The sequence below is a fragment of the Pan troglodytes genome, chromosome 5, assembly GCF_028858775.2.
Source record: "Pan troglodytes isolate AG18354 chromosome 5, NHGRI_mPanTro3-v2.0_pri, whole genome shotgun sequence".
Lineage (NCBI taxonomy): Eukaryota > Metazoa > Chordata > Mammalia > Primates > Hominidae > Pan > Pan troglodytes.
The window spans coordinates 146,762,811-146,823,758 of NC_072403.2; the positions used below are offsets into that span (position 1 = coordinate 146,762,811).

General features: G+C 43.0%; 1 protein-coding gene and 1 pseudogene across 2 annotated transcripts; one reads left to right on the forward strand and one right to left on the reverse strand.

Annotated features, from left to right (window-relative positions):
• Positions 1-164, forward strand: part of LOC107975390 (protein MEMO1-like) — an 892-nt pseudogene extending 728 nt beyond the window's left edge.
• An 18,223-nt stretch (positions 165-18,387) lies between these two features.
• Positions 18,388-51,709, reverse strand: ALDH8A1 (aldehyde dehydrogenase 8 family member A1). 2 transcript variants are annotated; one of them, XM_054686926.2, is made up of 8 exons: positions 51,579-51,709; positions 50,867-50,939; positions 44,787-44,934; positions 43,378-43,533; positions 40,235-40,384; positions 33,734-33,990; positions 30,018-30,179; positions 18,388-19,873 (listed from the first exon to the last, which is right to left on the reverse strand). In XM_054686926.2, exons 1-8 carry the CDS (start codon positions 51,614-51,616, stop codon positions 19,421-19,423), a joined length of 1,437 nt encoding a protein of 478 aa, XP_054542901.1. In that variant the 5' UTR covers positions 51,617-51,709; the 3' UTR covers positions 18,388-19,420. The 2 variants fall into 2 exon arrangements, with proteins under 2 accessions (XP_054542901.1, XP_016811814.1); XM_016956325.3 differs by lacking the exon at positions 51,579-51,709 and having other exon boundaries at positions 50,867-51,090.
• Positions 51,710-60,948: the final 9,239 nt, after the last annotated feature.

Consider the following 60,948-nt stretch of genomic DNA (forward strand, 5'->3'; position numbering starts at 1 on the left):
ATATGTGGAAGACATCCCTTTAGGGTGTTAAATGCTATCACAGAGCTCCAGAAGAATGGAAGAATATGAGCTTTTCCTTTTTGAATTATGCCCAGTCAAGCCAGTGTAGAAACTGGCAAGACAGTTCAGTGAGTTACGCAACTGGAGCGCTCACGGTTCCCTGAAGCTCTGAATCCTCAGGGAGGCCACCTGCACATTCTCATACTCTGTCCAGGGTCCCAGCCTAGCCTTTACCAAAATACTGGTCCTGGTTTGGGGGGATTCTGAAATCTCAAACTAATAGAACTTTTCTTCTCTTTTTTTCTAGTAGGCATAGTCCTTCCTTAATTTCAACTCATTAAAAAATGCTTTATAGTTTAGGGCAGTGGAAGGAAGGCTGGCATCAAAATATTTTGATCAAAAAAGGTAACAATGTAAAGGCTCAGTTGTGGCAGACAGCTTTTTGAAAGTAACTTGAAAAGCATTTACCGTATCCTAAATTTGCACTCTTTGCAGACTTGTGCACATATACTCCGCTTTCAGAATAGTTTTGCAAATTGTACACAAACAAACAAAAAGGTGGAAGCTTTTCAATAAAGAAATTGCATTTATAAATGATCTGTATTATAATAAATCTCCAGTTATAGTCAATTACTACCCATGTTGTACAACAGATACCTTCTATTTTAGTTGCTAACAAACGGCTACACAATACAAAATAAATAAATTAATTAATTCACATTGTTATGCAACCATTATCATCAACCATCTCCAGAACTTTCTCCTCATCCCAAACTGAAACTCTGTTCCTATTAAACAGTAACTTCCCATTCCACTCTTCCCCTAGCTCTGGGAACCACAATTCTACTTTCTATTCTCTGAATTTGACTACTCTGGGAACCTCATGTAAGTAGAATCACATAGTATTGGTTCGGTTTCTGGCTTTTTTCACTTGGCATAATGTTTGCAAGGATCATCCATATTGTAGCGTTTGTCAGAATTTCAATTCTTTTTAAGGCTGAATAATATCCTATTTCATCTCTATATACAACCTTTTGTTCATCCATTCATTCATTGATGGTGCCCTGCACTCCTATTTCCTTTTTTAGGAAATAGCACGTCCCCCTTTTTTTTTTTTTTTTTTGAAACGGAGTCTCACTCTGTCGCCCAGGCTGGAGTGCAGTGGCGTGATCTCGGCTCACTGCATGCTCCACCTCCTGGGTTCACGCCATTCTCCTGCCTCAGCCTCCTGAGTAGCTAGGACTACAGGCGCCTGCCACCACGCCCGGCTAATTTTTTTGTATTTTTAGTAGAGACGGGGTTTCACCATGTTAGCCAGGATGGTCTCAACCTCCTGACCTCGTGATCCTCCCGCCTTGGCCTCCCAAAGTGCTGGGATTACAGGCGTGAGCCACTGCGCCTGGCCCACTTTTTTTTTTTTTTTTTTTTTTTTTAAGAAATTATCTTCCCTGTTGGGTAAAGTCTGGTGGAAGTATTAAGATTTTCTGGACAGAAAACAACTCAAACAGCTGCTTTCTCTTAGAACTTAAAACCCAAGCAACCTGATAAATAGAATAAAAATGAAATAGGCTTTTAGAAAATATATACACAGGTCTACCCAGGCAAGGCTGAATCATAGTTTTGGCTACATAGAGATGTTCCCATTCTAATTCATTTCCAAGCCTGGCTTTCCACCCTTCCCTTGGATTATGCAATTTACACCATGGCCAATGTTAGATTCTGCTGCTGGAAACCAAAGAATTCTCACATTCATCAAAACTAAATAAGGGGTACCCCACTCTACAGCCTCCATTCTAGCTATGGGCATGACTTATTTCCTCCTTAAAGAATGCATCTAGGCCGGGTGCAGTGTCTCACGCCTGTAATCCCAGCACTTTGGGAGGCCGAGATGGGAGGATCACTTGAGGTTAGGAGTTTGAGACCACCCTAGCCAACATGGCAAACCCTGTCTCTACTAAAAATACAAAAATTAGCTGGGCGTGATGGTGGCCACCTGTAATCCCAGCTACTCGGGAGGCTGAGGCAGGAAAATCACTTGAACCCAGGAGGTAGAGTTTGCAGTGAACCGAGATCGCACCACTGCACTCCAGTCTGGGCAACAGAGCGAGACTCCTCAAAAGAAAAAAAAAAAAGAATGCATCCAGTGTTTATTTTTGTATCAACTTACATAGATTTGTGGGGACAAGATGCAGAATGTGGAATGTAGGGGGTAAGGAGAGGGGAAAACAGGATAGAACTGTGGTATCCTCTATTTGTCCTGTAGATGAACTTGAATTTCCTTTAAAAACCTATTTAGATTCACCTTTGCTTATTTTTATGTCAAATCTGGGCCAAAGATATAAGAACATAGCTATCAGTATTTCCAGGCTTTACAATTCCTTCCAGTCTGGTCTCCTCAGATATCTTGGGGGTCTTTGAAATGTGTTTCTAGGTCTATTTTCCTAAGTGTTCTACAATACCAAATACAATCAGTAATGCTCCTGCTTTCTCCTACAAAAAAAAGTATTCTATTTCCCTCAAAATATTCATTCAATCAGTCAACAAATATTAACTGAACACTTAAAATATACCAGGCACTGGGCTAAGTCTATGGACACAGCAACAAAAGGACAGACATGCCCTCTATCCTCAGGAAATGTGCCTTTCAGTGGGAGAGGTCGGTAGTAACTAAATGATAGGGCAAAAATATGTAAAATTCCAACTCAGCTAGCTGAGAACTTTGCAGCAGGATGCCACCTGGTCAGGGATGCAGAAAAGGCTTCCCCAGAAAAGGGTTACTGAAATTAGGTTTTTTGTGCTGTTTTGTTTTGAGAAGGAGTTTCGCTCTTGTTGCCCAGGCTGGAGTACAATAGCGTGATCTCGGCTCACCGCAACCTCTGCCCCCCCAACCCCTGGTTCAAGCAATTCTCCTGCCTCAGCCTCCCTAGTAACTGGGGTTATAGGCATGCACCACCACACCCAGCTAATTTGGTATTTTTCGTAGAGACAGGGTTTCTCCTTATTGGTAAGGCTGGTCTCAAACTCCCAACCTCAGGTGATCCACCCGCCTCAGCCTCCCCAAGTGCTGGGATTACAGGCGTGAGCCATGGCGCCCGGCCCGAAATGAGTTTTTAAAGCTTAGTATGGCTGGGTGCAGTGGGTCACATCTGTAATCCCAGCACTTTGGGAGGCCAAGGCCAGTGAATTGCTTGATCCCAGAAGTTCAAGACCAGCCTGAGCAACATGGCAAGACCCCATCTCTAAATAATAATAATAATAAAAGACCAGTAGACTAAGCAGGGGTTACAGAGGACTAGAGGAGGAAGAAAGGGCTTTTGCAGAAAAACAGACAGCCAAGGCAAAAGTTCTATGCTTGAAGACACCCTAGCACCTCTGTCTTATAAAATTTCTATGGAAAAACCTCCATTCTTATGTGACCTGAGTTTTCACATGAACTTTCTTTCTGAAATTGCTTTAATATGCCATACCTAATGTTGAACTCACAACAGCCCTGTTAGACCAAGAATTATCAGGTTTAGGCAAGGTCCCAGCATCATTTTTGCCCCATCTCTTTCGCTTCCTCTGCACACACATCATCCACTTGACCTTCACCTCTAGGTTCAGCCCAGCTGAGCCTTCCTGGGCTGAGAAAGGAGCGATTCAAGGACTCCAGGTTCATGTTGATGTGGTAACTAGCTTATCCCTGACATGGTGCCTCAGTTCTGATAATAGGTCACTAAGATAAGACTCTCTAAGTTCCCTGAAAACGTAGTAAAAACTCCCTGTCTGGATAACCCTGCCGGTGCTCCCATCACTGTCTAGCACTGGGGTTCTGCCTGGCTTTTTTCCTATCTCCCTGCTGGGAATCAGAGACCCACCCCTGAATTCCAGCAGAGCCCTGCTGTCTAAAACCAGGTTTCCTGATGCCGCACTCTGCTTGCCAGAATTTGGGAACCTCTTCTGCTTCCCACTGTAATGCCCTGGCCCTGTTAGGACAGGAGGTGCCTTTCTGCTTCCCCCTGCTTGCAGCAACCACCCCCCCGTCGTGGTCATTGCCATAGTCATGCTCTCAATTCCTATCAGAGCTCTGCTGGGGGTCCTGCCCTTCAGCACTTGCCTCAGTCCTTTGGGAACATCAGATGCAGGGTCTTGCCCCTTACTAGTCTCCTACAACTAACCAGGCCATAGCCCAGTCGCACCACCAGGCCCCAGCCTGAAACACAGCAGAGCCACCTCTCCTAAACCTCTGGTCTAGGACTCTTTCACACTCCATCCAAGTAAATAAAACTAGCTCTGCAAACTGGGATTTGTGAGCTCAGATTCAGATGTCAAAAATAATTCATGATTAGAGAAGGATTTTATTTTCATTGTACTGAAAATAAAGGAATGTCATTGTACTCAGTGTATTTCCTTGGTTTCATTGCAGAATGCTATTTTGATCAGCCATCTTCAGCCTGATGAAACTCATACTGTCTACAGAGGGACAGAGACCATGAGCCATAGACCGAGGGGCCAAGGGCTATGATGATTAGGTCAGGATATACAAAGAGATCTCACCCACTTCCCCTCCCTGAAGTCAGCCAGGATTTCTGCGGGGATAGGCTGCAGAGAGCCACCGAGTTTCTCTGCTCAACTCTCAGCAGCATCACGCTCCCAGCCCAGGGCTTTCCCACACCAGGGCACTCAAGGCAGTAGAAAAGTAAAAAACATCAATTCTTTTCAGTATCGAGCAGCCCCATATAAGGAAACACTTAGCTAAAAAGGAGCCTATATTTGCCCAGCTATCTTAGCAATCACTGCACCTAGGAGGGCATTTCAGCATGAGTTAGCTCACATGCCATGTCAACAGTAACAACCAGCCGGGCTGGACTTTTTTTTGTCCTGTTTCTGATCTTCGGCACAATTTGAAAAGAAGATAAGATGGGTGTCTCCCAACATGTCCCCATTCCCTGCCACTCAACCAGAACAAAACCACTCAGCCATTTCCTTGAAAACTGCACAGGTTGCAGAAAGGCCAAGCTAGGAAAATGTGCCAGGGAACATTAGTCGTCACACCACCTCACATGATGTCTCGGGATCTGTAACCTAATACAGATCCCTATAATCTTAACACTTCATCTTATTTAGCAGTACTCAGTGACACAAATGCATGTACAGATTGCTGAGGAGCCCGTGATCCAAGCTCTGGGTACAGGCTGTTCCGACGGTATCAAAGAAATACCCTTGGGTAAGACAGAGGGAGGAGGGTGAAAAATGTTCGATGGTGCAGATATTCTTTTTTTTCCTTTTTTTTTTTTTTTTTTGAGACGGAGTCTTGCACTCTCACCCAGGCTGGAGTGCAGTGGCGCCATCTTGGCTCACTGCAAGCTCCGTCTCCCGGGTTCAAGTCATTCTCCTGCCTCAGCCTCCCGAGTAGCTGGGACCACAGGCGCCCGCCACCACGCCCGGCTAATTTTTTGTATTTTTAGTAGAGACGGGGTTTCACCGTGTTACCCAGGATGGTCTCGATCTCCTGACCTTGTGATCCACCCGCCTCGGCCTCCCAAAGTGCTGGGATTACAGGCGTGAGCCACCGCGACCGGCCTGGTGCAGATATTTTAAAAAACCCAGAGATCTGTAGATAAATAAAGTTACAATGTAAAACATACCAAAAAATAAAAATAAGGAGAAGGAGGATTAGAAAATGGAAGAGGAGGAGAAGAATACAAAATGAGGGAAGGTAAGGAGGCTTCCCAAATCCCCACACTCAGATTAAGTGTCCACACAAGCACACACCACAACAGACACTTATTCCTGTAGGCCCTCCACCTGGTTCCATAGAGAGAGTTTAATGTTCCTTAAATGACCAGCCCCTACCTCCTCAACTTTGATAAGCAAATTTACCACCCCTAGATGCCCACACTCCTCCTCTTATCACTTCCCCATGATTTATTACCTTTTGTTAAGATAGTGAGAGGTGACAGCGTGTTGGCAGTCCTCACAGCCCTCACTCGCTCTCGGTGCCTCCTCTGCCTGGGCTCCCACTTTGGTGGCACTTGAGGAGCCCTTCAGCCCACCGCTGCACTGTGGGAGCCCCTTTCTGGACTGGCCAAGGCTGGAGCCCACTCCCTCAGCTTGCGGGGAGGTGTGGAGGGAGAGGCGCGAGCAGGAACCGGGGCTGCGTGCGGCGCTTGCGGGCCAGCTGGAGTTCCGGGTGGGCGTGGGCTTGGCAGGCCCCGCACTCGGAGCAGCCGACCGGCCCTGCTGGCCCCGGGCAATGAGGAACTTAGCACCCAGGCCAGCGGCTGCGGAGGGTGTACTGGGTCCCCCAGCAGTGCCAGCCCGCCGGCGCTGCGCTCGATTTCTCGCCGGGCCTTAGCTGCCTTCCCGCGGGGCGGGCCTCGGGACTGCAGCCCGCCATGCCTGAGCCTTCCCCCGCCTCCGTGGGTTCCTGTGCAGCCCGAGCCTCCCCGACGAGCGCCGCCCCCTGCTCCACGGCGCCCAGTCCCATCGACCGCCCAAGGGCTGAGGAGTGCGAGCGCATGGCTCAGGACTGGCAGGCAGCTCCACCTGCAGCCCTGGTGCAGGATCCACTGGGTGAAGCCAGCTGGGCTCCTGAGTCTGGTGGGGACGTGGAGAACCTTTATGTCTAGCTCAGGGATTGTAAACACGCCAATCAGCACGCTGTGTCTAGCTCAGGGTTTGTGAGTGCACCAATCCACACTCTGTATCTAGCTGCTCTGGTGGGGCCTTAGAGAACCTTTATGTCAAGCTCAGGGATTGTAAATACACCAATCGGCACTCTGTATCTAGCTCAAGGTTTGTAAACACGCCAATCAGCACCCTGTGTCTAGCTCAGGGTTTGTGAGTGCACCGATCGACACTCTGTATCTAGCTGCTCCGGTGGGGCCTTGGAGAACCTGTGTGTCCATACTCTGTATCTAACTAGTCTGATGGGGACGTGGAGAACCTTTGTATCTAGCTCAGGGATTGTAAATGCACCAATCAGCGCCCTGTCAAAACAGGCCACTGGGCTCTACCAATCAGCAGGATGTGGGTGGGGCCAGATAAGAGAATAAAAGCAGGCTGCCCGAGCCAGCATGGGCAACCCACTCGAGTCTCCTTACACCGTGTGGAACCTTTGTTCTTTTGCTGTTTGCAGTGAGTCTTGCTACTGCTCGCTTTTTGGGTCCACGCTGCTTTTATGAGCTGTAACACTCACCACGAAGGTCTGCAGCTTCACTCATGAGCCAGCAAGACCACGAGCCCACCGGGAGGACCGAACAACTCCAGACGCGCCTCCTTAAGAGTTGTTAACACTCACCGCCAGGGTCTGCAGCTTCACTCCTGAGCCGGCGAGACCACGAACCCACCAGAAGGAAGAAACTCTGAACACATCTGAGCATCAGAAGGGACAAACTCCAGAGGCGCCACCTTAAGAGCTGTAACACTCACCGCAAGGGTCTGCGGCTTCATTCTTGAAGTCAGTGAGACCAAGAACCCACCAATTCCGGACACAATAGTATAAAGCCCCCCAAATTTAACCGTTTCTTTGGATCTTCTTTTCTATGAAAAACTTTGTGCATGTAAATATTGAATAAAATTGCTATGTCTTTTTTTTTTTTTTTTTTTTTTTTGAGACAAAGTCTTGCTCTGTTGCCCAAGTTGGAGTGCAGTGGCTTTTTCTCAGCTCACTGCAACCTCCACCTCCCCGGCTCAAGCAATTCTCATACCTCAGCCTCCCAAGTAGCTGGGATTACAGCCGTGTGCTACCATGCCTGGCTAACTTCTGTATTTTTAGTAGATATGGGGTTTTACTATGTTGGCCAGGCTGGTCTCAAACTCTTGGCCTCAAGTGATCCACCCGCCTTGGCCTCCCAAAGTGCTGGGATTACAGGCATGAGCCACTGTGCGCGGCCTGTATGTCTTTTGTTTTCTGTTAATCTGTCTTTTGTCAGTCTAATTTGCAGGTCCCAGACACAAAACTTAGGGGGATAGAGGAAAGCTTTTTTCCCTCCCTTCCAAGGTATATGTCTATTCTATCCATTAAAGGAAACAGAAAGAAAAAGCCATTCAGAAGTTATAAGAAGAGCAAACTGAAATGTGATATGACTTGAATAAATAGAAGGGTAAAAGTAAAAGGCATCCATTTTTTCACCTTTTTGGGTGGATATTTTTGGCAACATTAAATTACCTTTCCATCTTTATGGATCTTACATACTATTTGATTCTGCAATTAATATTTATGTTATCTTTTGTTTGAGACAGGGTCTTACTTTGTCACCCAGGCTAGAGTGCAGTGGCACCATCACAGCTCACTGCAGCCTCGACCCCCTGGGCTCCAGCAATCCTCCCACCTCAGCCTCCCAAGGAGTTGGGACTACAGGTGCATCCCACCACACCTGGCTAATTTTGTTTATTTTTTGTAGAGATGAGGTCTCACCATGTTGCCCAGAATGGTCTTGAACTGGCCTCAAGCAATCTTCCCACCTCAGCCTCCCAAAGTGCTGGGAGTACAAGCATGAGCTACCACGCCCAGGCTGTATATTATCTTAATATTAGGAATGTCTCTTATTGGTTTTTAGCCTTTTTTATTTAAAGTCAAGCTATACACAAAGTACAGAAAGCCAACTTAAAATTACAGAACAGAGTGCAGAAGTTACTAGCCTAGATAATGAAATTAATCAGCAGGCCAGTTGAGAGGGGAAAGGATGGAGGCCTGGGATGGTGGTCACCATCTACTTTCCTCATCTTACAGAATAGGGAGAAGGTAGATAATGTCACAACTTGATAAATCAACAGATTAAAATTTATACATATTAAAGTTATCCATGCAACCATTAAATATCTTAATATATGTTTATAAATATATACTTTATATTTATATATTTTATATTATATATAAATATATATTTTATATTTATATATTTTATATTATATATAAATATATATTTTATATTTATTTTATATAATATATAAATATATATTATATTAAATATATATTTTATATTTATTTTATATAATATATAAATATATATTATATTAAATATATATTTTATATTTATTTTATATAATATATAAATATATATTATATAAAATATATATTTATATATAATATAAAATATTTTTATTATAATAATAATAAACACCTTCCCCAGAGACAACCTGGAAAGCCTGCTCCAGGTGAGGTCAAAGGAGGACAATGTCCTCTCATGCCCGAAGTGCTGCCGGCTGCTCAGCAGGAAGACCTGGAGAGGCAGACCCCTGGGAACCAACTTCCCACTGCGCTACTCTTTCCCTTCTGCCTGGCACAGGGAGTGCCGGGGGCTGGTCTAGGATGATTCACCTGCCTTCAGGCCATCCATGTTAGATATTCCCATAAGCCACTGAGCTCAGACTTTTGAAAGACAATTTCAGCCAGGCGCGGTGGCTCACACCTATGATCCCAGCACTTTGGGAGGCCGAGGTGGGCAGATCACCTGAGGTCAGGAGTTCGAGACCAGCCTGGCCAAAGTGGTGAAACCTTGTCTCTACTAAAAATACAAAAATTAGCCAGGTGCGGTGGTGCATGCCTGTAATCCCACCTACGTGAGAGGCTGAGGCAGGAGAATTGCTTGAACCTGGGAGGTGGTGGTTGCAGTGAGTTGAGATGGCACCATTGCACTCCAGCCTGGGTGACAAGAGCAAAACTCCATCTTGAAAAAAACAAAGAAAGGAAGGAAAGAAAAGAAAAGAAAGTTTCAAAGCCCTTGGTCCTTGCTTCAGATCTGCTTATCTTCTGGGAATTTCCAGCGTCCTTTGCTTGGGGGTGCCTGCAGCTGACTATGACTCCATTAATATAGGGTGGATTCACCCCTGAGATGTCCCAGGGCCAAGCCTCTCACTTCAGGCTTTGTTCATGAGGGTTTCAGTTTGTAGTGTGGGGAAGATATTTTGTTCCTGGGTATCTACAGCAAGCCTTCTGAAATGTGTGTAACAGTCCAGAACAGTCACTGTCAGTCTCTGCTGCCAAGCTTGTCGGTGCCTCGTGTCAGCGCTGACTCACCCAAAGGCCGGTGCAAATCATCATCATCACGACTCTGAGGCTTCTGCCAAACAAATCATAGGCTGCTTGCTCTTCGGGGAAGAATCGTAATTCTGATTGCAGCTGGCCATTCATCAGGTGCTGGAAATCTGCCTAATCTTGTCTGTTGGCCTAGGATATGCCAGCTCCACGCATCTGATGATGACTTTCCCATCCCACACCTCGTCGCAGCCCTCCTCCACATTCCTCAGTCCAGTCTTACCCTTGGAGCGATCAGAACATTCCAACCTCATCTCATAATGGCAGTTCATTCCAGTGTGACTCAACAATTTCCAACAAAGCCTTGAAAAATACTCCCGGAATATTAGGGATTCATGGAGTCACTGAATCATAACAAGGTTAATTGCCAGGGTTGTTGAAATCACCCTGTGTAGCTCTCTCCCCACTGCCAGATGGACAACTGAGGCATGGAGAAGCTTATTGGCTTGCCAAGGATCTTACAGCAAACAACTCCTAAACAGAACTAGAATACAGAATATACAGAACCTATAGAAATATACAAGCATCAAAGAAGTAGAGGTATTCTGAGGATAATGACAACTAATTGCAAATTCTGATTAAGTATTTTGGAGCTCCTGCCTACATATAATAAGCAGCTGGCCTCTATGTGTTCTTAATTACAGCTGTTGGAATTGGAGTTATATGTGAAACAAGTACTCTATTTTAATATTTCAAGCTCAGACATAGTGAATGGCGGGAGAGGGTGGAAACCCCTTCCCTGGGGGACTGAAGGTAGAGTGGGGCCATCTGGGGTGGTTGGGCTGCTGTGTGGGGGGCAGCCTCTGATTCTGTGCAATTTATGTGACAGCCCCAGAGCTTCGGGCTCTGTGACTACACGTGCCAATTGCCTGCAGGAGCAGGTCCCTGCACAGAGCATAAAATGCTCTCCTGAAGCATCTTTTTAAAGTGCCCACATACCAGGTCCCAAGGACTGCCGCTGGGAAGTAAGCAGCAGGCGCTCATGAATTTCTAATAGAGGAAAAATGATTTTCATGCAACATCCTTGAGAAATCAAAGCATGTGAGAATCATCAAGATAGGTAAAAATTTGAATATCAGCATATTTATCTCTTCAGGGGATTTTTGAACAATTTCTCTGATGTTTCAAGTTCAGCAAAATACATACTTCTGAGGTCCTCTTTGCATTGATTTTAGGTATCTTAGGGGAAATGTATTCTCCCACTAATAATCTACCAGAAAGCAGCTCTGAGCGTTTCTTTCTAGTAACTCCTGGGGTCCTGAGGCTTGGAACTTGGACTCAGCGGTCTGCATTCAGGTCGAGTTCAGTCATTGGGATGGAAGTGATACAGTCCCCCTTGGGAGCGATACCAAAGTGCTTACCGAGCACTTGCTTCAAGCTGAGATGACTGAACTCTCCTCCCCTCTCCTGCCCCTTCCTCTGATATCCTAAATAAAGGGAGAGAGTTCACAGCTCCTGGACAGTATTCGCAGAACATGTACTGCACCCTTTCCTCAGGATGTATTTAGTGAATCCTAATCTCGAGAAAGACTGACTCCCTGAACTTTAAGGTTAGAAATAATTAGACAAGAAAATCCCTTCTCTGGATTTCTTGTAACTGTCAAAAATGATGAGTAGTGGAAAAATGGCTTCAGGTCATACTTCTCGCTCTCCCTGAACCTTTGCACTGTATTGTGTATAAAAAGAATATAATGTCCCTGTGTCATGATAGGGTGAATGCTGCTATTTCTGCCATTTGACTGTTCATTATCATTTGCTATTATAAGCCAAGGGCCTGATAGTTAGCTGCAGAAACCTAAATAAATGCAATAATTACTCAGGACTGTTCAACGCACTCATCCTCTCATTCACCTCTCCTGTACTACAGAAAATACCTCCTTTTGTCTTGGCAAACACAATTTGGAAAAATGGTTTAAGCCCTGGCAGCAATAGATAGCTAATTATATTCTATTTTGATTGCCTTAGGGGTTAGCCAGCCAGAAAGCAACATTTCATTTCCATGTTCTGAAGAATTTTAAGGCATCCCAGTTCCATTTTTTCTTTTTCTTTTCTTTATTATTTATGTAGTTTTAAATATACATAAGCATTATCTCTCTGCTTCACATGCAGTGCTCTGAAAATGCATTCCAACACTCTTCCATTCTCCATAGAGTGCAAACTCCTTGAAGGTAGAGATTATTTTTCACATTAGATGTATGCCAGGATTTATTTTATCCCTATAGATTCAAGATCAATGCCATGATCTTGCAATGACAGCATAGAGACTCCACAAAAATCTGCTGCACTGAATGTAATAAAAATCAAAATCACTATAGTAGTTGTCCCATGTCTGGAGAAATGACACATTTGTTTACAATAAGGCAGAAACCAAATTATAATTATTTTAGATTTTATTGATTTCTGAGTAGCAACCACACATCCCATAAGTGAGAATATGGAAGCCATGTACCCTGGCTCATCAGACGGTGTAAAATCTGCTAATAGGTGCCTATTGCTTGGCAAGGATTGTGGCCCAACCAGTGGGGAATGGAGCCACAGCCCTCCGACCACCACCCAGACAGGTGTGGCCTGGCCCAGCACACTGTTCAAGTGAATTGTATTTAGAGAGTTCATTACACGTAACCCCTTGAATAGCCTCTCCAGGGCTCTACTCTCCATCGTGTGATTGAGAGACTGTGGTTATAACTCATAGGGTGAATCACAGCATTTCTATAATGTTCTCCGAAGTATGTGCTTGGGCTTCAAAAGAGAAAACAATACTTTGTAGTTGAAAACTTAGGAGGGAGAGTAGGTACTAATAAATCAATCTAACAAGAAAAAAGTCAACTTGGGAGTATGGAGTAATATTTTGTAGGAATTTTAAATCAGGAATTTACTGACTCAAGTGTTTTGGATTAAACTTATTAAAACAATGAATTCTTCTCTTATAAAATGAAGCCTTCTAGTAGGATGATCAGACCATTTAATGAGGAGAGAACACCCTGGGGCCAGTACTTAATCATGTCATCCACAACCTCTAATTGTAGCTCCTAAAAACTCTGAAGCCATCTTTTTCTCCTTTTTAAAAAAAATTATTTCTGTGCTAGTTCTAGAATCATGGCAAATGTAAAGTTTTGAATTTGATCCATGCTTGACAAACACAAAGTAGATGAACATGTTTTTTATCTTATTTATGTAGAAGAGGAAAATTTTCCTCTACCCTCTTCAGTTGGGCCTTGTGAATTAAACTGGCAAAAGTCAAATTGACAGGGGGAAAAGGCATACGAATTTTATTTTAAATTTTATGTGCATGGGAGCTCCATAGAAAAGAAGTAAAAACCCAAATAAGTGGCTAGTCTTGGGGCCATAAGTACCATTTTAACCAAAGGTGAAAGATTGTTGAGAAATGACTAACAAAGAAGAGGGAGTTTGGGTTTTTAGGGCCAGTAAATTGTAGAAAGGTAAATATCTGGGGGAAAATCCAATGAAGGTAAAAGTTATTTAGTGAGATTTGTTTATGCAGACATCTCGGCACCATCTCCATCTCCAGAAATAAAGGTTACTCTTTCTGTCCTGGTACAAGAGAGAACACTATCACAAGGGAATGTTATGCCCTCCTTTTAGGCAAACAGGGGGAAAATAGCTTTTCCTGTGTCTGCTTTTTCTCAATTACCCTCAGCTCAAAACAATCAATGTATCAAAGTAGCATATTTTGGGATGGGATATTCTGTTCCCCTTTAGCTTTTTTACATATCTAAGATCTTCCAGATCATTAAACCATATTTTTAAATCCATGTTCTTTTTAAAGATGTTCTTCAATCACCACGTCCTGTCTTCCCTGTCCTAACTTGAGCCAACAGCTTTCTAGGCCTCTTTTTAAATATCTAACAACTTAAAATTAATTTTCATTTCATTTTTCAGGCAGTTCTTCTATTTATTTGAATTATTGTTTCTTTTTGCTGCATTACATCCCCAAGTCATACCAGAAAGGATGAAACCTTCGAGATAGGGAGAAACTTTTCGAGTCATTAAATATCTTATTGTGCCTTCATTCGTGAATAAGAGTTTGGCTGCCTATAAATTTAGGTTCAAAATAATTTTCCTTGAGAACTTTGAAGTTTTGCTCCTCTGTCTTTTAGCATCAATGTTACTAATGAAAATAGTGATGATAATCTTACATGCTTTTTTGTGGTAGGTATCCTGTTGATTCATTCTGTAAGCTTTACACTAGGAATTTTTATTTTTATTTTTGATATTTTGAGACAGGGTCTCACTACATTGGCCAGGCTGGTCTCGAACTTCTTGCCGCAAGATATCCTCCTGCCTTGGCCTCCCAAAGTGCTGGGATTACAGGTGTGAGCCACTGCACCCAGCCTACACTAGGAATTTCAAATTTTCAACAGGATATTTCTTGAAACATGGTATTTTCCATCTAAAAAGAGTGTCTTTAGTTCAGAGAAATTTTCTTTTTCTATTTATTTGATTTTTCCCCCTTTTTGTCTTTTTTTTTTTTTTTTGAATACTTTTGGGGGAACAGGTGGTGTTTGGTTACATGGATAAGTTCTTTAGTGGTGATTTCTGAGATTTTGGTGCGCCCATCACCCGAGCAGTGTACACTGTACCCAGTGTCTTTCATCCCTCATGCCCCTCCCACCCTGCCCCCCAGGGAACTCAGAGTCCGTTATATCATTCTTATGCCTTTGTGTCCTCATAGCATAGCTTAGCTCCCACTTATAAGTGAGAACATAATGATGTTTGGTTTTCCATTCCTGAGTTACTTCACTTAGAATAATGGTCTCCAACTCCATCCAGGTTGCTGCAAATGCTGTTATTTCATTCCTTTTTATGGCTGAGTAGTATTCCATGGTATATGTATATATACACATATATAATATATATACATACACACACATACATATATACACACATACATACATTTTCTTTATCCGCTTGTTGGTTAATGGACATTTAGGCTGATTCCATATTTTTGTCTTTGTTTTTACATTTTGAATTAGTTACATATTAATAGCTCTCTGGATCTATCCTGCATCTCATCAACTCTCTCATATTTTTCCTTTTCTGTCATTCTCTACATCCTGAGCTATTTTCTCAACTTTATCTTCCAGACTACTAATTTGTTTTCAGCCATATCAATGACTCAATTCTATAAATTTTAAAAATTTAATTGGAGAATCAGTGTTTAATTTCTCAAGACCTCTTTTATGTTGTTTGCTTGCTCCTTTTTCATAGAAGCCTGTTCTTATTTATAAATGCGCTATCGCCTCACATCTTTCTGAGGGGACTCATTCAACTTTTTAGTGTCTCTGCTCCTTCTTTTATCTGTTTCTACCACAGTCAGTTGCTCTTTCACACATCTCGATATTTTTCTTTTACTGAAAATTTAATAATCCTTGGTTGCTTGGTAAATTTTTTTTTTTTTTTTGGGGACAGAGTCTCGCTCTGTCACTCAGGCTGGAGTGCAGTGGTGCAATCTCAGCTCACTGCAACTTCCACCTCCCGAGTTCAAGCAATTCTCCTGCCTTGGCCTCCCAATTAGCTGGGCGTATGCCACCACACCCAGCTAATTTTTTGTATTTTTAGTAGAGATGGGGTTTCACTGTGTTGGCCAGGCTGGTCTCAAACTCCTGACCTCAGGTGGTCCACCCACCTCAGCCTCCCAAAGTGCTGGGATTAAAGGCATGAGCCACTGCGCCTGGCCAGTACTTTTTTTAATAAAAACGGTATTGTTGACTGGGTGCGGTGGCTCATGCCTGTAATCCCAACACTTTGGGAAACCAAGGCAGGCGGATCATTTGAGGTCAGGAGTCTGAGATCAGCCTGGCCAACATGGGGAAACCCCGTCTCTACTAAAAATACAATAATTAGCCAGACGTGATGGCGGTTGCCCGTAATCCCAGATACCCGGGAGGCTGAGGCTCAAGAATGGCTTTAAGCCAAGAGGTAGAGATTGCAGTGAGCCAAGATTGTGCCACTGCACTCCAGCCTGAGTGACAGAGCAAGAGTCTGACTCAAAAAAAAAAGGACAAAAAAAAAATGATATGTTGATTGGCATGGGTAATTGACAAAGTTATTTTTTGCAATTTGGAAAAACAGTTTACCCATAAGACCCATTGCTGAATGGGGGACTAAATCCCCATTTTCTGAAGAAAAGAAGCTTCTTTTTAAGACGTGTGGAGAGTTCATCTTGCACCCTCATTAACTACCAGGGAGGAGGACTTTGCCTTGGGTGGTGAAATTTGGCAGTGCATCTCACTCCAAGATGGGGCTGCCTTTCCCTTCCTCCTCCCCAGCATTGCACGGAACGTCCTGAGCTATCTCAAGCTTTGTGCCTGGAGCTCCATTAGAGGCATTCCTGGGAAGTTCTTCTACTCTAGTGTCTCCAGCAGGGAGCAAATGTAGCCAGCTTCTCCTGAAACCTAGGAAGAGGACAGGAGGCACCTGTCTTCTAATCAGTGTCTTCTAATTCTTCGACACTCCAAGTGCAATCTCAGGTCCCACCGCAGAACTACTGAATCCAAATCTGTATTTTAACAGAGTCCCTGGTGTTTCAGGAGCACTTCCGAGTCTAAGAAGCACTACTCCTCAGCTGCTGTCCATCCTTGAGCCTCAAGCTTGGGACCTCTGGGCTCTGCCAGGAGGTGTCTCTCCCATCTTTTCTCAGCTTCTCCTCTCAGCCTGTTCCTGGCTGTCCCTTCAATATGATCCACTTTCCTTTTTGGTGTGTAAATAATTCTGCCTTATGAAATAATATAGTGAACACTTATGTGCCCATCAACTGGCTTAAAAAATAAAGCCCTTGTGGACACCCTCACCCCAATTCTCTCTATTGTTAGTTCTGAGCACAGTATGGCAGGGGTGTGGAAGCCCCAAGTCAGGATACACCAGTCCTATGGGACTCTGCTGCAGTGTAGGCACAGAATGGAGTGGTGCCTCAGCTGCTGTGGGGACCTGAGACTGCATGGATGGCCTGGGAGGAGTTCAGTCTCGGATCCGTACTCACTCACTTGAAGGGGGTGGAACAAAACTAGGAAAGTTCTAGCTCCACTGCTAAGATTCAGACAATGTTATAACAACTGAGAGATGGAATAGTGTTGGCTGGAGGAAAAGCATTTGTTCAAATGGGCATTAATGAGGCTGCCTTATGAGCCCAGGAGGAGTTTTAGAGATCCAAAAGACCCAGAAGTAGGGAAATGGCATCCAGGATGTCTGTCAGCTGGAAGCAGGCCCCTCCGCAGGCAGGACCCAGGGCCGAGACAGGAACAAACAAGAGCAGGGCTGACTCTAAGCCATGGAGAGAACAGTCTCCTGGGCAAAGACAAGCTGGTGGAAGGTGGCTGTCCAGGCACAGGGAGCAAGGAGTCAGTTGCTAGAATTTGGAATCAAGATATGGCTTGGGTCTCAGGAATAAGGATGAGCTTCAGCCAGCCCATTTACGAGAGTGAAGATGCAAATTCCTAGAGACTGGAGTTGCTGAAATTCCTCCTGCTGATGTTCAAATTGGTTCTTCACTAAAGTGATTAAGGTCAAGGGGACTCAGCTGAGGAACAGAAGAGGCGAGGAAAGGAGAAGGGAAGGTAGAATCTAGAGCCAGGTATAATCCAACAACATCACTTGATCTGAAAGGGGCTGGCTTTTATTTCTCAGCAGTTGCAAGCAAGCCAATATATCTGAAATCCTAAGCAAAATTGTAAAGCTTGGTCTTCCCCTCTCATCACCCTCAACCACACACACACAAACCATGGAACAAATACCCCAGAGCACCAGGAAGACTTTGTTCCCTTCCCAGAACTTGCTTTGAGCACCTTCTGTATGCCAGGCACTATGCTATAAATTGAGACTCTTCAGAGTACAGTACCAGCAGCCTCGGCCTTCGACACTCCTGTCCAGTTATGGAGACAGACATGCAAACAGATCACTCCCATCAGTGTAGGAAGGCCCGTGCTGGAGGTGTTCCTGAGTTGCTCGGCCACTGAGGAAGGGCCTTGAAGTGGAGGTGGGTAGGAGAGAGGATGGAGGAGGCAAAACAAGAAGGAGACTTGGAGGGGAGACGAAACACCATGTGTGCCAGGAACCACAGGTACTTCACTGCTTCCTGAGCACCAGCTAAGGCAAGTGGAAGGGGGTGAGAGATCATGGGTTTTGGAGCCTGAAAGTCCTGGGTTCAAACCCTACCTCTACCCATATCATGTGTGTGATCTTGGGTATGTTGCTCGAGCTCTGTAAACCTCAGTTTTCTCCTGTGATCATTTGGGGATCCAAAAAAAAAAAAGCATTTGAAATCTTTATTACTTAGTAAAACGTCCATATTCCTAAGAGGATGGGGATAAGGAGGAATGCATTCAAAAATAAGATACATGCCATACTGGTTACTAAAATTGCTTAACATTTATTGCTTCTTTTGGGGTTAGCAAGTTGTAAGCCTCATTAGATGCATACACTAAGAAATGGAATTGATTAGACTCGACTGTAGGAATAGATCAAACTATGTACTCTTCTTGTTCCAAGTTTCCTCCAAAAGTAGTAGTTATTTTGTTTTTCTTCATCCTTGTACAGATACATTTAGTAGAGCTTACCACATAGCCTTCCCCTAACAAATTCCAAAGACGTCCACTGCCCCCTTATGTAATGAGGTACAATCAATGATCAATTAGCCATGCTAGTGGCTAATAGACAAGGAGATTATCTCCATAATCTCTCCAAAGATGGCAAATTATGGCTATTTATTTTTGGTTTTGCAGCATTTTTTTTTAAAAGACAAGGTCTCACTGTATCCCCCAGGCTGAAATGCAGTGGAATGATCATGGCTCACTGCAGCCTCAACCGCCTGGGCTCAAGCGATCCTCCCACCTCAGCCTCCCAAGTAGCTGGGGCTATAGGCAGACGGCACCACACCAATCTAATTTTTAAACTTTTGGTAAAGACAGGATTTCACCATATTGCCTAGGCTGATCTCGAACTCCTGAACTCAAGTGATCCACCCACCTTGGCCTCCCAAAGTGCTGGGATTATAGGCATGAGGCACTGTGCCTGATTGCATATTTTTTAAAATTTACCATATACTTGCAAATGAAATAATCTGATTATCTGGAGATTCCCAAGAGTTCAATGAAGATGATGAAAGAAACACTATGAAAACATAAACTGGGAGGAGCCTGACAACTGTTTGGCATCATTGTTCTATCTTCCTACTTATAAGTCTTTTTTTCCGAGTCCACATTGAAAATAGACAGTATCTCTTCACTAGTGGGTAAAATTACTACGAACTGAGGATAAGCTAGAGATAACCTTCTGCCAAGTCAAGGCATAGCTGGAATTCATGCCATGATTTTCATCCACCACATTGAACAACTGATGCCTGCAGCCAGGCATTGGCCATAGTGGCTCCACCATTAGCAAAGATCAGTGTTTAACGGTGATGGTTTTGATCTCAGTGAAGAAGTCGTAAGAGTCCTTGGCTCCCTCTCTACCTATTCCAGAACTCTTCATCCCCCCGAAAGGAAGGTTCAGCTCCCTGATGAGCCAGCAGTTGGTCCAGACCAAGCCAGACTGCAGCTTCTTAGCCACCCGGTGGACGCGCCCCACATTGCTGGACCACACGGTAGCCGCCAGCCCATACTTAACGTTGTTGGCTCTTTCAATCACCTCCTCTTCACTATCAAAGGGGACGACACACGTCACTGGACCAAATATCTCTTCCGTCATGCAGCAGGATTCATCCTTAATGTCTGTTATCACCGTGGGAAGCATAAAGTAGCCTGCCTGGTTCCTGGCAGGGAGGCTCAACTTATCCACTCCCTCACCGCACCAAATTTGGGCACCTTCAGCAAGAGCTCTCTTGACGTAACTTCTGACCTGCGTGGGTAAAAATCATAATTAGCAATGTCTTACCATGTGGCTTCACACAAATCAGCAGAAAATTCAATGTTTTCTAATCATCTCGGAAGGAGGGATAAGGTCATTCCTAAGAAATCTATGGTCGATTATCTTATCACTCAGCTGCTAAGCCAGAGGGCAGAGGCGCTCCAAGCATCATTTGGGCATTCACCTTTCATACATAAGGGAGGGAAGTAATTATTTAATGTCTAAGTGCCAGGAACTCAGATAAGTGCTTTCCATACAATCTCACTTGATTGTCTCAAAACATTATTAGCTATTGTTAATCTATTATTATCTTCTATTTGCTGATAGTATAATTGAGTGTAAAAAATATGAATGGTTCATAGAGCTAATAAACAGTAAAGTTAGAATTCACACTCAGGTATATTCTGTAGTTAAATACACGAAAGAATATTTTCTCCCTTTTTGGGAGCTATGTCCATTGCAGAAAATGGGAAGAGAAAGATGTGTAAGATTTAGTTAAAGGCCAGAATGCCCTTTAATAGATGAGCTTCCAGAACAAATCATTTCTAATTTCTAGTCTCATTACTGAATATACTCTGAAAATATATCTAGGTAATATATTTTAGCTAACTATAATGGGAAATAAATTATGTAGCTAGTTAACTCAGTGACTCAGAGATAATGACAGATGTATATTAACAATGGTTGTAGAAATAGCTCATAATAATTATATATATATAAACATTGTTGAAGTCACAATTATATGTTTTTCTACCCCAAGAGGTATTATAAGCAAAAGAGAAGTATAAAAGTAGTCCTAAAAATTAAAAATGTAGAACAGCAGTAAAGAAGTAAACCAAAGACAGGGTAAATTTTGCAATAATATTTTGGATTTTTACTTATCTAGCGAGCATTCTGCCCCAGGATTACATTAGAACTCCATTGTAGAACTATATTCAGTGTAGAACTATATGTATATTTTCCATGTAAAATAGAGGTAATATTATTCTATTATTAAATTTGCTCCAAGTTTGTAGAATTAATAAGCCATGAAGTTAAAGACATTTTTTACAGACAGTGTCTCACTCTGTCACCTGGGCTGCAATGCAGTGGCACCACCATGGCTTGCTGCAGCCTTGAAGACTCCTGGACTGAAGAGATCCTCCCACCTCAGCCTCTCGAGTAGCTGAGCCTATAGACACAAGTCATCACGTCTAATACATTTTGTTTAATTTCCTATAGAGATGGGGTCTTGCTATGTTGCCCAGGCTGGTCTTCAACTCCTGGTCTCAAGGGATCCGCCCAAAGTGCTGGGATTACAGGAATGAGCCACCACACCCAGCTCAAGACTTTTTTAAAAAATAGAGCATTTGGTACAGATTTATATTCCCTTCCATTAACTTCCACTCCCAACATCCATAGTGATCTCAAAGCTTTCCCAGAACATAACGCTATTCTAGTTTGTGGGTAGAAACTAAAATAAGTTTGTACCTCTCTTGATCCGTACCCTCTTTCTTTTTTTGAAAATAACTCATCCACACTAATTAAAAGGTTCCGAAGGTGAGTGTCCTGTGTGAATAGGGGAATGGAGGTGCAGCTGTCCAGAGGCCCTGCTGGGAGGCAGTGGCTGAACTTCATCAATGATTCAGCACCCCACGAGGAGTACCTGGCTTTAGACGATTATGTCGAATGTGATCACATGATTTATCTCTCAGAAGCTCTTGGAATCATAAAAGATAAAGAGAAGTGTCAGTCTTCAAACTGTGAACTTATCAAAACATTTAATATGTAAGGTGACTCACACTAATTGAATTCATTTCCTAGAGAAAGTATGACTAGATAATATCTACCCCAGCAGCTTGGGAACAGAGATTTTCAATAACTTCTGGGGGGGAGAAAAAAACCATGACTAGTAATATGCTATAAATATAAGAAATTATTATAAAATTTTTTCTTCAGGAGAGAGAATAGTTAGTACTCAGTAGCTTTAGACATAAAGTCAGAGTACAGGGGTTAGAAGAGTAACCCGAGCGCCAAGCTGTATTCAAATCCCAGTTCACCCATTTACTAGCTGAGGGCTTTTAGATGTCCTGTGCCTCAGTTTCCTTATCTGAAACATAGAATTAACACAGTCACTAATTCATAGGGCTCTTGAGAGGATTAAATAAAATAATAAATACAAAAGATTTAGCATGACGCCTAGTACATAGTAAGCCTTTTTGACTGTCAGCCTCTGTTGTTATTGATGATGTTGGTGATGATGATGAAATGACTGACCCGACACTTATTAGCTGAGAGACCTCAGAGATGCCCCTCATTCTGTAGGTCAGGTTTTTCATCTGACAAAAGGGGACAGGAAACTGCAACAGTGGGCCTTGGTTAGGTCTGAAGCCTGGCCCTAGCAGGGGATGCACCCATCAGCTTCTTCTGTGCTTCCTCTGGCCTCATTGTAAACCCTCCAGAATTCTCTCTATATAGTTGCCTGCATCTTTGGGTAGGCAGGTACACAGCCAGATCCTCCAGAGTGTCAAGTAGGGAAGGATTCAGCAGGTAGAAAGAAAAACAAAAAGCAACCCTGCGAAAAGGCAAATGGAGACTTATCTTCAAGCCACAAGGATAGAATCCCCTGCAGGTTACTGAGCATCCCCATGGAGTCACTGAGACCCAGGGAAATCATACCTCCGTTTAGGAGCATGCTGTATCTCCATAAGTCCTTGAGCCCTTGGCCATTACAAAACAACTTTTACATATTCTAATTGGATTATTTCACCAAAGGCATCGCCACCTATTGTGGCAATCATGCAGAGGTAGGGCGGACACGAAAACTCCAGACTCCACATGGCCAATTTGATTTGGAGAAGACAAAAACACACTGCAGGGGCAGAGAGTGCTGGAATGCAGATGGCAGCCCAGTCTTCCTGGGCACTCAGCCCCAAAGCTTTCTAGGGTAACATTAGGAAAGATGACTGTCAGCAGAGGGCATCCACTGCCTCCTCCAGCCCAGATGGTTTGGCACACGGAACTGAAGAGTCACAATCTGAAGAGGCCATACTTAACATTTCTCTAGGTGTTTCTACTAGCTCTCTCCCAAAGGGCAGAGACAGCAGGGCTTTCTCGCTAGAACTGAGCTGAAAGCCTCATGAGGAGTCCAGCTGGTGGGAGGCTCACTCGGTGTAAAGCCATATCTCATTTCATCTGTGCACACGCTCAGAGTGGAGCAGTGAGGATGGCAGATGCTCAGTGATCCTCTAAGCCACAGGAACATGGGGTCAGCAGCCTGCTTCCCAGCAGAAGGTAGATCCTCCTGAGGCTTTATAGAGAGGAGGCATTGCGGGCAGAGCTGAGAGGAGTTCTACTCTATGTGGGAGGGATCAGACAGAGAGGACAACAAAACAAGGCAAGCCACATAGATAGCAGCGTTTTAGATGTGCTGTGGTTATGGAAATACCATCCTTATTGTTTTTGCCTTGAAAAACTTGGCTGCTGCTAAGTACCATTTTCAAGTTTTCAACAGTGAATAACCTTGAATAACTTTTTTTTCTTTTTTTGAGACAGAGTCTCACTCTGTCACCCAGGCTGGAGTGCAATGGTGTGATCTCGGCTCACTGCAACCTCTGCCTCCCGGGTGCAAGCGATTCTCCTGCCTCAGCCTCCCGAGTAGCTGGGGCTACAGATGCGAGCCACCATGCCTGGCTAATTTTTGTATTTTTAGTAGAGATGGGGTTTCACCACGTTGGCCAGGCTGGTCTCAAACTCCTGACCTAAAGTGATCCACCCGCCTCAGCCACCCAAAGTGCTGGGATTACAGGCATGAGCCACTGCACCCGATCTAACAGTGAATAACTTTTTAACCATGTCCAAAATCTTTCCCCTTTGAAGCAGTGGAATTTTGGAGCATTCTGAGATGAGTGCAAACTATTTAGCTATACTTAGTTTTAATAAGAATAGTTGCTGAAAAATTATTTTCTATAAGGATCAAGCAGAAAATCAAAAGTAATTGATTGAAAAGTCTTCGGTTGAGTTGATAGTAACGTGCTGGTTTGTTAGCATGAACAGATGTACCTTAGGACTGTAAGATGCCAACAACAGGAAAAACTGGGTGAGTGGATATAAAAACTCTCTGCCTTATCTTTGAAACGTTCTATAAATCTTAAATTATTACAAAGTAGAAGGATTATTTTATTTTTTGAGACAGCATCTCACTGTCGCCCAGACTGGAATTCAGTGGTGTGATCTCAGCTCACTGCAACCTTGACCTCCTGGGGTTCAGGTGATCCTCCTGCCTCAGCCTCCTGAGTAGCTGGGACTACAGGCACGCACTACCACGCCTGGCTAAATTTTTTTGTATAATTTTTAGAGACAGGGTTTTGCCATGTTGCCCAGGCTGCTCTGGAACACCTGGGCTCAAGTGATCTTCCTGCCTCGGCCTCCCACAGTGCTAGGATTACAGGCATGAGCCACCGTGCCCAGCGAAGGTTTATTAAAAAAAAGAAAGAAAGAAAAATTGACTGAGAGAGAAAGCATTCAATGGTAAAAATATCTAGGGGTTTTCAAAAGTTTTTTTTAAAAGATAAATTTGAGTCTATGGCCTTATATTTTAATGTGGTCAGAAAAATGTGATAACTGCTAAGATTCATCATTTCCAAAGTGATCCATGGCACCTAAGTATACTAAATTGAAATGATATTAAGATAATGCAACTAACATGTGAAACAGATGCTTGATTTTCAGGCATAATTTGGTTTAGTAGAAGATGGCATTTCTGGATTTAGATACGTCCAGGAGAAGCTGGCACCACGTCTAGGGCTTTGCCAATATTTCAAGTTTTAAAAATATTGAATATAATAAGTGGTTTAGATCTATTAGAAATCTTGGTTTTTGTCCACAGCTTCTGCAGCTGTGATGCTAGAAATAATGAGGAATGAGGACTAGTGGCCTTCTCATTTCTCCTTCCTTTAGGGGAAGATGGAGTTGGTAAAAACATGGTGTATAAGATGGGGTGACATAAGCACTATGTTAAGGCAAATTTATTATTAGGGAGGTGCAAGGGATGAAAATTAGTTGTAAAAATATTAGGAGCTCTGACACGAGAATCTTCTTCCTGGGAGTCATTGTGGTCAAGCCTGGCAAAGTAGTCTAGGTCCCCTGATTCCCTGCATGCACAGCTTGGACCTGGCCAGGACAAGGGGAGCCCGAGGGAAACCAAGCTCTCCCTGCATGTCTTAGTCCGGATTCAGATAAGAACTCGCTTGACAAAATCCAAATAGGGAGCTGGGCTGAGGCAGAAGGAGGGCCGGCCAGAGAGGGACACATCTTCAGAAACTCAGAGAAGGGTGTCCCTCCCACCTGTATGCCGGTGCTACTGGGACATGCACTTGCAAACTGAGTCCTCTGCTACCATCTGCCATGGACAGAGTCCTCATACATACTTGCCTGATAACAAAAACTATCACAAGAGACTCTACAAAACCACAACCTTGCACAAAGGCCACCACAACCTTGCCCAAAAACTACTTCTACAAGGATGTTTATACAGTAACTGTCCACTCAACCTTGGACTGTTGCCCCCATTTAATAATAAATCACCCTTATTATTGGTTCTTGTAGCCAACAATAATTGTTTCAAAACAACATTCTGTCACCTTCCTCATTTTACCTTTAAAAACCCTCGTCTTCCTTTACCTCTCTGGCTATGCCCAGAATCCATCACAAGACGCATATCCCAGTTCATAATCTTCTGGCATTCATTCCCAAATAAAGTCACTTTTATTTTCTTTAGAGGGTCCTTCTCTATGTTGTTATTTTAGATTGAAAGATTCTAACCACAAACCTACTAAAGAAAAGGTAATCTAGGTCTTCTCTGTGGAGTCACTCACAGACAACAATGTTCAGGGTAAATATTTTACTCTAGGGAAAAATATGGATATTTTATGCTGAAATATTCTGACACCTAAACTCACTAAATTCTGTATTTATTTTATGGGTGATAAAAACTACTAGGAATCACCAAAACACAAAACTAAAATTTGAGAATTTGGGAGGCATTCCAAATGTGAATGATGTCTTTAACTAAAATGTAGTATAATAGAAATATCTTGGTACCTTTTTAATAAGTTGATTCTTGAGAAACACAAGAACAGTGGAGAAATATGAACCTGCAGAAATTTTTTCACTTGTATATTTGTAGTAATGCTGTAGAAATTTGAAATTATTTTTGATAATAATCTAGATGTAATTTTTCAGATTTCTAAATTGGCATTTAAAAAGTTAGATTTGTATACTACTGAGGTATTAAAGATCCATATTTAACCAAATGTTTTCAGAAAACTAGATACTAAAACTACTTGTGACCTAAGCTGGAATCACCAATACTTGTACCAATGATGAAGAGTTAAAGAGGAATTTCAAGCCAAACCACAAAGGCATGTATGTGTCTATATGGCCCCTTTATCATGGTTATGATTTAATGATCAGTGATACTAGAGGCTCCAGGCTCGGATGGTTTCAAGCATTTCCTTGGAGAAAGACTGGGTTTTAGTTTTTGTGTTTATTTTGTTTTTCCTTTCAGAGTCTTGATGCTGGCCAGCGACGGCCAGGACTTGTGCATTTTGGACCCATTCCAGGTAGTTTAAGCTAAGGATCAAGAAGAATTCAAGGAAAATGGATACCTTAAATTTGGGGAATATATTGTAACTGGAACACATCATGTGGTGTTAATTCAGTCATTCACCCAACAAATACTATGCACCTACTATGTTCCAGGAGCTTTCTAGAGTCTAAAGATACAGCAATGAATAAAACCGACCAAGAAGCTGACATTCTAGTCCAGAGAAGATAGTCAGTAAAGGGATAAGATATATATATATTGCATGTCAGATGACAGTAAGAACCATGGAGAAAAATAAAGCTCCAAAGAAGTCAAAGTTTTAAAAGGTACCACTGTATATAGGGTAGGCAGGAAAGCCCTCATTCAGGTGACATCTACTCTCAGAAGGGGAAGGAGAGAGCCATGCGTGCATCTGAAGGAAGAGCATTCCAGACAGTGTGAGCAACAAGAGCAAGGGCCAAGAAGGAGGAGGGTGCCTGGTATTTTCCAGGAAGAACAGGGAGGCCAGTACGCAGGAGTGGAATGAAGAAAGGGAAGGTCACAGAGGTAATGGAACAGATCGTAGCCAGTTTCTTAGGTTATTCTAAAGACTTAGGCATTGACTGTGAGTAACATGGGGTATGATCATACACAGCATGACACATCATCACCAGTGATGAAATAATTATGATATTAGAGCAAGGTTTAAAAGGTAATTTAGGTACATTAGAAATATCAGCATAGACTCAGGACCCTTCTTTTTTTTTTTTTTTTTTTTTTTTTTTTTGAGACAGGGTCTCATTCTGTGACCCAGACTGGAGGGCAGTGGCAGAAACTGCAACCTCCACCTCCCAGGCTCAAGCAATTCTCCTGCCTCTGCCTCCCAAGTAGCTGGGATTACAGGCGTGCGCCACTACTGCTTAGCTAATTTTTGTATTTTTAGTAGAGACAGGGTTTCACCATGTTGGCCAGGCTAGTCTTAAACTCCTGACCTCAAATGATCTGCCCGCCTCAGCCTTCCAAACTGCTGAGATTACAGGCATAAGCCACCACACCCGGCCAGGACCCTTCTTAAAAAAGGCAGTGTGGCCAGGCATGGTGGCTCACACCTGTAATCCCAGCACTTTGGGAGGCCAAGGTGGGCGGATCACCTGAGGTCAAGAGATCAAGATCACCCTGGCCAACATGGTGAAACCCTGTCTCTACTAAAAATATAAAAATTAACGGGTGTGGTGGCACACACCTGTAGTCCCAGCTACTTGGGAGGCTGAGGAAGGAGAACTGCTTGAACCCAGGAGGAGGAGGTTGCAGTGAGCCAAGACCACGCCATTGCACTCCAGCCTGGGCGACAGAGTAAGACTCTATCTCAAAAAAAAAAAGGGGCAGTGTGTGTGAAGCACCACAAAGTTTTAAGCCACCTCTTCTTGGATGCCATTGGACCACTTGTCACATAATAGGAAATCTCCTAATGGGCACCCTTAAGCTCAAATGCTTGTCTTGATTACCATTCTCCACTGAAAGGAACCAAGGCTCAGTAGAGAGCGGTCTTGTTGTCCATGTGCAGCAGAGCAGTTGAGACCACCTGAGGCCGCCTGTTGTCAGAGGACAGAGATGCCTATAGGTGGGCCTCCAGTGGGCTCAGAAGGACAGGAGAGCAGGTTAAAGAGAGGGCCCTTGGAGTAGTTTTAAAGGTGAGGGCATGTTGCCTATCTAGTGTTGCATTTCATAAACACATAGAATCTGCAATCTATGCCAATTACTAGAACTCATTAGCGTCTTGTATAAGTCATCACAATATTAAATATTTAATTCTCCAACAGTGGCCCATTTCAGTTTAGCACATGTTAAAAAAGAAAAAAAGAAGAAGAAGAAGAAGCCTCCTGTGGCCAAGCAGGAACATACTGGGCATTAAAAATATTGTATGAAAGTCCACAGGAATTACAACACATTGAAGACAAATATTTAGAGTATCACAGAGAAAAGCCATAGCTACCAATATGAGTCAAAGTGTGGCATCAATTTCTCTCTCCCTTTCTCTCTCTTACACACACACAGAGATCATTCAACTGATACAGAAAAGTCAATACTTTTATTTGTTTCACTAATATATATTCTCTCACTGGGTAACTAAAATAGTTATTATGGCAGCGACTAAAATAGAAAAAAAAATGGTGTATCTGTTGAGTTGATACAGAAAGAACTTTGAAATTCTGAGTGAGTGAATCGCACAGGGAACCTCACACTGAAGTATTGCCTGAGCCTGCTGAAAGGTATTCTAGGAGGTTAACTTTTGTTCCACTCCTTCCTGTTTCCCAGGAAGCAGTCCTGGGCATACTAACATTGTTTTTCACCAGACATTTGCAGGTGTGGGCAGGCAGGCAGGGAGCCCTAGTGTCCAAAAGAGCCAGAAGGAGAGAGAACAAGGGAGTCTCTTGCACCTGGAAAATCGTCACTCCATGAAGGACCATCCACAACTGTTGGTCTCCCTGGACATTCTGGAGACCACTGCCTATGTACCTGCAATCTTGTAGGTACATTTAGCTGGAGAAAAACAAGCCATGCTGGTCATCCTCACTTTAAATAAATGACCATAAGCCTCAAGTGAGCCCTTTGAGCTGCTCTGCTAATAACTTGGTCATTTCCCAGTCCTTTCTCTCTCCTGACTTACTGCGAGATTATTTCATACCCTCTCCTCCCTCCTGAAACCTTCAACACCTTTTCCCCTCCTCACCCTGATGCCTATTTCACTGAGAAAACAGAAGAAATAAGGACAGGCCTTCAAGCTACTTCATCTTTCCATCTGCAGGCAACTGTGTTGCAGTGTCCTGAAAGTCAAAGTTAAATATAGACAAAGTGGGAGTGCACTGTGCAGTGTCACGGATTTCTACAAACTTACGTAAATTCTCTGTCTCTCATTGGCTGGCTGATGGGGACAAGTTTCCCTCAGTGGCACTGAGCTGAAAGCAGAGTCCTTCTGACTCCAAAATGTATGACTTATTTTGGGAGTCACATGTGGTAATACATTAAAATAACCCTAAATTGCCATCAAGGGCCAGATCTTCTCTTTTTAAAAAATGACCCTAAAGATCTGAGTTTCATCAATCACTCAGAGACTATCAGTGGCTTCTTCCAGATGGGCTACCTCTGGTCCCCCACTGACTAAGGACGACACAATTGGGACTGTTTGTGTTGGCACTTCTGGCTATAAACCAGAGGCAGGCCTTTTCCAAAGAGATGTTTGCCTGTGGAAATCACTGGCACTCTTCCATATCACCCTTATTTGCTGATCTTTATGTTTTGAAATTTGGCTTCCCCTCTCTACTGGTGGTATCTCCATGCTGACTTCTCAAGTTCATTAATTTCATGTGGATGCACTTTCACCGGGACTGCATTTGCATATTCATATCCACAATGTTTAGACTCTGTGTCCACAATTTCTCCCAGGTTATAATTTTTCAAAAATGGGGTAGTAACTAACAATATTTCAGAGTCTGATTGTGCTATGCTTGTACTGAGCTTCTCTTCAAATAAGAACTTATTCTGTAACTTACATGGCAGAAATTTACTTACTTTCTCCAAATGTGCTTCACTTATCAGAGCACCCATGCTCACCAATGGATCAGAGGGAATGCCGACTTTCCACTTCCTGGTAGCTTCTACAAATCTCTTTAAAAATTCACTATAGATGCTCTTCTGGACAAAGATCCTGCTGGTACAGAGACAGATTTCACCCTGCCAAGAATGAGAACAGGGATAAGGCTGCGGACACTCTCCTTCATGGATAGAGCACCCTGCACTTTTGAGTACCTGCCATGTATCAGGCACTGGTCTAGGCAATGGGGTACAATGGTAAATAAGACAAAGTTCCCACCATGTGGAACACATAGTCTTGTGGGAAAGACAAACAAAAACACAAGTAAATAAACTCGATAAATAATATAACTTCAGGTTGTGATCAAAGCCATAAAAATTAAGCAGAGGATGGGAATGGAAACTGATTGCATGGGGAGGGGAGCTATTTTATGAAAGGAAGTCTTGGAGGGCACTTGCAAAGAGGGGATATTTGCATGGAATCTTGACTGATGTGAAGGCATGAGACGGGAAAAGATCTGGAGGTGGGGAATTCTTCAAAGTACAGAGGACCTGCAGCAGGAATGAACTGGTGTGCATGAGGAAAAGCAAGAAGGTGGGTGGGGCTGAGGCTGGAAGAGGAGGCAAGGACAGGAGGTGTGTGGTAGGAGAGGAGGTCAGGAGGCCAGCAAGGCTCTATCGTGCAGTCTCATAGGTTCATAAAGAGACTACGTTTTATTCTCAGTATCATGAAAAAATAAGGGAAGGTTTTAAGCATCAGAACGATATGATCAGATTTACATTTTAAAATGCCCATTCTGGCAGCCATGGGAAAATAGGATGGAAGGAAACAAGTGTGGGAACAGAGCAGAGGAGTTAAGAGAATATTCCAGAAGTCCAGATGCGTGTAGGTAGCTGGGACCAGGGAGGCATCCATGGAGATGCAGAGGAGTGAAAAGGACCCACTGAGTTCAACAGATTCTTCCAGGGGCACGGGACCTCCTAAGTGTGATGAAGTTGGCACAGATGCACTGGAGAAGTGATGAGATTCAGGATATAACTTAAAGACAGAACCAACAGGACCTGTCAATGGAAAGAGAGGGCAAGAACAAGAGTAGGCCGCAGAGTGGATGGTGGTGTTGTTCCCTGGAAGGGCAGACACGAGGTGGGAAGAGGATTGGTATTGCAAGGAAGGGAGAGGGAGGGAAACGAGAGCTCTGATTTGGACACGCTGGGTTTCAGATGCCTCACAGACATCAAATAGAGATACTGAGTGTACAGGGGAGGGATTATAACAGATTTCTCAGTGAAAAATAACCCTATCATTTGAACATAGCATGTAACAGTTTAGACTTAGACTTAGCATGTAACCACATTCTAGACTTTCAAAGCATTATTTATGCATGAAAAGTACAGAAATGCATAAATATTTTCACCATGTTTGTGTCTGACTTCACAACAATCTTAGAAAATAGAAGGTTCCTGATTGTCTTGGTATTTGTACAAAGGTACATTGTCCAGATTAAACTGTTAATGTTTTGAAATAACACATTCTTTTTGCAACCAGGATCGCTGTTAGGATCATCTCCATATCTAGCTTGGGAAATGTCTAAACACTTGATAGTTTCATTTGCGCAAGTGCCCTGTGACATCAGGGAAGGAGAGCATGACGAAGAGGCTAGAGGGGTTTACCCAGTTCCCTGTTGCTCTGTGCCTAGAAAGCGTAGGTAAGCATACCAAGATGCCCACAAGAAAGACTTTGGAGAGATTAAGAAAAGGACAGTATCATTCGTTGAGTGCCTATCGTCAAGCCAGACACTGCGCAGGGTGCTTTCCTCATTATAAATAATTCTGTAGCCTGTTAGCTTTTCCAGTTTACAGTTAGGAGAAAAAGTTTTGAATTAGTACATGTCCAAGGTCACACAGAGATGCTTCAAAAAAGCCAATTACATTCAATTAAGGAAGAAATATGCACGACACGGAATTCATCACTCAGCTAAATCAAGCTGCTTTATTTATTTTGCCTAAAATCCATTTGTGACCTTGGATTAGCCAATTAGTTAGGCGTATGTCTCTTTCCCTATTTCCTTTTTAAAACAACCCCAAAAGGAAGGTTCTCTGGGCAAACTCAAATCCTAGCACAATTCTGGTAGGAGAGAAGATTACACTTCTTATCTCCATGTTCAGAATTTGTTTTGTTTGTTTGTTTGTTTGTTTGTTTTTGAAATGGATTCTTGCTCTTATCTCCCAGGCTGGAGTGCATTGGTGCTAACTCGGCACACTGCAACCTCCACCTCCCGGATTTAAGAGATTCTCCTGCCTCAGCCTCCCGAGTAGCTGAGATTACAGGCGCCCACCACTATGCCCAGCTAATTTTTGTATTTTTAGTAGAGATGGAGTTTTGCCATGTTGGCCAGGCTGGTCTCGAGCTCCTAACCTCAGGTGATCCACCTACCTCAGCCTCCCAAAGTGCTGGGATTACAGGTGTGAGCCACCGTGCCTGGACCCTCAGAATTTGTTTAATACAGAGTTTACCTTTCTCTCATCTTAGTTTCTCAGTCCACAAAATTTGTCCCTCTGTTATTGTCTGTAAGCCATGAAAACACTTGGTTTAAATGTTCACCTGAAACTTGCTTAATGATTAAATTAGTTGTATTGTAAAAGTATATTGTCTATTGATCCAGAAATTATATTTCTAGCCACTTCAAGAGTTACAGTGAGAGAAATAATTACACTTATGGTTATCATGAAGATAATAATTGAAAGTAACATTTTTCACTCTATACTCATGAAAACCCTGTTAGAAGACATCATTATTGTTCACATGATTTTATTAGTGAAGTAATGCAGGTTCAAAAGTTTATGCACTATTCAATGTTACCTGAGTTAGCTCAATATAGACATCTCTCATTTCACTGCTGTTTCCTTCTATGAAGTTCTAAGTCTTTGGCCTATGTCTTTATGCTCTGTTAAAATAAAAATATCCTTTGAAGAAAATCATCCAGGGTTTATGTACACCTGCTATATCCTGGGCAGTATTCTAAGCATTGACATTGAAAATACCACACAAAAGCAGGCAGCATTTCCATCTTCTTGCAGCCTACTGTTTAGTTGATCTGGTCTAGTGTTCTTAACTCTTTGGAATGCCATAGCCTTAAAGAATCTGACAAAAACTACAGAGCACAGAGAAACATCTGTTATGTAATTTCAGGAGCTACAACGATGCCCTGAAGCTGATCCATGAATCCACGCCGAGAAATCTTCTCTAGTCAGTTTCAGGTATTTGGAACTCAGTGGATTAATGCATTTTGAATACTTTTGAAATGAGAGTAAGGTTTGCTGGGAATAGGACATTTGAACCACAAGCAAAGACAGGGTTTAAGAAAAGAATAAAAGACAAGACAGGGCAACTGTGTGAATAAAGAAATGGAGATGCTTGGAGCAGCAACATCAATCATTCCACCCATGGCTGGTACCTGATAAAAGCCGTGCAACTCAAGAAGAGGAGTTTGCTGAACAGAAGCTGTGACTCTGCAAGGCCACTAATTAATGTTAAAATTGAGCAGAGAGTTAAGGGAATCACACAATGTACTGATCCTGCTTTCTCGGAAATGGCACTGGATTGACTGGCTTGCTCCCAGGCATTGCACTGTGATGAAACAGATCCAGCTTGACAGGGCCATGGAGGGGAGGGAGAAGAACCCCCGGGGACATACCTGGTTGGCAAAGCTGGACCTGACGGTTGCCGGAATGCACTCATCCAGGTTGGCATCCTCAAAGATGATGGCAGGATTCTTGCCCCCCAGCTCCAGGGAGAGCTTTTTGCAGTGGGGAGCGCTCAGCTGGGTGATCCGCTCAGCGGTGGGCTGGCTCCCGGTGAAGGAGATCAGGGGCACCTCTGGGTGGGACACCAGGGCCTCACCCACCCTGGGCCCGGTTCCAAACACAATATTGACCACACCTGGTGGAACACCTGGATAGGAAACAGTATCAGTTATAGTAATTCTCAGTATGTTGAAGAGTTCAAGTTACTTGGAAATTCTCCTTTAAAGTCCAATCGCTTGAATGGGAGTGGGTGGGGATGGAGGAAGCACTTGGGTTTTACAACACTTGGAACTTCTATGGCTGCCTCTGGTTTAATAGCAAAGCAAAAACCACAGAGTCACCTCTGCCCACAGTACACACCAGGTGGGATTCCACTGGATGCTTTGCCCTAGAGAGATGCAGGGTGGAACATATTTTAGGTGATTCATTCCATAATACTGGCTAGGCCTTAGGGGTTGAGGATGCAGAGATAGTCTCAGGCAGGTCAAGCCCACTAGGGGAGCAGCACCCTGCTCCATCTTGGTGTCCAGGAGTCACAATGCTGTGTGAAAACATTAAGTAGAGAGGTGTATACATGCTGCAGAGGTGCAAAGAAGAGATTGACTATCTTGGCCCAGGGAAGCAGGGCAAGACTCCCCAGGGAGGGTGGGTTTCAGGTTGGAAGTCATGTCCACCATGCTTATAAATAGCATCATAACACTGTAGTGCCAACTTACAAGTACCACAAACAACCAAAAATGGGTGCCCCAATCTTTTCTATCACAAGACTCTGCTACCCTGCATCTTCGTGCATTTATGCATGTGTTTTCTTGTTTTATTATTTTATTTATTTATTTATTTTTGAGATGGAGTCTGGGTCTATTGCCAAGGCTGCAGTGCAGTGGCACCATCTCGGCTCACTGCAACCTCTGCCTCCCAGGTTCAAGAGATTCTCCTGCCTCAGCCTCCCGAGTAGCTGGGATTACAGGTGTGCACCATTACACCTGGCTAAATTTTGTATTTTTAGTAGAGAGGGGATTTCATCATGTTGGCAAGGCTGGTCTCCAACTCCTGACCTCAAGTGATCTGCCCACCTCGGCCTGCCAAAGTACTAGGATTACAGGCATGAGCCACCGCGCCCAGCCTATCCATGATGTTTTCTGGACTTACTTCTTCATTGCCTGCACACAACTAGAAGGTACACTAGCTAAGGGCAGAAACAGTGTCTGTTCTTTGCTCTCCGTTGTTTACTCTGTGCCACAGCCTAGTTTGGCATTGAGAAATAAAAATAAAATCCTAAGCTCCCCCAGTTGACTGAATGCAGCCTCTCTTGGCCAAAGCGATCCCAGAGAAACCTTAAAAACTGAGTTCCCAGCCATTATGGGATGAGAAGTCAAACACGCCATAGTATGACTCTTCCTTATTAATCTTTAACCAGAATTCTTTCCTCAGTGTAAGCAGAAACCAGCTCTAAAAAACAAGAAATGGATAACCTATTCCTTTATCGCCTTTAGCTAACCATCTGAAACTGCAACCAAATTTTCCTCCCTCTTTGCAGTTTGGATGTGACAGCTCACCAGTCTCACAACACATCCCTTCCTAAAAACTGATCACCATCTCGACTGGTTTTGGCTGACTTCCCGAGGATACGTAGTGAGGGTTTTCATGTCCTCTGCTTCACCTTTTGACATCAGAGGGCCAAAAACTCCACCCTCGTAACATGCTAAGGCTGCCATTTTTTGAGCACGTGATCCAGAATTCATGTCCACCATGCATATAAACAGCATCATAACATTGTTATATAATACTACTCGGGAGGCTGAGGCAGGAGAATCTCTTGAACCCAGGAGGCAGAGGTTGCAGTGAGCCGAGATGGTGCCACTGCACTCCAGCCTTGGCAATAGAGCCAGACTCCATCTCAAAAATAAATAAATAAATGAAATAATAAAACAAGAAAACACATGCATAAATGCATGAAGATACAAGGTAGCAGAGTCTTGTGATAGAAAAGATTGGGGCACCCATTTTTGGTTGTTTGTGTTACTTGTAAGTTGGCCCTACAGTTTTATGCGCGCATTAAGCTCATCTGTGCATGCACCTGTTTCCCCTTTCGTAAATATTCATGACTCCTCCCATATCCTACTGAATGTGAATATTCAGCCACTCTGCTCAGGATAAATTTCTGTTCCCTTTGCCCCTCCTCCAAGTACTTGTTCTCCGCTTTGGGCAGAGGCTACGCTTCCCAGCCTGCAAGATGGCTAGCCTGCAGGCTGCAACCCTTTATAAGAAATAAAACCCTCCTTTCCAAATGCATGAACCTTATGATTCTTCAGTTGATAGCACATGGAACTCAGACCAGTAAATGCAAACATTAGATAGGGTGCTTACTGTGGACTCATCACTGTTATCCGTGACTCACACACTTCAGTCTTCACAACAACCTTAGGATGTAGGTAGTTTTATTACACTAAGTTCACCAGGAAGAAATTTGAGGCAAAGTGAGATTGAATAACAATCAGTAAGTAGCAAAGCTGACAGGTTAATGACTGTTAAGTAAATGAATGAGTGAATGAATGCTTAGTGTACGTTATTCAAATTAGAAATGGTTCATGAATGGGGAAGCTTTAAAAAGAAAATCATCTTTATAATGTCCAAAAAGAAAGTCATCTGTATAATCACACTGTGTCTAGGCAGTTCTTAGGGTCTGCCTGGAGGTAGCAGAGTTTATTCCCTCTATTTCCTCAGGCCTGACCTACGGTAGGTGCAGAAATCTTGCAGCATCTCGGCTTTGTGACCTGCTTCCTTGCTTCTGGTTTCCTTCCCTTTGCTCCAGGTTAGACAATCTCTCCTCATTAGAAACATACTCCTTTGGATACAACCCATTTCTTCCAGAATCTGCTTTTAAATTATAAATAATATAAATACTAATTTCACACGGATGATCCATTATCATCCAGAACATTCTCCCATACAGCCACAGCCTTGGCCCAATCACCTTGAAGCTACAGTGAAGGTCCCATCCCAGTGAGTCCTCAGGAGACAGGTGGGAAGATTCCACAAGTTGTGATGGTGCCTAGCAGAGCCCCACTTCTTTTTTTATTTTTGAGATGGAGTCTTGCTCTGTCGCCCAGGCTGGAGTGCAAAGGCGCAATCTCTGCTCTCTGCAACCTCCGCCTCCCAGGTTCAAGCGATTCTCCCACCTCAGCCTCCTAAGTAGCTGGGATTACCGGCACTTGCCTTCATCCCCAGCTAGTTTTTGTATGTTGGTAGAGATGGGATTTCACCATGTTAGCCAGGTTGGTCTTGAACTCCTGACCTCAGGTGATCCACCCACCTTGGCCTCCCAAAGTGCTGGGATTACAGGCATGAGCCACCATGCCTGGCCAGAGCACCACTTCTAAGCATTGCATCTCTTTACCCAACATGCACATTTGTTGAAATCTAGCTTAGGTCAGTCCTGGATTGTAGGTCACTGTCAGAGGAGTGGCTGGCACCATGTGAGAGCACCCCAGCTCTGGGTTGGGGCAAAGGAAAGTGTGGAAGGAGAGGATCCCCCTCAGTAGGTGATGCGACGAAACAAGGACAAGTCTCCCACAGTTTCCTGGGTAGGGCCCCACATCTCCACCAGTGATGGGGCATGCATGTGGGTGGATGGGGTGTGGGGCAGGAGGGGGTGGACTGTTAGGCTTTATCAATCCTGAAGGCAAAAAATGAATGGAATCACTGCTAATGTTCAGAGTAGCATTTTAACTGAGGGTGAGAGAGAATGCGGAAGCACTGCATATTTATCCCCACAGTAAAATGAGCTCACTGCAGCAGCGGATTGCTTTCCCCACGACAGTATTATCATTTTGACTACATTCCCTTGGGCTTGGATGCTAATGTCGGCTGGCCATTATTTCTCAGTACCATTTTGACATTTTATCCAGAAATTAATGGAATTTTTCTTGAGATGTCTGCCCTCTAACCTTGAAGAGATTCTGGTGATAAGAGAAGGAAAGCAGTTTAACTGACAAATAGCAATTTAGCAAAACTCAGGGGAGGTGGCTAACAGACAAGTTAGGAACACACGAGAACAGACTAGAAGGAAACCCCTCAAATGTAGGGGCTTGGCAGGGTGGCAACAAGAAAAATTTTAGGCTTAAATAGAGCACACACACACACACACACACACCTACACACACACATCTCCTGCTCCACACACACACCTAATGGGAAGGGCCAGGAAAACGCAGTCAGTGGGCACTCCAGGAATGAGGGCAAATATTTGGTGCCTCCAAGAAGAAATGACTATTCCAGGAATCCCACAGAAGTATTCACTGTGTCATCTTAAAAATGAGTTTATTTTAAAGGAAGTTTATCTGCCAAGTCTGTTTAAATGCCCAGGACTAGAGGAGCTAACTCTTTAAACATCCAGAATGAATTAGTTATTTTCGCTTTTCCCTCCCCTACTAAAAGCTTCTCTTACGTTGCTCTAAAGCAGATGACACAGATGTGGTTCGCATTCCTTCCAATCCCAGTGGAGAAACTGAGGGCTCAAGAGAGGAGCAAGGTGAACATGACCCTCTCTATATTTGTCAGGGGAGGAAGATTCAGCCCATGGAGGAAAGAGGAGAAGGGCTGTCTTAGTTTAATGGGCTTACTAGTTCCCAAGAAATAAAATCAATGCTGTGCAGAGATGGAAACAGAAACTGTCATGCAGGCCAGGTTCAGGGCAGACTGGCTGGGAAAGATAACTCATCATCTATCCAGACGCTCTTGGTCTCAGGAGAGAGTGGTTAAGGGAACACGGCTCTGCACGCCACCCCTGCCTCCAAATCCCAGTAGAGGGCAAGCCCCAGGCCTAGTCCACTCTGGGGAACCTGCAGTCACCAGGCAGGGAAGAAGTATGTGCGCCTTTGCAGACACCACAGACCTCATTTTACAAAGAATGGGATTAGACTGCGAGGTCTTTTGTAGGGGAGGAACATGGGAAGGGTCGGCACATTTAAATGATATACCCTGCCCCACCCCCTCCACCTCGAAGCCTGGGATCTCCATAGATGACAAATCAGAGTCCTAGGCTGGGAGGCCTCATTCCTCTGGAGGACCCTGGGATCGTAAGGCCCAGTGCCGTTCCCTAAACAGCCTCAGTTTTGAGCCTTCATCTTCCTCGTGGAGTAAAGAACTGGCTAGGGTTTACTGGAAGTTAATGTGTATGTCTGTGCTTCTAAGAAAGGTGTTCCAAAGCGGGAGAGAAGGATGGACTCTTACCCACCGGGCATTCTATGGATACAGGAGAGCCCAGCAGTGCCTCTCTATGGGCTGAAAGGCAGCAAGGAGACCAACTAGAAAGACAGTGAGTCTGTCTCCCCCACCCAGCACTCCTGCCCTGGCTGTGAGGTGACATAGCAAAAAGACCTCACATTAAGGGGACTTCTCACAGGAGGGCTGCTGGGGTCTCCTGCCTGCTGCCTTCAAACAGGGCCAGCCTGTGCCTGTGCGGAGCTACAGCCCAGAACAAAACCAGGAGCGCATCCTGAATGCGGCCAATAAACTATTAGTAGAAAAAGAACAAGGAGCAAACGTGTGAACCTTGATATGCTAGGAAGAGGCCATATTGTATTAGCTTTCCAGTAGCAGTCCCAAAGGCAGGAAAAACTGAAGGATGTATATTTAGATCTCTTGAAATCGGGCTACTTCTACTAGGTATTCTATAGCCAAGCAAACTATAGGTGTACCTAGCAATATTCTTATTGTCATCAAGATTAACTTGTGATTCAACTTAAGATTTTATTTTATTATTATTATTATTATTTTATTTTTTAATTTATTTTTTTGAGACGGAGTCTCACTCTGTCGCCCAGGCTGGAGTGCAGTGGTGCAATCTCGGCTCACTGCAAGCTCCGCCTCCTGGGTTCACGCCATTCTCCTGCCTCAGCCTCCCGAGTAGCTGGGACTACAGGCGCCCGCCACCACGCCTGGCTAATTTTTTGTATTTTTAGTAGAGACGGGGTTTCATCGTATTAGCCAGGATGGTCTCGATCTCCTGACCTCGTGATCCACCCACCTCAGCCTCCCAAAGTGCTGGGATTACAGGCGTGAACCACCACGCCTGGCCCCAACTTAAGATTTTAATTGACTCTCTGGAGCAGGCAGGTGTCTTTGATTTGATGGGGCTGTTTAAGTCTGCGTCACTATTGTGCTGCCAGTCGCCCACCCTGGGGAGTGGAACTTGCCTGCAGTAGCACCGTTCTGGTGTTGAAGACAGGAAGCAGGGTGAGGGAACCCTGTGGGTGGAGGGGATTTCCCAGACAAGGATCAGAAAGACAAAGCCCACGACGTCACTGGAATCGATTGTGCTGCTGAGTGGAAGATTTCTATAAACTATAGCTTTACTCTGTGCCTGCCCCCCAACCCCAACACCTAATTACCTGCTTTATCCAGGAGTTTGCACAACATCCACGCAGTCACTGAAGTCAGCTCACTGGGCTTGGCTATCACAGTGTTCCCTGCAGCCATCGCTGGAGCGATCTTCCAGGTCAGCAAGTAGAGTGGCAAATTCCAGGGGCTGATGAGACCAGCTAAGGGATGAGAGCAGAAGCACTGCCTGTGACGGCATACCCCTCTGAGGTGGACTGGCCAAGTGGGGTTATTAACGCAAAACTCCTTCATGCTGCAGGAAACTTAGCTTACTCTTCTAACTTCTTCCCAAGCTTTGCTTATTTGTAGCCACCTTCAGGGAAATAATTCTAAAATATATTCCAAGCAACTGTACCTTTTAAAACAGAGTAAAGTCAATATGATTTCCCCATTTCTTGGCAGTTCATGATTATGAACAACAGCAATATAAACTCCAGAGCTAAAGAGTTGTCACCTATCATATACCCAAAGAAATATAAATCATTCTATTATAAAGATACATGCACGCGTATGTTCATTGCAGCACTTTGCTATTCACAATAGCAATAGCAAAGACATGGAATCAACTCAAATGCTCATCAATAATGGATTGGATAAGAATATGTGGTACATATACACAATGGAATACAATGCAGCCATAAAAAGGAACGAGATCATGTCCTTTGCAGGCACATGGATGAAGGTGGAAGCCATTATCCTTAGCAAAGTAACACAGAAACAGAAAACCAAACACCTGCATGTTCTCACTTATAAGTGGGAGCTGAACAATGAGAACACATGGACACAGGGAAAGGAACAACACACAGCAGGCCTTGTCAGGGGAGAGTCGAGGGGAAGAGCATTAGGATAAACAGCAAATGCATGCTGGGCTTAATAGCTAGGTGATGGGTTGATAGGTGCAGCAAACCACCATGGCACACGTTTACCTATGTAACAAACCTGCACATCCTGCACGTGTACCCTGGAACTTCAAAAAAAAATAAAAAATAAAAAAACAGTTGTCACCTGTCACTAAACAGTTCCAGAATGTGATGCATTTTGAGATTTATAGACTGAGCTTTACTTTTTCAAAAATGTCTCCTTCCCCATTATTTTAACTGTCTGGCTGTTATTTCTTCTAACATGTTTCTTTACCTTTACTTCAAATCTGTCATGGGTTGAGACATAAAATCTCAAGCTTTATATAATTATTCATAAAATAGGGGCCAATGAGTTCTGAGTGTTCCATGGGAGGGCCCTCCTATCAGTAAAGCCAATAACCTTCAGTGCATGGACTGTGACATCCATTTTGGCTATTTAGAATATTTTTAAATAAAAATTCTCTCTAGATTGTCACTTGTATCCTGACCAGATAGATTTGCTGGATGAGTAACGTAACCAGCAGCTAGAATGTGTCTCCATGCAATATTTTGAAACTATCCAGGTTTCCAACCACAAAACAAACAAATATAAAAATCTACCTTCTGAAAGGAAATTGATTCACCTTATTTTATACTCTTCCCTCAAGCCTGTGCTATGAAAGTAAATGCATCTTTTATATTATTAAATTTCCCATTGAAAAATCCATTCTTTAGGGGATAAAAATATTTTTGCAGCAAAATATATTAGCACACTTCCTAGGAGGAGGTAGAGCTTTCCACAATGCCTTGAAAACATAATTTCTGAAGGTTTCAAATAACCAAAGCAATGAGATGTCCCAATTGTTTTCCTTTTAGCTTATATTCATAAAATGTAACAAGCTAAAAAGATGATTTTTTTCTCCGAGGAAACAGTGACATCTGGTGGAAGGTTTTAGTCGTCACAGACATTTATTTATACGTTCTTCCAAAGGTCAAGAGGCAAAGGAATGCATGAAGTAAGATAATTCTCAGTAGAGGCTTATTTATCACACACCTGGCACCATACTACATGCCCTACACTTATTAATTTATTTAATGTACATAAATAGTTCTTTCTTTTTTTTTTCTTTTGAGACAGAGTCTCGATCTATCACCCAGGCTGGAGTGCAGTGGCACCATCTCAGCTCACTGCAACCTCCGACTCCCAGGTTCAAGCGATTCTCCTGCCTCAGCCTCCCAAGTAGCTGGGACTACAGATGCATGCCACCACGCCCAGCTGGGTTTTTTTGTTTTGTTTTGTTTTGTTTTTTTGAGACCGAGTCTCACTCTTGTCGCCCAGGCTGGAGTGCAATGGCACAATCTCAGCTCACTGCAACCTCGGCCTCCTGGGTTCAAGCAATTCTCCCTGCCTCAGCCTCCCAAGTAGCTGGGATTACAAGTGCCCGCCACCACATCCAGCTAACTTTTTGTATTTTTAGTAGAGATGGGGTTTCGCCATGTTGGCCAGGCTGGTCTCGAACTCCTGACCTCAGGCGATCCGCCAATCTTGGCCTCCCAAAGTGCTGGTATTACAGGCATGAGCCACCGCGCCCGGCGAATTTTTGTATTTTTAGTAGAGACGGGGTTTCACCATGGTGGCCAGGCTGATCGAATTCCTGACCTCAGATGATCCTCCCGCCTCAGCCTCTCAAAGTGCTGGGATTACAGGCGTGAGCCACTGCGCACAGCCTGATTTTTCCTTTTTAAAATATAAGTAGAAAAAAAAATCCTGGCATGTGAATTTACATATTTACTCTTAGCATCATTCTTTTCCCTATGATTTTCCAGATAAGTCATGAACATGAGGCCTGGCGTGGTGGCTCATGCCTGTAATCCCAGCACTTGGGGAGGCCGAGGCGGGAGGATAACTTGAGGTCAGGAGTTTGAGATCAGCCTGGCCAACATGGGTGAAACCCTGTTTCTACTAAAAACACAAAAATTAGCCGGTGTGGTAGCTCGCACCTGTGGTCCCAGGTACTCAGGAGGCTGAGACTAGAGAATCACTAGAATCCAGGAAGCAGAGGTTGCAGTGAGCCGAGATCATGCCACTGCACTCCAGCCTGGGTGACAGAGCAAGACGCTGTCTAAAAAGAAAAGCAGGGAATTTGACACAAAGAAAATAAACTAGAAATAGATCTTTGAGGCCAATGGATTTTAGAAAAGAAAAATATCAGTTCTTCCTTTTCTTTAACCTGTTCCTTGAGGACAATGCCATAGAATGTTGTGAGCATCTGCAAGCATAACCGGGAGGTGGGCTCTCACTGAACAGCACTCACCGACTCCCACCGGGGCCCGCACCGTGTAGTGCATGCAGCCCAGGTGGTCCATCTGCGTGCACTCTGACGTGTGGTGCAGGCTGGAGGAAGCGAAGAACCTGAAGTTCTGCACAGACCGGGGAATGTCCATGGTTCTTGCCAGTGCTAAGGTTTTCCCTGTACAAAGCAAACAACATAAAGCACTATCAGCTAATGGGGACACTCTATCCATCAGCTTCCACTGCCCACGTGTCCCAACTCACACTGAAACGGCCTGGATTCCTTCTAGCCTGGGGCAGGCATTCCTTGACCTCACAAAGACTTGATCATGGTTTGATAAAACCATACAATATTTAGGTACAAGGTTGGAAACTGAGGTGGGAGGTTAAAATTGAGTCAATAATCTTTGTTCTGTGAACTGAACACATCATTCTCATCACCAATTTGCCAGATGCTACCACTTCACCCACACAAACTCTTGCAATTCAAAATCACCAGGCTTTGTACCTGCGACAAAGGCATTGAAATACGGGTGTTAGGACAGTTGTAATTGCACAGCACAAAACGAAACACTTTTATACACATGTAATGTGTATTTCATGACCTCCCAACACATGGTAGAGTCATCAGAAGAGCGGCTGGGAATGCCCTGGCACGGGATGCTGTGTGGCACCTGCTTGCCCATCACATGCCCTGCACATCCTAGCTCCTGGATGGAACAGAAAGAGAAACAGAAGCTTACCTGGACTGCTACTGAGTTCTCTTTAGCGACGCAGGGAGACTGGCCAGGAACACCAGCAGAGAACTATTTTCTTTTTAAGGGCTTGGACTCAGGCTGCTTTCTGATTTTTGATTGGTTTATGGCACACATGTAATTTTTAAAACTCTTGGCTTATCTTAACAGATATTCTTGCAAAAATTTACAAATATTTACTCCATTACCCTGACCTCTGGGAAAGAGTGGGGAAAAAAATGAGATGTGTCGGGAGTGGAATGGTGACTGACATATCAGAAAACATCCTAAATAATCTGACTGCATAACTGCTTTTCAAATTATCTTTGCTTTGAAATTCTCTGCTTAGAATGAGTAGGAGACTGCATGATCAGCCCTAGTTCTTCATCTCTCCCTATATCCATGCCCTTTGCTGTATATATTTGCACTTCCTTTCATCCAATGAACAGAGTATATTTCTTTGCCCCTCAGCTTTTGGATCCAGCCATGTGACTTTCTCTGGCCATCTGAATGAGACAGGGGTGGGCCAGCCACAAGTCCTGGCCTTCCCAGGCCTGGAGCAAGGGAGGGTTTGCTCTCCACTTCTACTATTGCCAGAGGAGCAGGCACATGGGCTGGCCTGATGGCCCCAAGAGGGGTAACATGAATAATCAGAGATGCCCTGAGTCCCATGTTACAGTTAAGAGGCAACTCTCACCTTGGTCTTTAGACTCGGCCTGGGCAAACTCCTCCAGGGACTGCTCCAGCAAATCCGCCACCTGGTTCAGGACCCGCGAGCGCTCCTGGGGGCTGCGGGATGACCAGCCGGGAAAGGCTTCTCTGGCGGCCTTGACCGCGGCTTCGATCTTTGAGGAGCAAATGGGAGAAAGGGTCACCTTAAAGCTGTTAGTCCTTGGGGGATGGACAAAACCAGAATCCTCAGGTCTCCACACACCTCATTTTTGTTTTGTTTTGTTTTGTTTTGTTTTTTAGATAGATTCTCACTCTGTAGCCCAGCCTGGAGGGCAGTGGTGCAATTTTGGCTCACTGCAACCTCTGCCTCCGGGGTTCAAGTGATTCTCCCACCTCAGCCTCCTGAGCAGCTGGGATTACAGGCATGTGCCACCATGCCCAGCTAATTTTTGTATTTTTTAGTAGAAAGGGGATTTCACCATGCTGACCAGGCCGGTCTCGAGTTCCTGAATACAAGTGAACCACTTGCCTCGGCCTCCCAAAGTGCTGGGATTACAGCTGTGAGCCACTGCACCTGGCCCACCCTAATTTTGAATATTCAACATGTCCCAGTGCTGAGCCACCCACAAAGTAGATGACACAGGTGTTTACATGACCAGCAAAGGAGGGGTACCATAGAAACAAAGAAACACGCTCCATTTCAACCAATGCATCCTGAATGTGGTAATCAGATCATTAGAAAGAAGCTATTTGAATTTTAACATATGTACATTTTCAATCACTTCAGAAACTAGAATTTTTTAAAATATTGTGGGCCAGGAGTGGTGGCTTATGCCTGTAATCTTAGCACTTAGGGAGGCTGGGTTGGGAGGATCGCTTGAGCCCAGGAGTTTGAGACCAGCCTGGTCAACATAGTGAGACCCTGTCTCTACACAAAGGTTTTTTAAAAAATTAGTTGGGCGTTGTGGTGCATGCCTGTAGTCCCAGCTACTCAGGAGGCTAAGGTGGGAGGATTACTTGAGCCCAGGAGGTAGAAGCTGTAGTGAGCTGTAATTGTGCCACTGCACTCCAGCCTAGGTGACAGAGTAAGACTCTGTCTCAAAAAAATGTATATGTTATACATATATACTATATATATATAGTATATATAGTATGTATATATTATATATACAGTAGAAGAAGAAAATTAATCTAGATATGTGGAATCTGTAAAGCTTCTAACTCAGCTCTGACATGTCTTATAAAGTCTGAAATTTTGGGTGAAATCACATCCTCAGATTGTCATTTTCACTTGAAATGACTAATTATATTTATAATTTATTGACTAATTTTTATATAAGGGAATATGCTAAATACTTTACACAAATTATTTTTATTTAAGTCCTTTCAAAATTCTATAACATGAGTATTGCTATGCCCATTTTACAGATGAGAAAACTGAGACATAGAAACTCAAGCAATTTGCCATAGGTCACACAGCTCATAAGTGGCAGAATCAGGACTCAAACCCAGATTTTGGTGGTTCCCAGGACCACAGGTTGCTCTGCCTGCTGCCTGATTCTGCCCAGTGGAAGAGGCCTTATTGGAGAAGAGGAGATTTGTGGCTGGACAGATGGCTTGGGTACCTGGTTTTAGAGTTACATACAAAAGGAAACAATATATGTATGGGAAGGTATGGGCAGGGTCAACTCATGGCCAAAATGTTATGTAGACAAAATAATTTTCAAGTCCTCTTCTGCCTTTCTCTTCTCTCCGGCAATGTCTAAGTAATGCCTTCTCCAGAGATGACAAATCCCTAACCCATGTCTCACTCCTCTCCTTTCTCACATGCATGAAAAATTATTATAATCACAGCTGTCTTCCACCACTGGGCCCTGGCTCAGACTCAGAATCCTTTTCCATAGGCTTCTGGCAGCCGTGAGCATCTTTTTTGGGGCGCTTGACCTGAAGTAATCTAGCTGCCTGAGCCTGTGCTAGCCCTCATGCAAAACCTGACCCACACCCCTCCTTCATTTTCCTCATGCAAAGTGACTGATATGGCTAGGTTTTGTGTCTCAACCCAAATCTCATCTTGAATTGTAATCCCCCTGTGTTGAGGGAGGAAAGTGATTGGTTTGTGGGGGCTATTTTCATGATAGTGAGTGAATTCTCGTGAGATCTAATGGTTTTATAAATGGTAGTTTTTCTTGGGCTTCACATGCTGTCTCGCCTGCCGCCAGACATGCCTGCTTCCTCTTCGGCCATGATTGTAAGTTTCCTGAGGCCTCCCCAGCCATGCAGAACTGTGAGTCAATTAAACCTCTTTCCTTGATAAATTACCCAGTCTCGGGTATTATCTTTATAGCAGTGTGAGAACAAACTAATACAGTCACTTTTAGCTGAGCTGAAGTAAGGTATAAAATGATTCTCATCTTAATTAGAAATTTCTAGAAATATGGTGGCTTCACCTTAAAAACTAAATCTTGAATGTGGACCTGCAGACAGGATGGGGGAAGAGATGGCTTTGGTGACCTCCACCACCAGCTGCAGCCATGAGGAAGCCCCACTGCCAGCCAGCAAGAGGAGCATGAATTTCTACAGTCAATGTAAAAATCTGATCTTTTTGCTATTCAGAAAATTCAAGTCCACTCATATTTTCTAAGTTGCCTTATAGCACATCTTATGTCCATGTAATATAGAATACATATTAATATACTACATACAATAATATTAGCATAAGTTAATACATAGAAAGCATTTACTATATGCCAAGTACTAAGGGCTTTAAACATATTAGTCTGTTTAATCCTCAGAATAACACTATAAAGTAGATATCATTATTATCCTCATTTTATAGATGAGGAGACTGAGGCATGCAAAAGTTCAGCTCTAAGTCAAAGCCATAGATACCAAGTGGTGCAGCTTGTATTTGAACCAGGCAGTCTGACTCTAGTATGTGCTTATAACTGCAATGCTATAATGCAAATGTGCTATGCACACAGGTGTGCATGTGTGTGTGCACACACATGTGCACATGCCCATGGATCTAAGCATCAGAGATGAGAGTGTTAGTACTGTCCTCTGTAAAATAAGGATCATAATAGAGACTTCTAAGTTGTTACAACTTGCTTCTTTGGATAATCTATATTAAAGGGCTTACTGATTGCACACTACCAGACTTTAAAATATACTACAAAGCTATAGTAACCAAAATAGCATGGCACTGGTGTAAAAACAGACACATAGACCAGTGAAACAGAATAGAGAATCCAGAAATAAATCCATGCATTTACAGCCAACTCGTTTTTTACAAAGCTGCCAAAAATATGCATTGGTGAAAAGATAGTCTCTCCAATAAATGGTGCTGGGAAAACTGGATAACCATATGCAGAAGAATGAAACTAGACCCCTATCTCTCACCAAATCAATCAAAACAGATTAAAGACTTAGATAGATGTAAGACCCAAAACTATGAAACTACTATAAGAAAACATAGGGTAAATACTTCATGACATTGATTTGGGCAAAGATTTTTTTGGGCAAGACCTCAAAAGCACAGGCAACAAAAGAAAATAAATAAATAAAATAAAACAACATCAAGCTAAAAAGCTTCTGCACAACAGAGGAAACAACAGAGTTAAGAGGCAACCTACAGAATGGGAGAAAATATTTGCAAACTATCCATCTGATAAGGGATTAATAACCAGAATATATAAGGAGCTTGAGCTTGTATATATACATATACAACTCAATAGCCACCGCCCAAAAAATCCAATTTAAAAACAGGCAAATGATCTAAAGAGATATTCCACAAAAAGAAGATGTACAAATGGCCAACAGGTATATAAAAAATGCTTAACATCACTAATTATTAGGGAAATGCAAGTCAAAACCACAACGAGTTATTATCTCATCCCAGTTAAAATGGTCATTATCAAAAAATAAGAAATAAAAAAGGCTGGTGAAGCTGCAAAAAAAAGGGAAGACAAATACACTGTTGGTGGGAAAGTCAATTAGTGCAGCCATTATGGAAAACGCATGTAGGTTTCTCAAAAAAAAAAGAAACTAAAAATAGAACAACAGTATGATCCAGCAATCCCACTACTGGAAATTTATCCAAAGAAAAGGAAATCAGTATACTGAAGAGATACCTGTACCCCCATATTTGTTGAAGCACTATTTACAATGTTCAAGATATGGACTCAACCTAATGTCCATCAACAGCTGAATGGATAAAGAAAATATGGTATATATACACAATGGAATATTATTCAGCCATAAAAAGGAACAAAATCCTGTCATTTGCACCAACACGATTTGAGCTGGAGGATATTATGTTAAGTGAAGTAAGCCAGGCACAAAAATACAAATATTACATGTTCTCACTCATATGTGTAAGCTTAAAAAAGTTGATCTCATGGAGGTAGAGAGTAGAATTATGGTTACCAGAGGCTGGGAAGGGTAGAGGAGAGGACAGAGGTTGGCTAATTAATACAAAAATAAGGTTAAAAGGAATAAGTTCTAGTAGAGTGACAATAGTTAACAATAATTTATTGTATATTTCACAATAGTTAGAAGAAAAGATTTGGAATGTTCCCAACACCAAGAAATGATAAATGTTTAATGTGATGGAGATCCTAATTACCCTGATTTGATCATGACACATTGTATGCATGTATCAAAATGTCACATATGCCCATAAAGATGTACAATTATTATGTATCAATTTTTTAATTTTTTGTTAAAAAAGGGCTTAATGACTGCAAAGCACAAAGCAAAAGCTGAATAAACGGGAGCCACTGTTAGCAGCACCAGCAACATTTTCCTGAGTGATGTTTTGGGAAATTGGACATGCGGTTTGTATGGTAACCATATTTTTCAAGCCGGAAAAAACTATGACTTATGGGATCAGATAGGATATTTGGAAGTTGGATTGCTGAGAAACTGAACATATCTATTTACTCTACTAGCTAGTGCATCCATAGCTCATTCTATTTTCTAAAAAGGTATGAGCCATTAGCTGCAGGAAATATTTCAGCTGAATTTGGCATGTTTGTCATTTTTAACTTCACTTTGGCAAACAAGGAAGAGTGGAAAACACAAAGCTGGATTTCCCAGAGCTGTGTTAAGTCATTTGAAGCAAACAAAATTGCAGATTATAATTTAACCAGTGCATTAACCAACATTTGCAAACATTAATCCCTAAGTCTGAAGGTTTACTTTAAATGCAAGACAGATTTGAAGTGTTAACAAAAAAGAAAAAAAATAGCAATGTTCTTAAAAAAAAAAACTTTGCATGGAATATATTTTTTATATGAAGACTATATTTTAAATAATCTAGTTCTTTGTGCCTTAAAAAGAATAAATTATAATTCATAAGGCATTAGATGACTATATATACATCAGCTACATTTACCACTTCAGATATATTTACATTCTCAGTGCAATAATTGATAGCTAATCAAATATATCTCAAATATTTTACAAAATTCTCCAAGTAAAATTAATTCTACATCACCAAAAAAATGTAATGCACATGCCATTAAACACTTTGGATAAGAAAAACGATGCTGTTAAATCTAACTCCAAAAATATGTGGGAATTTGATTTTGAGTTTCATCATTCAAATGATTGATTTTATTTTACTAGGTATTTTGAAGACATGACAAATTATGAGAAGACAATCTAAAACAAAGCCCACAGTTTTTTGCTTGTTTGTTTATTTTAGTAAAGCTATACTTTTTTTTTAATTCCATGGAAATAGTGGTAAATTTAAGCAGTGCGTGGTGGAGAAAAGGGAATATTTAACAAAGTGATAGCTCTTACAAATAATACTTTGTACTAGACACTGATTAGGAAATGTTTGAGAATTACAAAAAAAACTGCACACAGGGCTGTGTTAGGTTGGCTAGAAAAATGACTTACTTTCTGCATATAGGAAGAGATTTGTTCTAGGTATCACACAGTCCAGTTACAAGGTACATCCTCTTAGAACTAGAATCTTGCTTCTATCATGTTTAACAATCCTACATCTTCCCCCAACTCCCTCTGCTTTTAGAAAACTGTTACCCATAATTGGCCAACATATTAAACACATTTCGGTCTTCTTTAAGTGCATATACTCACCTCGTCTTTTCCACTATTTGGCACTCTGCAATACACTTCCCCCGTTGATGGGTCGTAAGAATCTATATATGAGCTACAAGGTAAAAATTTTCCATCTATGAAGTTTTCCAGCATCAAAAGTGCCTTTGTTCCAGCCATAGCAAGGAAAAATTCTGCCTTTCCTCTTTACGACTGAGCACTCAGGTTGTCCCCACCACTGTCTGGACTCCTGAGTGAGCCTCCCCCTTCCCAGCCCCCATCTTCCCCTTTACCAATCAGTGAATGTGGGAGGGCACCTGACGCTCTCAGAGAGCATTCCAGTCTCCAAACTCAGAACTAAGAGAGTGGCTGAATGTTTCACAGACTTCTAGTACATTACCTGACATGGATAATTGTGTGTAAAAGTAACAGCTACTTACTTATGTGTTCCTAGCCCTTTAAATCATCAAAAGGCATCTGTGCATGTGATTTTATTGGGTTCACACCGTAAACTGTTCATTGCTCAAACACTGATTGGATGCCAGGCCCCAAAGCAAGTCCTTTACATGAATTTACTCATTTATTCCACACAACAATCCTATATGAAGTAACCATTACTTCCTCTCTTTTATAGAAGAAACTGAGCCTTGGAGAGGTTAGACCATTTTTCCAAGGTCACATAGTTAGCAGGGGATGAACTGTAGCCCTTTAATCTCCAAATCATACACTTTTTCCTCAATGCATCACTGCTTACCCTGCAGAGGTAACTGAAGACAGATGCCCTCTTTCCATAGCTCATCTGTGTTTCTTTACCTTGGCTGCCCTCTCTTGGAAGAGCTGTCTCTCCATCCCAAAACCGGGGCCACAGTGGCTGCTCACATCTTCCTAGATGTGCCATGGAGATAAAGACAAGCCAAAAACATGTGTGACACATATAGCAAGGGCTTCAGATCCCTGACGTAGCTGAGAATTTCTACAAATTGGTAAGAGAAATGAGCACCCCAACAGAAAAGATAAGCAAAGATACAAAAAAGCAATCCATAGGAAAAGGAACACAATTGGCTAATGAATATATTAACAATGTTCAGCCTTGTTGTTAAGCAAGGAATGTGAAATACAGAGGTGGCCTGATTTGCCAATCATACTGGAGAGCATTTTTAAAGATTGAGAACATCTACTCTGTGAGGATGTGGAGAATCATCCCTAGTCCATAGGTGGGAGGGTTCACAGAACACTGCTTGGGGCAATTTGTCAGGGTCTGGTCAATTTCTCTTCTAGGAATCTCTCCTACAGAATTACGTGCTCATGAACAAGTACATAAGTCACAGGACATCCTTTTTTATCATAATTTAAAAATCAAAACAACCTAAATGTCCATCAATTGGAGAATATTAGAGTATAATTGTTATATTCTTAACAGGGAATACTACTTAGACATTAGAAGGATGCATTGTTAAGTGAAAAAAGAAAACTAGTGAATACTATATACAGTATAGTTTCTTTGGCTATTTACATGGTTGACGGGAAGCCGTTTTAAACTGCTTGGATATTTTATGGCAAGCCTATATTACTTTTATAATTATGATTTATAGTTATAATTCAGTTGAAGGTTAGGTACCAATATTCTAAAATTCATTGATCACATGAGGGCACTTGCTGGCCGTGCACCTCCTTAGGCCCTCTCTGCTTCCATCTTTATTGGTCTCTAGATATTCTCCAAAATTCTTGCTAATCTCTGATGCAAAGCAACAGGCAACCCATTCCCTGTGGAACTAAGCTCCAGGCCCCACTCAGCCTATCTGAAGACTATCTATGACACTCTGCTGAACAAAGGACCAACTTCTTGGTCTTTTTTTTTTTTTTTGCAGCTAAAAAGTTCTGCAGAAGCTTTGGAAATATAACTCATTATCTTTAACATAACTACATTCTTTTTTTTCTTTTTCTTTTTTTTTTTTTTTGACAGAGTCTCACTTTGTCACCCAGGCTGGGGTGCTGTGGTGTGACCTTAGCTCGCTGCAGCCTTGAACTCCTGGGTTCAAGTGATTCTCCTGCCTCAGCCTTCCAAGTCACTGGGACGACAGGCGCATGCCACCACGCCTGGCTAATTTTTGTATTTTTTGTAGAGACGAGGTCTCGCTATGTTGGCCAGGCTGATCTTGAACTCCTGGGCTCCAGTGATCTTCTTGCCTCAGCTTCCCAAAGTGCTGAAATTATAGGCATAAGCCACTGTGCCCAGCCATAACCACATTCTTGGTAAGAGCTCAATCTCCTCACCCAGTAAAAAGTAGGAAAGCAGTATAAAGATGTTTAAAGATGTACATTTTTTCTCAGCTTAAAATTTTAAACATTCCTTTTCTAGGTTACTTTTTTGTTTTTAAATGAACTTTTATTTATTCCTTGCACCATATACAAAAAATATTTTTGAATCCTTTTTTTTTTCATTTTTTTAATTTTTATTTTTGGATACAAGTTTCCCTGTTCTCAGGCTGCAGTGCAGTGGTGTGATCATAGCTGACTGCAGCCTTGAACTCCTGGGCTCAAATAATCCTCCTGCCTCAGGCTCCTGAGTAGTTAGGACTACAGGCATGCCACACCATGCCTGGCTAATTTATTATTATTACTATTATTGCTATTTTGTAGAATCAGGGTCCTGCCTACATTGCCCAGGCTGGTCTCAAACTTTTTTTCCTTTTATTTTGTGTTAATAATTTTCGGTCATATTACTATGCTTTTGTTGAAAATCTCTTCTGATTTTTTTAAACACTGGTCACATATATATAAATACAGTTATCACCACATAACAATATTTCAGTGAACGACAGACTCCATATGCAATGAAGATCCCATAAAATTATAATGGACCTAAAAAGTTCCTATCGCCTAGTGACATCATAGCCGTCGTAGAGGCATTACTCTACGATGTGAGAGACATTACTCACATTTGTGGTGATGCTGATGCAAACAAACCCACTGCACTGCCACTTGTATAAAAGTCTAGCACATACAGTTATGTACAGTACCTAATACGTGATAATGATAATAAATGACTTAGTGGTTTATGTATTTACTATCTGTACTTTTATCATTATTTTAGGGTATACTCTTTCTATGTATTAAAAAAAAAAGTTAACTGTAAAAAATCCTCAGACAGGTGCTTCAGGAGATTTTCCAGAAGAAGGCATTGCTATCTGAGGAGATGGCAGCTTCATGCATGTGACTGCCCCTGAAGACCTTCCAGTGGGACAAGATGCAGAGGTGGAAAGTATTGATGATCCGGACCCTGTGTAGACCTAGGATAATGTGAGTGTTTATGTCTTCATTTTTAACAAAAAAATTGAAAAGTAAAAAAATTTAAAAACAGAAAAAAGCTTATGGAAAAAGGGATATAAAGAAAATATATTTGTACAGCTGTACAATGTATGTGTTTTAAGCCCTTATTACAAAGTCAAAAAGCATTTTACAAATGGAAAAGTTCATAAAGTAGGAAAGTTACAGTGAGCTAAGGTTAATTTATTATCGAAGAAAAGTATTTGCTCATAACTTTAGTGCAGCCTAAGTATATAGTATAGCATCCAGTACTGTCCTAGGCCTTCACATTCACACAGCATTCATGCACTGACTTACCCAGAACAAATTCCATGGATAACTGCCCTATACAGGTGTACCATTTTTAATCTTTTATACTTTATTTTTTATGTATTTTTCTGTTTAGATACACAAATACTTACCATTGTGTTACAATTGCCTGCGGTATTCAGGACAGTAATGTGCTGTGCAGGTTTGTAGCCTAGAAGAAATAGGCTATCCCATCTAGCCTAGGTGTGTAGTAGGCTGCACCATCTTGGTGTAAGTACACGCTAAAATTTTTGCACAACCATAAAATCAATTAATGTCACATTTCTCAGAATGTATTCCCAACATGAAGCAAGGCATAACTATAAATACATATATGGGTAAATAAATACAATCACATATACAGTCGGGGTCCATTCAGAAAACAGAAAGCATGGCAGGTTTGTCAAAGTTTAACACCAGGAAATGTTTACCCAGACGAAGCTGAAACAGCATGTAAGGGCTGCTGAGATAACCCAGAGATTAGCAACCACAAAAAGCAGCTGCCATTCTTTAAACTGGAGAACAAAAAGGAAGAGGTGGGCTACGAGAAACCAGAAACTTTCAGGGGAGCCCCCCGCCTTCTGCCCCAGCTGGTGCTGGGACTCTTTTTTTTTTTTGAGATGGAGTCTCCCTCTGTCGCTCAGGCTGGAGTGCAGTGGCTGCATCTCAGCTCACTGCAACCTCTGCCTGCCAGGTTCAAACGATTCTCCTGTCTCAGCCTCCCAAGTAGCTGGGATTACAGGCGCATGCTGCCCAGCTAATTTTTTGTATTTTAATACAGACGGGATTTCACCATGTTGCCCAGGCTGGTCTCAAACTCCTGAGCTCAGGCAATCCACCCGCCTCAGACTCTCAAAGTGCTAGGATTACAGGTGTGAGCCACTGTGCCCGGCCGGTGCTGAGACTTCTGACAAGCGTGGTGTGGCTGATGCTGGGAGGCCCAGAGCAGCTGGAGTCTGGAGCTGGCGCCGTTGCCTGTCGCTGGAGAGTCGCTGACAGGGACTGGAGACAGAAGGTAGTCTCAGGCTTTTTCTGGTGCTGCCCACGGTCAGGTCAGCTGGAAACAGAATGAGAGAAATATGCAGGTCCCAGCCCTGGCACCACAGAGTGAAGTACCAAGAAGTGAGCTTGGTGCTGAGAGACAGTGAGTACCACCCGGTGTGTGCATAAAGACTTCTGTAGCCCATCTTCCTGGGTCTCCAACAACTCTGCCTAATGTTGATGGACTCATCAGAATGTTTGTCTTTTTGTACAGAGTGCAAAGGATTCTAATGGGAGGACTATGGAAGGGAGATCTTTTTGAAGAAAGGACTTTACCCAGGATAGCCTGAGAGAGGAATTTTCTGCCACGTGACAGTAGAAGAGGACAGAAGCTGGACACGGTGCTTCTAAAGAGTGCCTGGTGCTGATCAGAACTCCCCACACAAGATCAGTCCCAGCGGCAGAGCAGGCCTGTCTGTCAGTTACAGTGACCTCCTTGTGCCATTTTCTTGTGCCATTGGCTGCTCAAGCTGGGCCTTCGCTGGTTTTTCTTTTTCTTTTTTTTTTTTGAGACAGAGTTTCACTCTTGTTGCCCGGGCTGGAGTGCAATGGCACGATCTCAGCTCACAGCAACCTCTGCTTCCTGGGTTCAAGCAATTCTCCTGCCTCAGCCTCCCAAGTAGCTGGGATTACAGGTATGTGCCACCACGCCTGGCTAATTTTGTATTTTTAGTAGAGACGGGGTTTCACCATGTTGGTCAGGCTGGTCTCAAACTCCTGACCTCAAGTGATCCGCCCTCCTCGGCCTCCCAAAGTGCTGGGATTACAGGCGTGAGCCACCGTGCCTGGCCTCGCTGGTTTTTCATAATGTACTTGGCCTTCCCCCGCTTCCCGCTGTCAGCCCTTTTCTGTCCACAGTGCAACCATTTGATCCCCACCTGCAGGTCAACCACAGAGATGACTCTGGAATCAGAGCTCAGCTGAGCTGGGAGAGACTTTCATCCTGGAGGACAGAGCATGGGCCTCATTCAGAGTCTGGTCATGTCGGTTGACCCCAGTCCTGATACCTGAGCTCTGACATGCCTTCAAGGCCTTTTCTCTAAGTTGGCACCAACGTTTCTCCTGTCGGTTTCCCTTGAAGAGACATGAAATCCTATATCTGGGCCTAGTGGCTGAGAACCTACTTCTAGGTAGTTCTACCTGCTTCACTGGACATGTGGGTATCACCTGCTCCTGAATTATTCTGGGGGGCTCCATCTGCTCGCCAGTGTGTCCTGCTGAATGCAGATCTGTTCTTACTACATCCCTGTAACAGCATTCTGACCCATGGGTGAAACGTACTCCCATTTGCGGTCACAGAATCCACCCCCCACCACATCCCAAGGGGTGGATTCACTGCCAGGTCCTGCACGGTGAGGACAGGGGACTCAAGACCTTGAGTGCAACTGAGAAAAAATTATAAATGGGAGGTATTAAGTATACTAATATTCTAACAGAACTAGTTGCTCTAGAATATTACAAAAGAGAATAGGGTGTTTTTATCTAATACAACAAAAGTTATTCTCTTTAAAAGGGGAAAGACAATCCTGATTTAGGGGGCCCCAGGTGTACTGGAGTTTTGTTTTTACCCACAGTGGTAAACAAAAATCACAGCATGGTAGCATGAGGCAGCTGGGAGGGGTACGCTAGACTCAGGAGAAACACAGGATGGGGAATGGAGAGTGCCATGAGTGAAATGAAGCCATCAGAGTTCATTCATTTGGAGAAGGATAGGGGAGGATGGATACAGAAGCATGGAGAGGAGGTTGAAAGACAGACAAGATGGTAATTCCAGGCCAAATAAATACCTGTTCTGGGGCGTCATTTTCCTTCTGTCTCCACAAGAACCTTGCTCACTGGATTATCATCTAACTTTTCATTCTTCTCCTCTCTCCTGGCACTTTCAGCCTTTAAATGAGTTCCTCTCTCCAATATCATATCATATAAACAAAATAATATAATAAACAAAAATTTAAAAGAACTTTCTCTGGCTCTCTGGCCTCTGTCCTCTCCTCTATAATCCTTCTCTCCTACTGAAAACATTACACAGAATGAATGAAAATGAAAAGTGCTGTTGTTATAGGAATAACTACCCTCACTTATATGTGGCATGATGTTCTCTTGGCCATTTGCCAGCCCCTCAAACCCCAATCTTCTTAGCCTCACTCCTAGGAGGAACTTTTGTGCACAATCACATGTCAGAATTATCCTATGCAAGGTTATCAATATGAAACACTAGAGGTTTCTTTGGTTGCATGTGCTCCACTCTGAGGAATCTGGGGACGTGCCCTTGCCCTCCAAGGTTAGCGCTCATAATGGGATCACTGTCTTGGGATGATGGTTGTGGGATCCCCCAAGAGATAGAGCTGAAGGCTAGAAAAACTGAGTGAGGAGAGGAACAAGGTATAAGAGAGAAATTCAAGAAGTATGTATATGGGATTCTGTTTCAAGTGTGAACAGATAAGACCTTAACACGTATGCTTATATTAAACTCAGCCATTTTGGGGAAAATGCTAGGTGTCCCCTGTGGTGACCACCCTAATGTTCTCTAACATACAGTTCTCCTCCTGAGTACTCCTCAGCCCCTTTGCAATGAGGTGGGGCTGTTTGGATAGTTCTGGCCAGGGTCTTTGAGTAAACGCCAAGCCTGCTGGGGACTGTCCACTCTCTCTCCCACTTCCATATAGACCAGGAAGGCTGTGTGTTCCAGGTGGCAAGTACAGGATGAAGAACCTCTGTCAGCCTGGACTGCTGAGTCACTCTATGGAGTACAGTTTTATTATGTGGTGATAATTAGCATGAAATAAACATGTGTTTTCCTATGCCACTGTATTTGGGGGTCAATTTCTAACCAATCACAGCATAAACAAGCCTACCCTGGTTAGCAGGCATATAACTTTAGTTGGCTAAAATTTCAAAATTTCTCATTGATGCTATCTTGCAGATACCAGTCCCTGGGCACTGATCCCATATCTAGACAGGAATAGAGCCCTCTGTGAGGAGACGTGGCTCTTTTCCTCAAAGAAAAGGGCATGGCCAAATGCGTGGGGCCTGACGGGTGCTACATACCATGTTAATGATGCAACCCTAGCCTACTTCCCTAACCAAGGAGGTGAAAGTCCAGTGCCCAGCTCAGAGGCAAGACTTAAAGCTGTGGTCAGTGGAGGAAGGTAAGAGCCTTCAGAGCGAAGGTGTACACCTCCTCCAGTATGGAAACACTGCTAAGATGACAAAACTTAAACCCAGTTAAGGGGTATTGTATTGATATTACAAAGGCCACAAACTGTGGAAGCCCCTACCATCTGACTCCACAGTCCCTTGATTGATATCTGTGACTGGACACTTGTGGAGGATCAGACATTAGGATCAATTAAGATGCAGTTGTTCTGGGCCAAATGGCCAAGGATAACCAGAGAAAATAATACCTTACACCAAATATACTAAGTGGAAAAAACTGCTCAGCAAAGTAGACTATAGAAATGATTCTGACCCACAATACCTTAAAATGGGTGTGACTGGCATTGTTTTTCTTTTCAAAACGTACTAAGGTATGAGACTCCCTCACTCTCAACTCCCATGCAGCAGCAGATCCTCCAGGCTTCCTAACTCTGTGGTCAGATCCAGTTTGACCAAGGCAAAGATTTTTAGGAATTGATTTTCACAGGAAGGGTTTTACTTGGCCAGGGACCACTTCTTATCATCCAAGAGATTTAACAAGATGTTTTCAGGCATATCTAGAATAGAAGAGGTGCAGGGCTTATAACATGGGCTTCTCGGGCCATGTATACAATTGACCAGGAATGAGGCCAGGGATCTCACTGGTTATTTGTTCACCCTGCAAGGAAGCCCTGGTTGCCTAGACTTTCATTCTGGGATCAAGAACAAAGGACAGATGCAAAGACTTGCCTAGTATATAGCTGAACATGGATCAGTATTAGGCAGAATAGGTACCCAGAAATCTACATTAACACTCTGTTAAGGTGCCAGGAACAACAAAGTGGAGATAAAATTTCTCTATGGCATGTGGGATTCACGGGCAACACAAACAGGAGGCTTTCAGAAAAAGACTCTGTATCTTGAAGTGGATTCTTTAATGCCAGGCATGGTGGCTCACGTCTGTAATCCTAGAACTTTGAGAGGCCTGAGGTGGAAGGATCACTTGAGCCCAGGAGTTTGAGACCAGCCCGGGCAACAAAGTGAGACCCCCATCTCTATAAAAAAATAGAAAAAAATTAGCCGGGTGTGGTGGTGCATGCTTGTCGTCCCAGCTACTTGGGAGGCTGAGGTGGATCACTTGAGCTCTGGGCGGTCAAGGCTGCTGTGAACCGCGATCGTGCAGTGGCACAATCATTGCTCACTGCACTCCAGCCTAGGTGACAGTGAGACCCTCTGCTGGATGCTGAGCCAGAAAAGTTAAGGTAAATGTTCTCAACAATTCTCCATCCACTGAAGAACTAGGGTGGTGGGAATGGGGCTGAGCATGGGATTTCCCCAACCCCTAGACAGCAGGCCTCCAAGACGAGTCAGAGAATAGCCTCGCCCTCCCTACAGCAGGAACAAAGTGGGGTTAGAGACATTTTTGTTTCAGTTGATGAAATGTTAATAGAGGCTGGTTGAATAGCTGTGATCTATATATATTAATTTCTTGATTTTGATGATTATTATTGTGGTTGTGCAGAAGATATACAGACGACAGACAGACAGTCTTGATCTGTCACCCAGGCTGGAATGCAGTGGCACAAACATGGCTCACTACAGCCTCCACCTCTTGGTGTCAGGCAATCCTCCCACCTCAGCCTCCCCAGTAGCTGGAATTACAGCCATGCACTACCATGACTGGCTATTTTTTTTATTATTTTTTGTAGCGATGGGGTCTCACTATGTCGCCCCAGCTGATCTTAACTTCTGGACTCAAGTATTCTCCTGGTCTTGAACTCTCAAAGTGCTGGGAATACAGGTGTGAGCCACTGCACCCGACCTGTGGAGAATACTTTGTAGGAAACAGATATTCAATTCAGTAGTGATGGGACATCATGTGGCAACATGGTTTAGGAAAAAAATTTTTTCTATTGGACTTGGAACTTTTCATTTATTTGAAATATTTTCCAAAATATTCATAACAGAAAAGGAAGTGGATTCTTACCTCATATCATGAACATATTACTCACACCACATAAACAATTTACAAAAATTTTTTTTAAAGAAGGGAAATGTTAAAATCCCCAGTCAGGGCTGGGAAAAGGCTATGATAGATTAGGATAGCTTCAATGGCACTTATTGCTAATGTTTTAATCATTAGTAGAGGGAACAGTTTATGGGGTTTTCTTAATTGTTTTTAATCTACATATTAATTACAAATGTTCTTTTGCTTGTATTAAATACTATATAACAAAAATTTAAAGACTTTATCATTTAGAACAGTTTTATATTTATAGAAATACTGCAGCCAGTTTCCCCCCAATATGAACATCTTATATAGAATAGTACAT

Coding starts and splice junctions, on each gene's coding strand:
- ALDH8A1 (XM_016956325.3), bottom strand. CDS start 51,004: ATGGCTGGAACAAAGGCACTTTTGATGCTGGAAAACTTCATAGATGGA. Junction 44,935..50,866: donor CAAATAGTGGAAAAGACGAG/GTGAGTATATGC, acceptor TGCTCCTCAAAG/ATCGAAGCCGCGGTCAAGGC. Junction 19,874..30,017: donor GTGAAGCACATTTGGAGAAA/GTAAGTAAATTT, acceptor TTACCCACGCAG/GTCAGAAGTTACGTCAAGAG.